Raw genomic sequence first — 67,546 nt, forward strand, 5'->3', positions numbered from 1 at the left:
ATGTAGGCTTTAGGTCGCTTTGGCCTGCACTCAACGGCTTCTCGTTACGCTCAAGTGTGACGATTTTCGCACGAAATCCACCCCTGAAACACGTTCTGTGTCAAAGTGATTAAAATAGGGACGGTCATTGAATACAGTGGAGCACTGCAAATGGCAGTTAAGATAAACCCGATGTGAGCCTAGCATGGATTTGTCCCGATTTGTTCACCTGGTTAGAAACTCGACTAACCGGAAGCTGATTATTCAATGTGACTACCTTTAAAAAAATAATTAGCGGAAGAAATACTGAGTTTCGAAAAAAGTGAGTGGGAGTTTTCTTTGGTAGGCATGCCATTACATATTTTTAGAAGTTAGGTCAATTAGCAGAGGGAAACTTCAATTATTTGACATTGTTAGCCGCACTAAATATGTCCCGTACGTCTGATTTCTGTTTGCAAATTATTTTCAGCGCTCGTATTTCTTCGGCTGCTTTTTACCGACTATGAAACCTGCTTCGTCTTACAACAGGTCGATAATGGAGGTGAGCAAGAACTCTTTTTTCTACTACATTTATTAACAGTGGATGACCTGCATAAATTCATGGTCCTCAGAAAATATTATTTCACACACGATTTCAAAATACCATCCGCTAAAGAAAAACAACTAAGGCACACAGAAAGATTTCACATACCAAGAATATACACTAATTATGGGAAAAGGTTGAGGTAGTATTATGTACCAACATATTTTAATAATCTTCCCGATAGTTTACTTAATCTGCAATCCTTAGCACAGGTGAAAAAAGAAATGCGTAAATGGTGAAGTACGCCAGGAGACGAATAGAAAACTCCCAGACCCATGCCTTTTTTTTTTTTTTTTACGTCGCCACTGTATTGCTGCATTCCTTTTTGCACGCCTGCATTCACTATTGTTCTATGCGCGACAGTTTGTATTGCCATGATTTTAAAAGCTAAGATCATTCTGTGTCATTTGTGGTATTACAAAGTCTATGTAAATCATTAGTAATATTGTATAAAAATAGGTAATTGCGTTTCATGCTTACTGGCCTAAAAGTTTGTGCTTGTATAGTGTTAATGCGATGAACCATTTGTTTTCTTTTACTTATGTTGAGTTCCGCATAATAGGACTCCAATCAGTGTATCAATTTGGTTTTACATACTTCCGATTTGTTAAATTCATCCCATGATGGACTGCAAGTACTCACGCACAAGCACGCAAGTGCTTTTGTGACGCTGAGGAAATTGTATGTATGCTTTCTTTGTGAATAAACTTATTATTATTATTATTATTATTATTATTATTATTATTATTATTATTATTATTATTATTATTATTATTATTATTATTATTATTTGAACGTTGGATAGACCAAGGATGAGTCACATTGATTTATTTTACCAAAACGTTCGCGGCCTGCGTACAAAAGCCGATTGCTTTTTCTCTAATGTTACCTTATCCAATTGCTCTATATTTTGTTTAACTGAAACATGGTTGTGTTCTAGCATCGGCTCCTCCGATTACTTCCCTCCTTGTTTTGAGGTGCACCGTCGCGATCGTGATTCTACCCCGCGGAGCAGAACGGGAGGTGGAGTGTTGGTCGCAGTCGACAGGCGCTACCGCTCTAGGAGACGCGAAGACTTAGAGAAATTTCCCGAGAGCGTATGGGTCGAGATTGAGGCTGCAAAGGGAGTACGCGTTTTAATCGGTTTATTTTACCTCCCTCCCCAGACACCGCCAGATGAATTTCATAGTTGTCTTGTTGGCATAGAGAATACAGTGAATGACTTACAGGGATGCGAAGTCTTAATCTTGGGGGATTTTAATGCTCCTGGAGTCAACTGGCCGCAGCTTGATGTTTTTACGGACAACTTTTACTGCAGGCAGAAAGGCACCCAGCTCCTAAACTTTTCTTCTTTCTTAAATCTCAAACAACACAATAATGTTTTGAATCACCAATTTAATGCTCTAGATTTATGCTTCTCAAATATGGACAGTGTGCGTGTAGCACGGGGTGAACTGCCATTAGTTCCTCAGGATACATATCATCCTGCACTTGATATAGTACTTTCTTTCGAGAATTCTTCTGTTCGTGCTCATTCTAGTGATTCCCCGCCGCACACCTCATATAATCTGTCGGCAGGGGACTATGTCGGGATGCATCATTACCTCACGAGTTTTGATTGGGCATTGATCTTGGAGTCGCCTGATGTGAATGACCAGGTCATGCTCTTCACGCAAACTGTTCGGAAGGCCATGGATACTTTTATTCCGTTAAGGACAGTTACTAAATCTCGCATTCCTAACTGGTTTTCCAGTGAGCTAAAAACACTACTGAAAAGAAAGGACTTCTTTCACAGGAAGTTTAAGAAAAGTGGCCTTTTAAAGTGGGAGAAGGAATTCAAGAACTGCAGAAAGCAATGTACGGTCCTGGATCGCGACCGCCAGGCTCATCGTTGCTCAGTGGAATCAGATCTTGTCAATAATCCGAAGAAATTCTGGAAGTACATTAATTCACGTTCTGGGAGGCATATCGAGTCGAAGATTGTCCTGGATAATCACGAGAGCGATTTGAAGTCCGTGCCTGAGTTATTTGCTGAGCATTTTAGGTCCGTCTACAGGGATAGTACGCAGCGTTCTGCACCTGTGCTGCCTCACTTAGATGGGTTTGGTGACTTGTTAAGTTGCATTAATGTTGATGAAGAGTCCGTACGATCCTGTATTAAGAAAATGAGAGCAACATTATCAGTAGGGCCCGACGGCATTCCCTCTGCGATTCTCAAAACGTATCACGACATATTCACGCCGGTACTGTGCTCTATATTTAACAACTCGTTAAGGTTGGGAACCTTTCCTGAAACGTGGAAAGTCGCTGCTGTTGTTCCAGTCTTAAAGTCGGGAAAAAAAGGTGATATCTGTAACTATAGACCTATTTCTCTTCTCTCTCCATTTTCTAAGCTCTTTGAAATGGTAGTTCATCAATTCCTGTCTTTCAAATTTCAAAACTTAGCAATTCCCAATCAGCATGGTTTTATGAGCGGCAGATCAACAACTACCAATCTCGTTAGCTTTATGTCTGCTGCATCTCGTGTAATATGTAACAGAGGTCAGTTAGACGTTGTCTACTTTGACTTAAGTAAGGCTTTTGACGTAGTCAATCACATTATTCTTTTATCCAAACTTTCCTCCTATGGAGTATGTGGCTCAGTACATGACTGGTTAAAGAGCTACTTGTCAGAGAGAGAGGCATATGTCCGGGTTAACAACATGAACTCTTCGTTGTACAGGACTCGCTCTGGCGTTCCTCAGGGATCTGTTTTAGGACCCCTTCTGTTCACAATTTTCGTAAATGACGTCTCTTTTGCTGTTTTAAATTCTTCATTCCTGCAATATGCTGACGATATAAAAATTTATCGAGAAATAGTTACTGAACGTGATTGTGCTAAGCTCCAGGAAGATGCATGTTCTTTCTACCGATGGTGCTCTGAAAATGAACTTCTCTTGAACCCGTCCAAAACCAAGGTCATGACGCTCTCTCGGAAAACTCACAATATCTCTTTTGCATATAATATTCAAGGAGAAACTTTGTCTCGAGTAAGTGTAATGAAAGATCTCGGAGTCATGGTTGATTCTGGGTTGCGTTTCTCTGATCACGTTGGTAGGCTGGTTAACTCGTCTTTGCGAATGTTGGGTGTTGCCTCTCGCTTAACCAGGGAGTTCAAAAACCCGACGGCTTTTAACACGTTATACTGCTCGCTATCCAGGTCACAGTTAGAATATGCCTCAGTTGTTTGGAATGGAATTTCTAAAAGTCACTCCTTGGAGATCGAACGTGTGCAAAAAAAGTTTGTTTCTATCTTTAAACATCGCTACATAAAGGAGGATGTTCACTGTTTAACGTATGAGTCTGCGTTAGAGCGTGTTGGTTTGCTTAGCTTGCACCGGCGTCGGGAGAACGCGGATTTACTATTTTTGTTTAAAACGCTGCATGGACTCATCAATTCTCCGAGCCTGTTATCTGAACTGTGCCTTAGGGTCCCACGTGTGCCTACTCGTCTTCTGTCATCTTTTTATGTTTCTAGAATGTTTAGTCCGGTAAACCCAATTGTGAGAATGGCTCAGCGTTTGAATCATTACTCTGAAAAACTTGATATTTTCAACCCTTGCTACAGGACGTTTGTCCTTTCTATTAAAAACTTGCCCGTGCAGGATGAGCATTGCTGAATTGCTTTGTTATGTCTGAATGTCGTCATCTCCATGTCGTGTTTTCTGGTGGTGCAGTTGTTGTCCTTCGGTCTTGTGTTCCGTCTCTACTGTTACTGCCTCGTTTTTATTTCATTGTACTAATTACTCGTGCACTGCCTAGTATTATGCTAAAAATGTATCTTATTTTCTGCGGAGATGTGTGTAGTGTGTTTTTTTGTTTTTTGTTTTTTTTTTATCCACCAGTGTACCAGCACCAAGACCTCAGGGTTGTTCCTGGGCACTGCATAATAAAGATTGATTGATTGATTGATTGATTGATTGATTATTATTATTATTATTATTTTTATTCTAAATCTTATTGGCCTGCTCAATTCCTAGCACTTTGACTAAGAAAAACAGTAACTAAATATTTGTAGCACGCTCTTTCTTTGCCGTGACATCTACAGCTGCAAAGCTTGAGTGCTTCGCTAAAAAATAAATTGACTAAAAAATGTTCATTTGTTTAAATGCTGTGCATGCTAAGTTGATACCCCGTTCAGTGTTTCTATCAGTAAAGCGTTTCATAACGCAATGAAGATGAATAGTGCCTGTCCTTAGCAGCACAAAATATTTTGAAAACTTTACATGAAGCTTGAACCTACAGATAACTTTTTTTCTACATTACTTACACTATTCACAGAGGACATAATAGAATTGCGCGCGACAACTAGGTCTACTATCACCGACAGTCTGAAATTGGGCTTGGTACTGAACCTCTCGGGTCTTGTGATTTCTGGTTCCACCTATACTCGTTGTCACCTCAAGAAAAATCAAATTTTAGGCAATTGTTCATACGCCGCGCGAAGTAATCATTACAAGATTTGGTTGTCGGAGGAAGAAGCGATGCTTTCGGCGTTTGCAACACGTCTTCATGAAATAATATATATATAATTTAGAATGCGCCTAATTATATATTAGGCGCATTTTAATTTATATATTAGGCGTATAATTAGATATAATATATATCTAATTTAATTCTCGAAGGGGCAAATCAATAATGTTCTATGAGGAGCCGGATAGTGTTTATTTTCCTGTACATGCTTGCCACAAATAATCACTTCTTGGCGAGGAAGCGAGGGCGCCGACGAATGGTGAAAAGAATGTGTGGGATGATTTGTGCGACGGTGATGAGTGATTTGGTTGCATGCGCTGTCCTCACTGGAACCTCAGGCGGTACGGTTTAGAAAGGGGCGTGGTATCTGCCGTGCGTACAGAAGAGATCTCGGTAAGCTGGCCCATTGTCCCAGTCACTTCAGCCCTAAGGAGTCAGGACACCACTTCCTTGCGGTTGAGCAGAAACATCACGTTTTTGCTGTCGCATCGCAGATTCCTGAATGACCCGTCTTGTGGTGGTTTGTTCGATTTCGTGCGCAGAAGCGAAAAGCACAAATGACTAGGGAGCTTGCATCCATGATACGGCCAGCAACTGTGGACATGGAGCCGGTAGAGTCGTGCTTGAAATCAACCGTACTCGTACTTGACTTGGCGCCTGTATTTAGTTTCAGAATTTGTTAATCGTTGGACCTTTGTCCTTAAGGACCTTTGTCCTTATTTGACGTATTCACGGGTGTTTCGGCGGACGTAATCCCGACGCGGGCGTCGGGACGAGCGCTTTCTCGACGCCTCAAGGCGTATTCTGCGATCCTACCGAGACAAATCTCGGTGCTTCGGCGTATTTTAGCGCGGCGTATCCGGAAGCACACGGCGCAGTGCCGGCCAATCCGCTCGCGAGTTGACAGCCGGAAGTTGCTTGAGGATCGGCTTGCCTAGCTATGTGGCCGGCTGGTTGGCTTGACTAATGCCACGGAAATGGCAGCTCGCATGTCGCGCTCGACGGTTTATCGGTTAACTGTACGAAATCGCTATACCTATTTAGAACGAACGATGATCGACTGATCAGAAGAGAAGGACATCTATAATCGAGATAATTATGAGAGCTATAGGTCCTTGAGCATAGATCCCGGCCGTCTTCTTGTAGTACCTTCTTGGCAACTTGGCGATGTCAAGGAACATTTCTAGGATATGCGTTAGTTAATTAGGTTTTCGTGGTTCATTATTATTTAGTTATTTCTGCCCCCTTGCGGAACACAGTAATATAGGAGCCGATCTACATATTGCCTCGTCTCATGAAAAACGAGACTTGGGCCACAGTGCACTAAACGCCGAGGAGACGACTACGGAAAGCGCCTTGCTTGGTTTGGCGACGTTCCCCTCTTCCCTTCTGTGAAATGAAGCGCCCGCCAAACGCCGTGATTACCTCCGCTGAAGCGCGAGTAAATATTTTGAGAATACGTCCTATATGGCTCACTCGCCAGCAACTGTAGCCTGCGGACAAAGTATATGCTGGGTTAAGTACGACTCGCCGTGGACAGTCTTGTGCTACCTCATGAGTCAAGAGATGTTACAAGACTGCCCGCGGCAGGTGACAGACGCGACGGCAAGTCCTACTCGTGGTGTTGGGAGTGATCGCTCAGCTACTGAATGCGGACACTCGATGGCTCGCTTAGATATAGATGTGACAACGGTCGCTGACAGCCGTGGTGAAAATGCTTTTTGCGTCACTGCTGACTACCGAATTGTGTTGCTGACGCTGCCGGTGGGAGGCAAGGTAAAGAGCGTGTTTACATCCACTGCGACGTCAATGCCAGGCCATTTCGGCCATTTCGGATTGCAGACTTTAAGGAGCCCTTGGACAAGGTCAGTTTACGCAAGGACGTGATAGGGTTCGGCGTATACCAGATAGGTCGCATGAGGCTCTGTAGCCTAAAGAGTGCTGCAGCGAAAGAACAATTGCTGTAGTTATGCTGTCTCGCGGTGAAAGGAAAGCTGTGCCTTCCTGTAAATCATAACAGGCAACGAATATTCGCGCCAAGCTTCATTGGGTCCCCTTCGACGCCCCCAACGACGCCCTCCGGGAGGCTCTGAAGGAGTCTGGGACGGTTCACGAGGTGACCAGAAAAAAGTGGTGAGTTGACGGTTTTGAAGACGTTGAATCAACCCCAAGGATCTCCAGACTAATGCTCAAGGAGGAGGTGAGTCTGACAGCCTGCCACACCAGCTGAGGCTCCAATGAGGCACGGTCTGCGTTGGCGTGCCCGGGCGGGCACCACTATGTCTGCGGCCACAGGGGAGAGTGTCGTGCGCCCCCGTGCGGACAGTGCCGATGCTTTGGTCACGGAGCTTAAGACTGTGCGCGCTCATATGTTAGCGCCGTAGTCAGCCGCGTCGGAGATGACAGCCGCGACCTGATTATGGGCGACACGGAAGAGGAGGATGCTTCAATGCTGTCGGTGAAGCCTTTGGAGACGACGGAGCCAAACCCGCGTGCGATGCAGTCAGTACCGGGACGGCGGAAGTGACTGCCAAAGCTGCGCCGCTTACTGGTGCGACTGCTGGGGACAACGAAAAGGCAACGCAGGTTTCGCCGACGGGCACGACTACGCCGGGAAATCAACGGAGACGGCAGGAAGCACTGACGCCCCGCAGAAGGCAGACGACAGGGAGTAGAACATGGACCTGGACCTCGTGAATGTGAAAAGGCGACTTGGCGTGGCGGGCGGGAACAACGAAGAACAGGAGCGACATTGTTCTGAGACGCCGTGGCAAACGCGCCTGAAAAAAAGGGAGCTGAGGTCCTCGTTGCCATCTCGCGAAGAAGTGTCACAGTGAGCGTGCTTAATGGTTGGTGTCACGGAGCAACAGCTAAGTACCTCTGCATTTTGAAAACTCAGTTTTGCGAGAGACATCTTTAGATTTGATTTACATATATCAGTACACTGGGTCCTCACTTGATGTGATAACTAGAATAAAAATGACACCGCCCCGCTGGCATGCTGGTATTTTTAATAGAACAAAAGAACAAGAAAACTGCCGTTCCCGTTGCTCAATTCACTCAGGAATTAACATAAGCTCAACATGTTCTTAAAAACGTGCAATCAGTTAATTTGACAGTTCTCGCTGTCCTGACGATTTTTATTACAACACCCTGAACAAATGTCTGTCTTTTAATGGTGATATATTTTTCTTTTAAGGAAAAAATCTTGAACTTGTAGCTTTACCTTAGGCAGCTGATCCTGCTGATCGAGAGTTCTCGCAGCCGAGATGCACCTTTCAACATAGAGCTCTCGCTTGCAGCCAAATAGCTGAATTGTTGTAAAATACAAAAAGCTGGGAACTAAAAATAAGGCGAAACAAAGGGCACATTAACGCAGATAAGTAAAACCAGTATGAATACGTTAAAAGAGCAGAACTAATTTTCGAGCGAAAATGAGTCGGCGAGATGAGATCACTATTGCTCATGTCACTTCTAGTGCTCAAGACATGGGAACCGGGACTCCTAGCCGGTTGTCTGCAGGCCTGGTCCCAGCGAGTCGCGGGCTGCATGGGCCCGCATTTCGCGGGTTTGAGACCCCTGCCATATCGGAATGTATTGTGTCATTGTGACGGGTGCGGTGCAGACCGCTGTCTAGATTTCCGAGAGAAGTTGTATCCTCCTTTCGTTTTCTTTTTGTACGTTTAACTACAGAATGCTTGTTTTTTGTTACATCCAAGAGGTTGACGTTGAGAGGAGACAGACTTTTCATCTTTACAGTGGGGTCTAGTGTAAAGAGAGGCGATTAATGGGTCTTACGAGCACGTAGCTTTCACTTGTGGGGATGAAAAGCCTGTTTTTATTCTCCTTTTGCCCGGATTCCATACGTTTTACTGTCATTTTTAAGCGCGAATAAAGGTCTATGACGTCACTTCCGTTTCGGTGTGTGCGCGCGCACCGGCGGCTACTGGCTCGTGGAAAGATTGTGCGCCACTTATTATGGACACTGCAATGTTTGGTTCAGTATCCCTTTAGAGAAGAGCGCCCATTACTCCACACGACATTCGCTCTTTAACTGTTGTCAGTGAGCAAGTACCGTATGACGCAATCATGCTCCTGAGGCTTTATAGTACTATATGGAAAAGCGAGATGGCGGTGAGGCGTGCAGATATCGATGTCCGCACCGTCTGTGAGTACTTTATGGAGAGTGTGAAGCGCCTCAGAGAACGCTATTTAGAGATTAACAGCGATATATGGTGAATTCCACTGGTAGATCTGCAGCACTTTCCAAACTCCGCTAGGGAGGCAAAATTCCGCTCCGTGGGACCCGCTTTGAATCGACGAGCGGAAGATGGACTCGCAGTTTTGGAGCGAGCCACCGACCCGCGCGAGACAGCCGGCCGTTGAAAATGGCCGCTGCTCGAACTTGGCAAGCCGACCAACGCCTCAGCCGAGTGGTCTTTCCGACGACCAGTGACAACTGTCACTGCTTAGCTGCAGAAATAACACGCGACAGAGGATGGGCGAAAATATCCGTACCACGGAGCCCATGTGACAAATAACGAGGAAGACGTCCGCGTTCGGCATCGTCACATACCTTTCGGCCGCCTCGAAGCGGGGGGGCACGCACAGCGACTGCCATCGGTGGAGTTCAGATTGCTGGTACGACTTAAATAAACACAAAGAGGTAACAAAACCATCTCTTGCACGGTCGTTGTCTAATTTGTTCTTGCTTTATTGCACGAGAAAACGCTGGCATATGCATTGTAAAAAGTAAACAGTGTAGGCAAAATGAACAGGCATAACCTTGCGTCTGCCTCCTTCGGATGTTTTGTCGTTCTTTTTCTCGTTCTTCTTCTCACGATCACAGATGTCAGCACTTACGATTTGCCACGCTCCAGTCCCGGCTGTGTATACCTTCGCGCGGTAGAAGCGTTCGAGCTGTCCGAACGGGCCAACTCGACTGCCCGGTCGGTCCAGCGACTGCGGCGACGGCGGCTGCGGCGGCGACCTCGCCAAATTCGCCGCGCATGCGCACCGCTACGAGCGGAAGATGGTCAACTTGAGCCAGATCTGCGAGCGGAATATGCACGCTCCAAATGAAGTGCAATAGAGTGGTTGCCTTAACAACCTTAACCCTTATTGCCACACCCACTCTGGCTCCCAGCCAAAAGAAGTGCTGGTGGTCATTTAGCCTGATGGTTGTTTGTCGGTCGGCGAATCACTGTGTTTGTTTGTTGCTTTCATTTTCTTCGTTCTTACTTTCGTATATATAGGTGTCTGTATTTTTTTTTATATAAACGGCCGCCAATGATAAGAGTAATAATAATAAAAAAACTATTTGCGGCGCCGTGCAACAACCTCTGCCTGCGGATCGCATGGTGCGGGGTTCTATTCCTGCTGAGCTCCTCCGTGAATCTATCCCGTTTCAATTTTATCAACATTTGCGTAGAGGCTTTTTTTTTTTTTTTGACACGCTAGCGCATGTGTTAAAATTTAGAGCGCCATGTTATTCTAGAACACTTTATGAACATTGACGGCGAAACAATTTCGTTCCAGCTTTGCAGGTGTGGATGATTGGATCGACGAATACAACCAGGATAAACGACACTTGCCATTCTACATACAACGAAACCTTGAATAAGACTGGTAACCTTTCGGACATACCAAAATATTACATCTACAGTGAAACAGTATGTGGCAAAAAAATAGAAATGATTCCTTATTTTTGATATATGTGTACTTATGAACCAGGAGTGCACTTAGCACTCTATAGAGAATACTGTCAACGAACTCAAGAGCTTCAATGGAAGTTTCGCTGTAAGAAAACACCATGTGAAATTCATTTATATGAATTTGCGATGTGGTTTTGGCTTTACGTATAAAATAAAACAAAACTTTACTTTCTCAAAAAGCTTTTCACCTGGTCAATTAAGAACCGAATAAAAAACAAACAAAAAAGAGGCGAGTTTTATATTACACAGTTCCTTGATATTACCAGGGAACTTGCCTTCGATAAGCGTGGCCTCAACACCAGGTAACTACAACAACCGTTTTTTTTTATTTCTAGCACGTAAGAGCTTCGGCCCTATCCAAGGAGCCCGGCGCCACCTCGACATTTCGCTGGCACCTCGGCTACTATTTGGTTGCTGAGGCCATAGGCGTAGACTAGGGGGGTGGGGGGGGGGGGGGGGGGGGGGGGGGGCATCGGGGCTCGTGCCGCCCCTGGTGAGATTCCGGGGGAAGGGGCAGAGCCCCCCCCCCCCCCCCCCCCCCGCGCCATGGTCCTTATCGAGCGCTGTTTACGTGCCATGTAACGAGCTTCTAGTAGTGGCCTGTAAACAAAATAACGCACACAGCAACGCACACATGTCGATATACATACGCTGTAAAATGTACCCCCTTAAAATAAACTACTGATAATTGCCGGTGTAAAAAAAATTCCGCCGAGAAGCATGTAAGGTGCTCCCCCCCCCCCCCCCCCCCTCCCTCCCTTTCAGAAAAGGGAAAGTCTACGCCGCTGGCTGAGGCAACCAAATAGCTGCGTTTTCAACCAGCAACCGGCAACGATTTGGCTGTTCTTTCGGCCAGGTTTTAGGACTTATTAGCTAAATACAGGGTTTGTATCCAATAAACATAAGGGAAGATATATGACGTATATACTTTTTACATAAAAAATGTGATATGTTTACTTAACAAATATTGTAGAATTTTTTTTTTTCAAGAGGGTTTTCTTCAGCTAGATTTAGCATATCGAAACGAAGCTACACAAGTTGTATTTGATGAACGCATCCTTCAAAATTTTTAATAAACTAGAAACTACTTCACTACATCGCTGTTCACTACTACATCAGAATGCGTTAAGAAACCGATTTAAGCGGTCCCTTCAAAAGGCGCATCATTGGAGTCGCCATGTATTAGGATTGAGATTTATTGCTCACGGTCCACCAAGGAGCCAAAAGCATTTGACATGTGAGCAAATACAAACCGCCTGTGTACCGTCAAGTCTAAATTCAAACAGCGTCTCACAGCCTCCAGATATGACTCTACGTAGTAGAAAAGTCAAATTTATGTATAGGCATGTCTCTGTCGGCAAAGACGGCACGAGTGCTTCCACTAGACCCACAAGACGTGATAGATTCTGGTATAAAGCGCCGCTGTAGCTTTGATTATGCAGTCCACTGTCGTACACAAGCGCGTGGGAGCGTGTGTTTACGTCCGCTAGCAGCGTTGAAAGGACAAAAGGAAACCTAAAATACAAGACGCAGTCCTTTGCGAACTGAAATATTATCTCCTTGGGTTGTTTTTATGTCAGTGTGAACTCACTCTTACATTTACATTGACTAATGTAGTCGCTCGTATACCACTCTCTCCACTCTTCCTTTACAATATTACTACGGCTACACTTGTCAATCTTCCAACACTTGCAATATATATATATATATTTACACATACATACATACAGGGTGTTTTTTTTATTCTTGCATATTTGTTTAAAAAAACGTGAAAGCTACACTAATGCGGTTTGTGCATGTGGGCTAATTGGCCAGGCGGATATTATGTGGGTGACTAATCTTTGCGATAAGTCGGATAATTAATAAAAAATTGCAAATTAACTTTTTAATTAGTGATATCGACATAAAGTTCCAGTTAGAAACTTGCTGAGCATCATCAAAAACCACTAAATCAACTGCGCGGTAAAAGCATTTCAAAACAGCCATTCATAAACCATGCAAAAAAATGCATGCATAAACCATGCACAGACGCTACATTGCTTTACATAACGAGTGCGATTACAAACCAGTTGCTTTAACAGTAACTACAGGCTAATGTGGTTAAGAATAAGGCTGTGTTTGGAGGTGCATTTGACCCTGCTCGTCCTTTTCCCCCCTATAAGATGAATGTTCAACACACCTGGGGGGCTATGTTTGACAAATGTTTCGTTTCTCCTAAAAAGAAACGGAAGTGATGGAAGTGACGATATTGCGTCTGATTGATTAGAGGCTCAAATGACGAAAGTTCTCTTTTGTTATTTGAGTCTCTAACCAGTCAGATATCGTCACTTCCGTTTCTTTTTACGAGAAACGATACATTTGTCGAACATAGCCCCCTGGTCAGTTTTCTATGATATATGTTGGATCTAGCCAGTCAATTTTTTCAGCCTAATGTTTAGAGTTTATGTTAGATGACGGCGCGCCTTTACGACTCTCCGTCTCCTGATCTGACTAACGGGGCTACTGGCCCTTCGATAAAATATCACCTATCATCGACAAGCCGTAAGCACCTAGAATGCCACTTTCTGACTGCAGCATCACCATCGAACATTGTCGTCCGTGGAAGCGACCTCCTGACTGAACGTTCTTCACTGCTTACCCTGTTATTGCTGAGCACTAATTAGGTATCTTCAAACTCTGATCACGTCCCACCTGCCCCTGCTGCTCCCGGTCTGTGTTCGACAATGTCGCCGCTCTCCAATGTGACGTTTGTGATTCAACCAGAAATGCGAAGGTGTGTATCTCGCTTTGTATAGACGTATCTCCTCATTATCAACTGAGTGGTTCTGTGCGGCGTGTCAGCTCCCGCCCCTGGCCGATGACCTCTTTCCATCCCCTAAACAGCACCGAGCCCCTGCGTAGCCCACCATCATCCCCAGCTCTACCGAGTAGTCCTCCGACCCGCCTCCGGCCAGCGACAACATCGGCAGCGTTCACCGTTCGTACGACTACTCCACGTTTGGCATAGTTGACGTGCGAAAAGTGCGCGATTGGAGTCTACAGACTCCAATCACGTTTGGTTTTTCCGATGATTACTTCCTCAATAACAAGCTACCTGAATTTAAAGCACTGAAGTAATTTTTCCCGAATACAATATTCGCTATGTGCGAGACACGGCTGGACGCCTGTCTTCGGTGGGCAGTTAATGGGCAATTAATCGATCTCACACAATTCTCTGTATTCCAGCAAGACTGTCCCTTAACTGGGGGTGGCGGCGTCCGTCCTCGCCATGCCAAAACACCTGCCCTGGCAATGTCTCGACCACCTCACGCATCCGGGTCTAGAAGCCATCTTCGTCGAGGCTTATTCAGTAACATGAAAGGCTTCTTTTGGTGTCTAAATATTGCCCACCCTCCCACCGTAAGCAATCGCACGCCCTCCTCCAAGAGAGCCTTCAGCACATCGATCCCAGCAGGTTCTCTGCACTGTTCATCTGATCCCCTCAATGACATGCTGTTAGACGTACTGGAAACTGCTGGCCTCACCCAACTTCGTGACGCCCCATCCTACATTTCTCGAAACAGCAACGCTACATTCCTCGACCTCGCCCGCACCAATAATCCCCCTTATCCTACCGCTGCACAGTCGAATCCAGCCTACCAGGCAGTGATGAAAGTGCTCTCCTCACCATTATCCATTGCTCAGCCCCTAAGCGAGATCATCAAGCTAATAAGTTCCATCAGTTCTTAAAAACCGATTCCCCTCATCTCAATTATCTCATCCACCTCGCTTCCTGGTCCATCGTGTTTGATCAACCAACGGCTGACGAGGCCTACGACCTCTTTCTCAACATATCAGCAATTCAGCACAAATGTGTTCAACTTAAGTATCAACAGGAGGGGCGGCAGCCTTCCATGAATGACAAAGGAGATTGCAGTCTTAATCAAACTGTAAACACTGGCTATTCAAAACAGCGCAATAAACTCGAAATCCCACTCATCTTAACCAAGCACGTACCGAAGTCAAACATCTCATCCATATCTCCCATAACGATTACCTACAGCAACTAGCAGCAAAAGCAACCTGCCAACCTAAACTCTTGGGAATGTTTTCACTATAAAAAAGTTTCCATGCGCTGGTCTTCACACATCACGGCATGCGCGATTCCAATCTTGACGACATAGCAGAGCTTTTCCCTTACCACTTCTCTAAGGCTGCAGCATCTAACCCTACCGCACCTAACCTTTGTCCCACCCAGCTCACAACTCTGCCAGTCGCGGCCACACCAGCAACCACACTCTCTTCCATAGTCATTCTTCAAAGTGAAACCTACGAAGCTCTTGCCTGTGTCATCTCCTCTCAACACCCTGGACCAGACGGTCTCCACCCTGCATTGCTTAAATCCTGTGCTGGCCGTATCTCTCCCGTCCTCACTCGCCTCGTCAACGATTTTCTCCCCAACAGCTCTGTTCCTAAATCCTGGAAAGTTGCGTCAGTAACGCCTCTCGAAAAGGGACACGGTGCCCCTCCAAGTCTGACATCAACTCATACCGACCAATCTCCATAAACTCCATCGTTTGCCAAACAATGGAGAGAGTCATTAATAAGCGACTCTTATCCCACCTTGAGCTACCGAACTTCCTTAGCCTCCCCCCCCCCCCCCCCCCCCCCCCCCAATACGGTTTCCGTCCCAGCAGGAGCTGCGAATCGGCCCTTCCAGCTGTCACCCAGGCACTCAGCACCAGCCTCGACAACCGAACTCCGAGCGAGATCGTCCAGTTAGACTTCAGAAAGGCTTTTAACAACGCAGACCACAGCTTTCTCCTTTCCAAACTCCAGTAGATGGGGATCTCCGATGTGAGGAATTATTGCATTGCACTGCAACTCTTTCAACTGCGAAAAGCAATCTAAATAAATAAAAACGTCACCGCAAAATAAACGAAGAAACGCTAAGAATTTTCGGATACTTAATAGATCAAAAAAACTGGGAAGACGTTTATAATGAACATGATCCGACAAAATCCTATAATTACTTCCTGTCTAAATTCGAACGCTGTTATTATATAGCATTTCCTCTATGTGAAACTAAAACCAAGCCTAAAAAAATGAGAAAACCGTGGATACCAAATGATTTATATAAAATAATAAAAATAAAAGACCGCAATACCATGATTCATACATCGTCGCGATCTAAGATTACTGTCTGAGTTTAAAATATTTAGAAAGAAGTTGAACTTTGACTTAAAAACAAGCAAAATGTGAGTATTATAAAAATACATTTCAGCATATTCACAATGACCATCGAAAAGTTCGGAATACAGTAAACGATCTAACAAACAAAAAGCAAAAACGCTGTAGTGTCTCGGAACTGATAATCGATAATGTAAGTGTGGCACGGAAAGAGCCCGCAGACGCAATGAATTTTCATTTGATCAATATTGGCACGTGCGCGGCTAAAAATGCAACTAATGATGACTGTGTAAGATAAAAAAATCAACAAAATTCGATTATGCTTGCTCCAACAACTTATAAAAAAATTTACAAAATAATAAATAGTTTAGATATAAATGTGGCTGCAGGTGAGGATGGAATTAAAGCTTTACCAAATAAATGCACCGCTTGCATAATAAGTCCAGTATTATCGAATATAATAAATAAGAAGCTAGAGACGGGTGAGTTCCCTGATGAGCTAAAAGTCGCAAAAGTAATCCCTGTGTATAAGGGCTGAGGAGAAACTGAAGTTAATAATTACAGGCCAATATCTCTTCTCTCTGTGTTTTCAAAGATATTTGAACGCGTTATCAACGAAAGGCTAAATAATTTTTTTCAAAAATTTCAAATTATTTTAAAATTTTAGCATGGATTCCAGAAAAACAAGCCTGCCGAATCAGCCTTGATTGAAATAGAAGATAAAATAGTTGAGAATATTGAGAGGAAACTATTCACTCTAGGTTTATTTTTAGACCCAAAGAAAGCTTTCGACACCGTACAACACGGTATCTTATTTAAAAAAAAAAAACTTGAAATATATGGACTACGTGGAGTGGCGTTAAAATTAATAAAAACATATCTCACAAATCGGTACCAATATGTGTGCGTAAATGATATGATATCCAGTAAAACGAAAATACGTTACGGTGTTCCTCAGGGCTCCATTTTGGGGCCGACGCTATTTCTAGTATATATAAAATGATATAACGGATATACGAGGTTGCCCCGAGATGACACTGTATGCGAATGACACAGATGTGTTTTTTCCAGGTTTAACAAAAAAAAGTGTAAAAATATTAGCCAATGAATATCTTACAAAACTATACAAATGGTTACAAATAAATAGTTTAAGCCTCGATACCAATAAATCTAAGTATCCAATATTTAAGCCAACGGGGAACCGAGATGACAGCATTATAAACATCAAATTTGAAGGCACGGTATTTTAGCAGGTGGTTGAACAACATTTTCTAGGTGTTTGGTTCACTGAGGATCTTTCTTGGAATACGCACGTCAGCAAACTAAAAGCCGACTTGTCCCGAGTTACTGGCATTATTTATAAAATTCAAAATCTAATTCCTGCCTGGCTCAAACTAACGTTATATTACTACCTATTTTATTCTAGGATCAGTTACGGCATCATGGTGTGGGGTACAACAACAGCTACAAACAACAATAAACTAATCATTTTACAAAAAAAGATACTACGGATATGTGAAAATTATAGAGACGACATAAGGATTTTAGAACGCAGCCACTCTTTATCAAGTATAATATTCTTAAGGCAAATCAAATTTATTATTTCAAACTGTTGTAATTGATACATAGAAATAGGCTCCACTCGACCTTCATTACCACTTCTAATCCATACTTATTACGGAACCCAATTCGAAAAACACAATACGTAAGAACAAACTATGGCCGACAAGCATCACATTTTACGATCACTAAAATGCTTAATAGAACAGATATCAACATAAACTTTGACCAGCCGTTTGGTAGTTTCAAACATTTTTGCAGAAAAATTCTACTGGCAAGTGACGTGGCATTTTCTTTTGTATATTTTATTTTCTGGGCGTAACGTTGTGTACTTTTTTTTCTACAGTTAAAATTTTCATTGCAGTATCTGTTTGACCTTTTGAATATTCTGTCATTTGCCCATCAACAGAGTGTGCAGATGTTTTTATCTTCAGAGAATTGGTTGACCTGTTTTTGTGAACGCTTCATTTCGTGTTTATTAATGATATCATCAATTATGTTATCTGTTCATAGCCGTGTTTTATTTTGTTGCAGCGGTTATTTTTTTTATTGTAACTTTTGTTGCTCCTGTGTTCGACTGTACGATGGGGGAGGGGGGGGAGGGGGGAGACGGAGGCTATGTCAGGCGTTGTGCCTTTATCTCTGCCCCCTATGCGGAAACAACTCCGCAAAACAAATAAAGAAAAAAGAATTATGTCTCGAGCATGACGATGAGGGGGGGGGGGGAGCTCGACGATCCTAAGGAGAGAGAGAAGTCAGTTGTGAGTCCAGGAAACTGGCATGTTTAAGCAAACGCTTTTTTTTTTAGAGGTGCCTTGCCGTTAATTCCCTTCGAGGTACATCCGACTAGTCCATTCAGAATTATGTTCAATGTACCCAGTCAACTTCCTTAGCCTGTTTGTGAATATATAACAACTGGTAAATTCACTTCTAAAGTTGCGATTTTCTTTTTAATGCTTATACTTTGATGCCAACTTCTCTTTTATGATTTTACAGATTAGCAAACCCCAGGTTCGCTCCTGATTTGCGTCATTTGCCACGGTATTTTTAATTTTTCCAGTAAAGTGGTGTGAAACCTTCAATGCGTGGAGGTTACGAAATCATTAAGCGTGAACAAGCAACTAATTACGTTCGACCGTTTTAACAGTCACGTCCGACGTTCATACGCCTAAGGAATTAACCGAGTCACATACACTGCGTTGGAGAAAAGACGATCGTGCCATGCCTCACGCGAAGGACAGCATGAGCACTTGTAAGAAATGTTTGCACCCACCAGCAACGAACTTGAAGCGGAATCCCGGAATATCGAACGGCGAAGTGAGTACCCGGCTTTTTGGCTACTTGCCTGAGCAGGCTTTTTTAGAACACATTCATAGCGTGATTCGGTAACTCACGGGACATTAAAACGCCAAGCGAGGATCCAACCGAAAGGGAAATGTACAAGGAAAGATAAATTCGCAGAACAGCTACACCGACAACGCCGACAACGCGACCGACGACGTTCAAAAACATGGCTTCGGTTAGGGCAACGAACTTCGAAATCTAACGGTCACTGCTACATTCTTCGTTTCCATATTGGCTTACTTTTATAACCTAGCTTATGTTTTAGAAAAAAAAAATTAAAATTAACGCATTCAATTTATCTTATTGCGATTATTTTTACCCTATTTGTTTGTTTTCGTTTTACACCTTCAGTTGTCGCCATCCGGCTTGAGGAGCGCTGTGCATGCGCGATTCCCGGAAGTGGCCTTGAGTGGGACCACTGGTCACAAGGAGGTTATAAGTACTAGAAGGGGACACGTTGCAATATTGATGAACTCTAGTCATAAAACGTTTAAACGATATTGTGCCCAACGTGACTGCAGATCTCTCTGGCGATTGGCGCGCGTGACATGTCACGTGCGAGATGGATGGTTGATTGTAGAAGGATTCCTTGTAGGCTTGCGCGCGCTCCGTCCGGTAGGTTTTATCAGATCGAAGGCTAGACGAAGGCTAGCTACGGTCACGTGATATGGTCATGTTGGGCCAAGGAGGATGGAAGGGTAGGAGAGGGTATGATGCCAGCCGCGTAGCCACCACAAGCCATGCTCCCTTGACGCCTCGCCTCTTTCTCATTTTTCTCCTTACTCTCCTAACTTACCACGCCAACGTGACCACATCACGTGACCGTAGCTAGCCTTCGTCTAGCTATGGGGTACTAGAATACACCACAGTCTAGCCTTCGATCTGATAAAACCTATCGGACGGAGCGCGCGCAAACCTGCAATGAGTCCTTGTACAATCAACCATCCATCTCACACGTGACATGTCACGCGCACCAATTGCCAGAGAGATCTACGGTCACGTTGGCCACAACATCATTTAAACTTTTTATGACTATACTCCGTTTCAAACATAGCGTGCAACGTAGTCAAAGCTAGCGCGCCGGTTTGCACAGCCGACCGCGACTACGTTCGCTCCACAAAATAGTGCGGCCCCTGAAAAAAAAAAAAAAGTCGAAAAGTGTACATCTTTGTAGCTAGTAACTAATAGTGTCGTTATGATTTCGAGGGAACACCGATTCTTTTTCAATAAAAAGGAAGAGATAATGTAAACTACTCCAAATTATTTTCCGTTTTCGTTCGTGCGGCACTCGCACTCGCTTCGGGTTTTCGGGTTGTGCGGCTGCCCCTGCCTCGCCGGTTTCGTGAAGATGGCGTCTTACGCGGGAAGCTTTCTTTTCCTGCTCGGATATTTTCGGAGCTTCGTTGTGTGAAGATCTCGCAAAAGTGCAAGCAGCTGATCGCCAACGTGTACGCGAGTTCAAGAACGTGTTTCCCGGAGACGTCGGTCCGTGAGACGGTCAGTAACGACACCGGAGTGTCTGGCAAGGTGGCGTCCCCGAAGCGAAGACCTCGCAACGTGAAAGTTCCGAGCACGCGGACAGTATTGTGAACTGCCACCTGTTGTTTCTGGTGTTGAAATCGGCCTTATGGCTTCAAAGTGAAACAATCGTCAAGAAGGAACTGTGTCGGTGATGAATCGTGCCTACGGCTCCGTCTGCTTGCGGGACCTTACAGCAGGCGGTGCCCGTGATTGCATTCCGAAGCGTCTGGGTTCTTCTGCCTGCGGGACCGTAACCATGGTCGGCTCCGTCTGCCTGAGGCACCTTAAACTTGGTCGGCTAAGTAAACGACGCACATGCCCGTGTCTGTATTCCGAGGCCCCTGCTTTCCTCGAAAAAGAAACAACACTCGATCCTGATCTCGAGTGCCGTGTGTTGTGTACGCGTCTATTGTGAATCACTCCCGGTTCATGGGGGCGCCGGCACCAGAGCACCGAGATACTGCCGTCTGGATGACTTTTTCCATACACCGGCGAGTATTCTGACTCTGAAGGAAACTTCCATGAAGTCACATCACGTGAGGGAATGCCAAGCCGTCTGAACAATGGCAGTGCGGTCCCCTAATCACAATATTCGTTATATAAAGGACCGTCCACCACACTCTCAAGGTACTCTCTGATTTTCACGCTACCATGTAAATAAACGGCTTTAAATAGAGACGCCCTGGGTCTCGACCGTTCTTCCGTTTTGACGAGGCCGGCGCAAGTTCGAACGGAACACCAGCCCCTAGTCTACCTTCTTATAAATAAAATCAACAAGAAAAGAGGAATTGAAATATGCACTTCCGCAATACGCACAATCTTGCACAAAATATCGGTCGAGAAAAAAAAACAAAAAAAAAAAAAACAAAAAAAAACTTTGCGCCCTAAGTGGATTCGAACCACCGCCACCGAGATGTCGGAATCGCAAGAGCAGCGCCTTGTACCGCTCGTCCACGAAATCTCGCGGAGTAACACAGTTTTGTGTGTTTTTTCATGCGCACTACTTCAGTAGCTTTCCCAGCGTTGCACGCGATGTTTGAAACGGAGTATAGGCTTCACCAATATTGCAACGTGCCCTCTCCTAGTACTTCTAACCTCCTTGTGTTGGGCTGATAAGCGAGGAGAGTAAGGAAGAAAATTAGAAGGAGGAGAGGCGTCAAGGGAGCATGGCTTGTGGAGGCTACGCGGCTGACGTCATGCCCTCTCCCACCCTTCTATTCTCCTTGACTGGTTATGATCAAACTTGTACACGTTACTAAAAAAAGTAAGGAATTAGTTACAATTACTCAGGTCTGAAGTGTAATTTATTGCAATTACAATTACCCTTCCTTAAAAGTAAGTGACCGTTACTCCAAAAATTAATCCGTTATTTTGCTGCGTTACTTTCACCTTTACTGCACTATTAATAAGAAACGTAGAACGGGGTTATGGAACTGTTTATTGTTTGACGAAGTCACACTTTGTTGATCTTCAGCGGTAGCTCACTCTCGAAAGTTGCATCCGACATCATTAATCACTTCTTTGTAAATATGTCAGCTGCCACGCTAAATACGCCCTCCCCCCCCCCCCCCCCCCCCCCCCCCCCCCCACACACACACACACACACCGAGGCGCTGGATGGGAGCGTAGTAGCGCACAAATGCTTGACGCACCGCATCGTACCTCTCAACTGAGGCGATGGAGGCGCACACTGCGTCCTGGAGGAAAGGCGAAGCTTCATTCTGGGAGATGGAACTTGATGCCGTTGTCATTGCAAAGCTGAAGTAATTGCTGGGCTGGAGGAGTGGTCCGCGCCGTCTGCCTGGGTAGGTGGCGCAACAATCGTTGTTGTCTATTATGTTCATACCACTGATCTTCACCAGAGGGGGCTGGATGGCGTATTGAGCAAACAGGTATGAAGCCACCGGAAGTGAGCCGCTTGTCCCGGAAGTGAGCGCTTGGCAGGCTTTGTGACCCTTCCGAGTGCTGGTTCGAAAAGCGTCGAGGGCACTGGATTTTGACTTGTTCCCTCAAGAGAGCCTGCTTGTTGCACAGTAAGAGCGCATGCGGACCCGAGAAGTATCATGGGAAGCCATTCAATGTAAATATTTTGAGATCCTAGTTGATCAAGTTGTGAATATGTCCCAAGTTCAAATGCCTCATTCTCGAGATTTAATCCAAAATGAGAGTATTAAAACCCAATCCAAGACACAAAAAAGCATGGTCCAAAATATCGACTGAATGCACTAGGAAGCCCAGCGCACGCCCGACTTCCGGGACAAGCACCGAACTTCCGGTGGCTTCACTTGCGCCAGGCTCGGAGAGCAGCTAAGCGCCATCAGGCCCCTATAGTAGAGATCAGTGGTTCATACAAATTCCAGCTTCTGGAGGGCAGTATGTGTTCCTCTCCCCTTCATCGGGGATAGCGAAGAAAGAGTGAAGGAAGGAAAGGCGGATTTGGCTCTAATGGGGGGGAAGTGGAAAGAAGATGGATTTTCACTAGCAAAAAACGGCAACATGAGCAAATTGGCAAGAAGGAAGATATTTTTTCCGCTTTTTGTGCGTTTATGCGGGTTTTAGAAATGAATGTCTTGACCCGTTGTCGTAACGGCCTTCTATTGTTTTCGTCCCGAGTCCGGTTCTTCTCATCAGTGTGCTTCCCCTCGTCGTAGGTAAGCAATCTAAATAATCAAGATAAAAAAAAAAGAAATTTTAAAGTATAAGCGATGCAAAAAAAAAAAGCTTCGACGGGTCTTTGTATATGTGTATGTGTGCGCGCGCGCGACGGCAGGTTTGCAGTTGAGCTTACCGGAACACTTTTTTCCAGAAATTGAAGATGTTTTTTCCTGCGTTCAAATTTCCCGCTGTTTCCGCCGCAAATAAAAAAGTAACGAATTACAAGTAATCCCATACAGAAATAAGTAACTAAATTACTTTACAATACCCTAGAAAGTATGTAACGAATCTGTTACAAAATTACAGATAAATATAACGAGTTAGAAGTAATTTCGTTACTTATAACGGATTACGTACAAGTCTGGTTATGATTTCACTGTGTTCCCGAATATTCGGCCACGGCCGAATATTCGGGAAAAACGGCGAATATTCGCACAAACTGCGAATATTGGAGCAAGTAAGGAATAATGTGCCTGCCACGCATTCCCCTATGAAGGTGTTTACTCACTGGGAAAGGCGTATGATGCGGGCGTTATCGGTCTGCTCTGTTTCTAGACTTTCGTTTTAAGTCACAGTTCATCAGACGTCTGACCATATGATATGGCTGAAAGACCTTTTGACGAGAGAGCTCCAGTCAGCTGATGCGGAACTAAGTGGGAACACTGCCATGCAAGCGTTGCCTTCGTGTTCACTGGTGGCTTCCAGTGTATGGAACGGTTTTGGCCATCTAGTGATGAACAAGAAGAAGACTCAGTTGGCATCTGCCCTAGAGAGGGAAGTTATAGTCTAGAATACGCCGAGAAGCCTCTTCTCGACAGGGGCAAGGATCCTTGCGAGTGGTGGAAGCGCATTGTCCACTTCAAGTTAACGCATTTAAGCAAACTCGCTCAGAAGAACTAGGCCATTCCCGCTTCATCCGTCCGGAGTGAAAGTGTCTTTTCTACTGGCGGAAATGTTGTCACGGCGCATAGGAAGCGCTTACTTTCTGAACACGTTGAGCAGTTAATTTTCTTACATGATAATTTTTAATGAGTGCATCACTAGAAGCATCTTTAGCCTGCTGCAGCCCAGTGAAATGCAGTGGCGTTGATTTATGTTAAAAAGGCAATAAAACCTGTTTTAACTCTTGTTTTACAATTTTTTTATTACTAGACACATATTCGATTCGATATTCGATCTCAGTTTTCTGCCTTATTCGTATTCGATTCGTATTTGAAAATTTTAGTATTCACACACCCCTAGCGATTACTAATTTCTGAGAACATGCCCAATAAACTTCAAGAATATTACAAAAACTAGGACAACATTTTTTTTAATGAAGTGACGAATTTCAGTTGTGTTAAATCGCCACGTGTGACGCACAATCCGCTTGGCTATGAGAAAATAAAAATCTCGGTGAGCTTTATTTTTTCATCCGCTCAAGGGCGCTAAGCTTTTTTCTGCATTTGCCGGTTTTGAGGTTAGCTTTTTGCCGTGAGCTTTTCTCCACTATCCACACAAAAGATGTGTCTATGGACTCTTTTCTTTGCAAATGCCACCAGGCGGTGCTACAGTCTTTGACGTCCCCAGCAAACTTCCGGTTCATAAAAGAAATTAGCAAAGCCCACCTTAAAGGAATAATTCAACGAAATTTGAGATATAGCTGGTCGTCTTCAGAAATAGGCTGAATGTGATCTATAATATCTGTAAATGACAATCGCACGTTCATATATTGAGCCTGATGGCTGTATTTTTCCTTATAAACGGCCCACTCTGGCAAGCGCTCGGAGAGAAGCCAGCGGAGAGCACGTCACATCCGGCGCAATCGTGACGTAGTCTGTCTCGGGATGAGCAAAGCTGCGGCGAGGCTGACGTCATCAGAATGCCGTAGGTGTTCCAGCCACCCAAGCGGTCGAAGCACGCCACAGATCGAGCTACCGCAACTAACCATAAAGCTGCTTTTGTGTGAATTTTGAGTGGCGAGTTAATCTTCCATAATCTTGTAGATGGAGAATAGTGACGCCTGGGACGCACAAAAGAGAGTCCCGATGAGTGCGGAGTTTCTCTTCCCCCCTTCTCTTGTGCTGGCCATAGAGCTGTCGGGATGACGTCAGGTTCAAAGCGTGTGTAGTTCTAGGCGAGACAGTTACCGTCACTACCTGTCAGGGTTCCTAGACGGGCATTACAAACGAGGCTTTAGTGACATTCACCAGGTTCTCTTTGCTAATCGCTTAATCTGTTTTAAAATTCCTTTTCGTGTCTTTTTTAACAAGATATTGTTGGTGTGTTCGATGTGATACTGCTCCTTTTAACACGTATAAACCAAAAATAAGCGTCAAAATTTCGTTGCAGTACCCCTTAACACCGCTGCTTGATACGTCGATGAAACGTTTAGAGGAGACATGAAGCGCTTCTCCTACAACACGATTTTTCTACTTTCGATTAAATACTACTTAGAATCACTCACTAACGTTTTGCTTTTTTTTTTTCTAAGCAATGGCAGCCGCAAAAAATACATTTCAGTAATATGAGCATCGTTTATCCCATCAACTCATTGCCAGAACAAGCGGCCACGTGGCCTGGTGCCTATCGTATGCCATCAACGTTAATCATAGCCACGCGCTGGGGGTTGGCAATGTAGAGAACGTGTGCTGAGCTCCAGGCATAGTTAGAGTTCAACTATTCTCGTCACCGCAGTGGTTGGACACGAGCCACTGCCCGAGTGTCCACCGAGGCATTGATTGTTACAAGTCGAAGTCACGCAGTTCTCAGAGTGATCACGCAGTTCTCGTGTCCAATCCATAAGCCGAGCTCGACTGTTGTCATGCGGATGGTTTCAATACCACAATTACGTCATCAGGCTTTGCGTAGGCAAGACTGAAAGAAATAGTCTCGTTTTATCCTCGTAATCTCATCACGACACAGAAGCTTCTGAATCAGTGGCGGCCTGCGCGAGTATACTGGGGCCAGATTAGCACCCAACTGGGAGAGTTCAGCGGATGGGAGGAGCTTACGGCCCGCTAAGTTTAGCGGATTCAACGTGTTCCGCTCCCGCCATGATGTGCCCCCCGCCAAGTGGGCCCCCAATGACGTGCGATGTATACCCGTGTAGGTTTTGCCGTTCGCGCTTTTGTTACCGTTTACGAACGGCACTTATTTATAAATGGGGAATCGCTCAAAAACGCCTGCCGTCCGACACAGCTCAGCGGCCTTTTACGCATCTTTCAGTGGGTAAGTTCGATTGTCTGGATCGCTCCCCGACTGTTTATTACATCACAAGGTTTGTGCACCGTTGTGCTTAATACGGCGAACCGATCGTGATTTTCCGCCGTGCTTCTTCACCTGCCGGCCTTTTGGTTTTTTTGTTTTTTTTTTCTGTTTTTCTGACATTCTTTGGTTTGCTGTGAAGAAGCAGCGTCGGCATCACGTTGTACTTGAGCTTTTTGAAATTGACAACCGCTTTCGAATTCACTGCCTGAGAAGTGCACCTCAAAAAAAGAAAAGGGCTTGACAAGTAAGTATTTACTACGCGTATTAAAAAAAAAAAATAAAGGTATCGCTAGCGAAACAAAAGCGCTTGCGAGAAGGCAAAGAGGAGCTACGAGGCTGCTTCTAAAGACTCGAGCGTATGCGAGAAAGCTACGAGAGCGAGCTGCATACTTCGAACGTGGCTACGGAGCGCGTGTGCTCGTACAGTGCACGCGTCGTTCAGCGCGACGTGCACGTGCTTGCAGCGATCGGCCCCGCTCGCAGGGGTATTCACACGAGGGAGAAATCCCGGGGATTTCTCCCCGGCACGCGCGCATCACGAGATGAAAACGCGAGGCTTTTGCACATCGCAAAGCCTGTCGTTTTCGTCGTGGGATGCGCGTGCCGGGGAGAAATCCCCGGGATTTCTCCCTCGTGTGAATACCCCTTATACTGAACTACAGTAGACACAGTTAAAAGTTCGCAAGCTAGGATGCTCGCAAGTATCAGGTTTTGCGCGGCAGGAAACGGCTTCGTGATCAACGGGCACTGTCCCCTGACGCAGAGCCGTACTTGACGCTGCCGCGTCAAGTCGCTGCACAGTTTTAGTCAAAATAAAACGCGTTTAACTCACAAAATAAATTAGTTATAATATTACCTCGCACCATCGAGAACTCGAAGTCGGCTTCCACTTCGCCCTCTTTGTTTTGGCCTCCCGGATCTTGTGCCTTGCACGGTTTTCTTTTTTTCCTTGCGGGAACCGGTATATCCTTAAGCCTTTTTTCGCCCTGTTCGAGCACCCAGCGGCACTACAGCACCCCATTACGTTTTCTTCTAACGTCTCGCGGAGCGCAGAACGATCATTTTCACCGTCGTCTCTCGCTCCACCCTAGTCAGACGGCTGCCGGCTCGAGACGACAAGGCACATCATGGCGGACGACGAGACTCGGAATGCGATGCGCACAGTTGCCAGACTGTTCGATCAGTGCTGCCAGACTGGCGGCTGGATCAATAGACCGCCCAACTCTCCCAGTATTAGGGGCTCTGGGACCAGGGTCCCTACACTCGTCAAACACAAAGATTCTTTGTGTTATGACATAGTGGTGGGAGGAGACCAAAAGATTGCCGCCGAAGTCTTCTTTTCTCACAAACTCGCAGATCCGTCTATCTCCGTGACGTTTTTCATTGATGGGAGAAAAAAAATCCCTACCACTCCCTAGGCGGCGAACAAGCGTAGCCCGAGATCTCTAACACAGTGTATAGAAATAGCGCAAAAACAAAACAGACAGCTCTGGCTGGCATTTCTGGATATCAAGGGTGCCTATGACAATGTGAACCAAAGGAACCTGTGGGACATAGTGGAGAGCTTAAACCTAGATGAAGGACTAACATCCCTATTAAGAAACATTTACAAAGATAATAAGGTGATTATAACATGGGGAGGAAAGGCGACGGGGAAAATAGAGATGAGACGAGGCCTTAGGCAGGGGTGCCCGTTATCGCCTTTGCTGTTTATGTTGTATCTGAGAGGATTGGAGGATAGACTAGAGAAGAGTGGGCTTGGATTCGACCTTTCGTACAGTAAGCTAGGCCGAAAAATTCAGCAATCCTTACCGGGATTGCTGTATGCGGATGGTATTGTACTAACAGCTAACAACGGGACAGAGTTGCAGGAATTAATGAGCATCTGTGGTAAGGAAGGAGAGGAATTAGGTTTAGAATTCAGTAGTGAAAAATCAGCAGTCATTATTTTTAACAATGATGAAGTTGAGAGGCTGAAAATACAGACTATGAAAGTTGAGAGAGCTAGTAAATACAAGTATCTCGGAGTATGGATATGTGAGGGTGCAGAATATCTCAGTGAGAATGAAAAGTATATAATAGGTAAGGGCAACAGAAATGCAGCTGTAATGAAAAATATAACACTTTGGAATTACAACAGGTATGAGGTGGTGAGAGAGATTTGGAAAGGGGTCATGGTGGCCTGGCTTGACTTTTGGAAACGCAGTGCTATGCATCAAATCCGAAGTGCATGCAAGACTAGAACTAAAACAGCGCGGAATAGGTAGGCTGGCTTTGGGGGCACATTGCAAAACTCCAAACCAGGGAGGACAAGGAGACATGGGATGGGCGTCTTTTGAGAGCAGGGAAGCGGTGAGCAAGATAGAATTTGAGGATCGGTTGAGGCAAATGGATGGGGATCAGTGGCGTACACAGAGGGGGGGGGGGGGGGGGGGGCGAAGAGGCCGCCCCCCCCCCCCCCCCCCCGAAATTTCCGAGGGGGTGGGGGGGGGAGTCGGCGAGGTTACTGACTCTCGGGTTTATCAATATCAAACTTTGTGGAGAAGTTGTAAAAAAAAAAAGAAATAAAAAAGGGAGGGAATGCAATATGCCAGTTATGACATAGTAAAAATAATAAAAAATATGTAGTTTTAACGTCTTTGATCTAATATGACTGGAAAATAATCAATTAACGAATATCTTTCTTTACTTCTACTTTTATTGGTTCGCGAGTGCCCCAAGTCCCTCTCGCGGAGCCACCAGGGCTGGTTTGTCGTCGCCACGAAGCGGCCCCCGTGTCCCCTGTCTTTATTGTTCCTCGAGGGCCCCGCTCTGGGTGCGTACCATGCGCTGTGCCTCGCTCGAGCACAGCGGGGCCCCTCGATGTTTTGTCGCCTTTTTTTATTTTGAGAAGAAGCGTCGGTACTGCTCTCGCACCGTGACGAGAAGTTTTTCCTTGAAGCGGTGTCCGGCTGACGGTCGACAGTTAGGGCGAAGGTTTTTAGGACTTTTCGGTGATCTATGCACGTGTCCTTTCTTAATTGGATTTTGTATTGTATGTGTTTATTTGGTACCGCGTGGCTCCCATTGGTCTAAAAAGAGCTATATCTGATTGGCTCCTCGGATGGCGGGAAAGGTCTTAGAAAAGTGAATATACGCGCCTAAAGGCGCGGGATTTGCGGTTCAAGGTTCGAGTACGGAAGTTGTCATCGGTAGTTTGAGAACCGCGCGAGATAGGGGCGCGAGTGTGCGACCTGCTGCCTCAGGACGAGAGCCAAGTGCAATATGTGAGTGTGTAAACCATTTTAGATCGTCCCTTTGTTGCGTTGTGTGACTTCCTTGACTTTCTTTTGTGAGCGGACTTCGGAAACCTTAGAAATCGACACCAACGAACAAATCGCGTGAGATTTTTGTTGGCTAGATAAGGTTAAGATAGGGAGTGCTTTATGGTGGAGCAGCTTTCCAGTGCTTATCGTCTATCCATCAAGATGTTCCGCGTTTCTACTTATGCATCATTGTTTTATCAGCCCCGATGACTGGAGGCTTTGTGCATTGGAGTCCTGCTTCATAAAATATTTGCTTTTATGATTCTTGTTTTCTGCTTACTCTGGTGCCTTCTTTTGACGTGACTTGTAAATATAAAAAGTAAATGGCAAATGCCTTCCTGGTGGGAAATTTCCGGGGCATCATTTTTATGTATCATAATCATCCCAAAACCAATATGTCAACTTTATTTCAATTACTAAATAGAAGAATCCATAGTTATTAGAAAAAAAAAAGTAACATGCTTTTATTTTCTTTTGGACTTTCTTTTCTTTTATATCTTTACTTTACCCTTTACTCTCGTTGGTCCGGCCCCCCGCGAAGTGAAATCCTGCGTACGCCACTGATGGGGACCAATGGACACCAAAGGTTTTCAGCTACCTATACATGATTTTGTAGATCATAGACACAAAGTGGAGACAGCGCACTAGGAAATTAAGAGGAAAGTTTTTAGGCTATAGTGGAGATACGGAAGAGCAGGTCTCAGTTAAGAAGAAAGTTAAGGCCACAGGAAGAGATCGGTGGCTAGACGGAATGCAGACAAAGACGGCTCTGGAAAGCTATCTATTAAACAAAACAGTTATTGCCAAAGAAAGCATTTATGACAATTCTAGGGGAAGCTCATTGTTGTTTGAGGCGAGGACGGGTGTTCTGCGAACCAGAACATACAGAGCGAGGTACCAGGAAAGGGATACAGTGTGCACTGCTTGTGGAGAGGAGGACGAGACGGCTGAGCACTTGATACCCTACTGTAAAGGGATTCACCCTATGCCTACCGAAGACAACATAGACTTAATAAAGTCATTGGGTTTTAGAAAGAGCGAAGGGAGAGTGGATTTCAAGACTGTAGAGATTACCAAGCAAAGATTAAGTGAATGGCGGCAGAAAGCGAGAAAAAACTAAGTATTTTCTTATTAACTGATGGCAAGGGGGTTTCATAGCCCCACTTCCTTTGCAGTGCGGAGTGAATATAGATTTCACATTTAAATATTCTAAGCTTAAATGGTGAAACAAAATGGCTAGGTGGCATAAGCTACCGCCCGATCCAAAGGGCTCAACCGGATTCATCCATCCATCCATCCGGATAGCGCGCGAAAAAGACCATGGCTCATACGTGTGACGTCACGACAAAGATTATGAGCTGCGACCAACATGTTTGATAGTCTCTAAAAAGCACGGCGGTGACTTGGGATAATTACATTCTAAAATCGACACCGTCGATGTTGACAATCTAATGTCGTTCTTATATCCGCCGATAAAGCAGCATTTACTAAAAAAAAAATACGTCCCTCCCGTTCCTTTCCTTTCTCTCGGACAATAGACCGATTTCACCAAGCATTCTACGCATGCGTGACGCCGCCATAACTGTGGTGCGTAGGAGGCAGACGCCAGTTCACACGACAACTCATGCTCACTCGTGGTCTGCTCGCGCAAACCTCCAGCAGGGTTGTCGCGCGTGCAGAAAGACTACAGCTCCCACGATGCATATCGGCAGTGGTGGCGTACTCAAACTAGCTGGTAAGATCGGTCTATTGTATATGATCAAAGTGTACGCAGCCGAATGCGTTCTCCGCCTTCGGGAAGATTTCGCCTCCGGGCAATTGTTCTCCTATCGGTGGCGAAAAATAGTTTTACTGATGTTTTTTTAAGTAGTGACTATTAGCCACGTAGGCAGCTGAAACTGTTTGTGTGGTCGGCTTTCCAACATTAGCCAAACTAGGATTAATTCTGACTTCATCAACGGAAATAAGAGTAATGTCAGGTTGGTAATATTCACGGTGATGTTTTCAGAACGCGATAACTCTAAGCATCCATCGTACACAACCAAACTTGTCACCGTTGATTCGAACGCGCATCATCGAGTGTGTCGTTCACAACGACCCTGACCCTGGCTTCAAGGGTAAAAACTATAAAGGGACGTCATTGAACGCGCCTGCACACTACGAGCCGTAAACAAGTTTTTCGCTTGAAAGTCGGTCATGGCCGCTTATGAGTTCATGGAACGCGACCCTTTTTAATTCCAGAACCTCTAGAACAATTATTTCGAAAATTGCACGCTTTGCTGTTCCTCGTCATAAAGGAGTAAGGGGGGGGGGGGGGGGGGGGAGGAGGCGACAACCCCATTTTCAGACCATAGCGTCCTATATACTGCCCAGACATTTCAGCAAATTATAATAAAAAAAACTTGGTGGAAGGAAAATACCCTTTCTTCCCCTTCATCCACTCCCTCCCCTGAGAGCCTTCTATGCTCCCCCTCCCCCCCCCCCCCCCCCCACCCCTCCCCTTCCCCTGTACCGAACATATTGTACGGCACTTTCTGACCCCTATTTTGTGTGTGTGTGTGTGTGTGGTGGTGTTTTGATCGTAACCTTTTTTATTTCCCTTCCCCCTGTTTTTTCTCGCCATTCCGAGTCGCCCCCTTATCTCTCGCACTACCGACGTCTCTACACACACCGCCTCTGGGTCATTCCGACAGCGTTGTTAACAGTGGTGGGAGATGAGCTCTAGTGCCGCGTACACCGCGCACGGCTCCACAATATCACAAAGTTTAATCTTCGCCTCAATTCCGAAGTGAATATCTGGGTCTCAAATAACTCCGTCCCAAAGTTGTGAAACGTCCCTCTGTCGTCACCAATAACTTCCTCAAGCGACGATTTCGCGATGAGAAAGTTTAGAGCATTCAAAACCCGCCTAAGGACAATTTCGACAGCACTGACTTTAACGCGGCGTTCTGATGAGGGACACGCAAGCACGACGTCATCAGTACAGCCGCTCAGTCGCCTGGCCCCACGGTGCTGCTAGCGCGCGCTTCGATGAAGCTCGCTACGACTTTGTGATTCACACTCTCTCGGGAATTCGAGCACAGAGAATTTGGGATGATTGGCATCTCGTCCCGCGGGACGCCATCGTCGCGAGAGTCCAATCAGCACGCTCTGAGAACGTCGACCCCAACTTTGTGTTTGGCGAGTTACCCAGTACGCCTCAGGGCAAAGTCCTAAACATTCCAACCCGATATCGTTTTATGACCCCTTTAACCATCAATTCCCCGAGCGAACGCCAAAAGAACCTATAGATGCACGAGAGATATGTTCAGATGTTTTGAATATTCTCGTAAGCCAACTTGTCTTCTCCAAGACATTAAATCGTACATCAGAAGGCCATCGCTAAGTCTCCAACTTTGTTGTCCCTGTAGCATTGATGCCAGCACTGGTGGCAGAAGCAAGCTCGACAAGTTTCCAAAGACGGAGCGACCGGAAGTCGCTTGAAACGCAAGACGCGGTTCATGTTTGTAAACAGTAAAAGGGTCTACGAACTGAGCACAGAAAGAATAAAACGAAGTCGGTACAAAAAACGACAAACATTTCTTTCACTTTAAAAAAAAAAAAAAAAAAAACTTTTCGACGTCTTTTGTTTTGATTTTGCTTTATTCGTTCTGTTGCCAGTTAATTAAAGTTTATGGAAGCGAAGATAGGTTTTTGTATTTAAGCGCAAAATAATTGCTTCCCCGTTATCTTCGGAAAATACTCTAAAAAGTATCACCGTTGAAAAGAACCTACCCATGTAACAAATATGTGTTTCCATTTCCGTTCAATAGGGACAAATGCGCTTGTTTTTCAGCCAGCTGTGGTTTGATATAATATATATCATATTATATAAAGCCCCAGCTGGCTGAAAAACAAGCGCATTAGTCTCTATAGAACGGAAATGGAAAAGCAATGTTTTTTCCCATTTCCGTATATATATAGCACGGCCACCAGAGTCTGAAAATAAATGGTCTGAGTGTCACCTACACTACTTTTTTTTTTAATTTCCTGTTATTGTTTTCTTGTATTTTTATCGACAGGTGTGCGATACCCGTACGCTCAACCCAGCATTCAGGAAGCATCAAAGCGAGCAATCGGGCGTGTTTTTCTTCGCAGGAGCATAAGTTCAATCATGTTGGCCTGGTACCTGGACGAGCCGAAGAAAACGCTGGGCGTTAAGGAACTGCGCAGTCTCGTGGGAGTTACGTTCTATCGGGTGAGTTTCCCTCCCAACACGGCGCGCATGCGCGATAGGCACAAAGGTATCCACTAATACTGCTAACGAGGGATCGAAAACTTGAGGCATCAGATGTTCTGCATCTTCAATTTTAAACGTTTCAAATCTCAGCTGTGGGCATAGTTACTTTTGATCATTAAACAAGAAACTCATAACTTCGAAAACGGTTGGTCCATGCATAGGTGTACTATACATGGGTTTCCGCAAAACTAGGTGTGGGTGGCACTGAAGTCACTAAACCTGGGAAAGTAGCCCCATTGCCTTCCCTGCCTGCTAGCCGGATTCAGACAGATACAGACGACCAAAAACTCGCAATGTGACTTGCTGATCGGTGACCGTTCTATGACAATCGCATTTAGGCCCCTTCATACCTTCGAAGCTTCGAGAGCGTCGAGACAAACCAGTCGCACCAAGATCGTCATGAAGCATCATCGTACTGAAGGTGTTCTTCGCCAATATAGACTTCGGCACATTGATACTTTAGAGTTTAAAGGCCAGACCCATATTGTTGTAAAAAGAAACTATTTTAAACGTTTGTTTAGAAACATGCTTTTCGTGTAAGGCTTGACAAATTATGAAGGCGCTTGGGAAAACCAGGGGATTCTGAAATCAAATTTTGATTTCAGAAAACAAAGCAGAAGTGCTAGGCGGGATGCTACAAACCCGAAAGCATCACTCATAAAGCTGTATCTCCAACGGATTGTCATATATTTGTGAAAGAAGAGCGCTCTTCAACAAAACCAAAAAGGCCCGTGACGTCGCGATTCTCGTTTCCTCCACTTTTCGCTTTGACTCCGCGAAGACGCGAAGAGGGAAGGAATCAAGGCCGTTTATTTATTTATTTATTTATTTATTTATTTATTTATTTATTTATTTATTTATTTACAATACCCTCAAGGCCGTGAGGCGTTAGAGAGGGGAGTGGAGATTACAATATTGCTGAAGCACTTCGCGAAATGCGGCGGAGTCCTCGATGGCTGCGATGTCACCGGGAAGGTCATTGCCGGTGACATCGCCGAGCTATTTTTTTAGGGTGATGTAGACTAGAAGACGAATAGGTTGGCGGAGTGAGAAGAGTCTGATGTAGTAGGGGCGAATAATAGACCGGATGCAATAGACACAGACGAAAAATTGTCCGTCGGGTAGCAAGTTAGGCAAAAGAAAGGTCAGATTTTATTCCAGTAACACTAGGAAAACGTGAGAAGTCAGGTAGAATGAACCGGGCAGAACGGTTTTGGACAGCTTCAATACTGTCTGTTAGTGAAGAAAGGTGAGTGTGCCAAATGGAGGATGCATACTGTAATTGCGATCGTACTAAGGAAATGTAAAGGAGTCGCTTTAGGTTACTTGGGACAGATCTGAAGTTGTGACGGAGGTAACCTAGGCTTCGGTTAGCAGCAGACACCACTGAATTAATATGACTGTCCCAAGAGAGGTTTTTAGTTAGAACACTGATATACTTGTATGTGTCAGTTTGTTGTAGAGGAACAGCATTAAGAGTAAGAGGAGAGGAAGCTTGGAAGGTGAAACGAGAGAAGCGCATGTGTTTACATTTGTTAAGGTTGAGGGACCTTTGCGAATTACTACACCATTTATTAATAGAGTCAAGGTCAATTTGTAGCGCTGCGGAATCAAACGGAGATGTTATTTTACGATAAGCGACACAGTCATCTGCAAATAAACACATTGATGAAGATACCTGAAGTGGAAGGTTGTTTATGTAAATAAGGAAGAGTAGTGGACCAAGGATTGTTCCTTGGGGCACACCGGATGTAGCAGAGGCCAAGGCAGATGAGGAGTCGTTAGCATGAACAAACTGGTTTCGTTGCGAGAGGAAAGATATAATCCATGAGAGCACGCTGGTGTCAAGGTTTAACGATGAAAGTTTTAGTAGCAGTTTGTTATGCGGTACTTCGCCAAAAGCTTTAGCAAAGTCAAGAAATACAGCATCGGTTGGAAAACCGGAGTCGAGGAAAAAGGTCATGGGTTAAGCAAAGAAGCTGTGTTTCACAAGAAAAGTTTCTGCGGAAGCCGTGCTGTGCCTTGTTAAAAAAGGAAATGGAATCGAGGTGAATGGATAGATTCTTATGGATTATGCGCTCCAGTATTTTTGAAGGTACGGAAGAGAGATATGCCTATAGTTTAAGGGAGATGATTTATTACCGCTCTTGTGGACCGGAATGACCTTTCCGATCCTCCAATCGTCAGGAACTGTCGCTGTATTCAAGGACTGCTGAACATTTTTGGCTAAAAAAATACTCGAAGAGCACACTGTGCGCTGCAGTATTTTAGAGTTAATGTTGTCGACGCCACAGGATGAAGACACTTTCATAGATTTAATAATTTTAACAATACCGTCAAAATCAACATATATTGGATCCATACAAGGGAGGTTGTTAGCAATGGTTGGTAACAACGCTAAAGGACTTGGAATGGTGAACTGAGCAGAAAACACGTCATTTAAAACTGAGGCCCACTGACTCGCCTCTATTTTGTTTATAAATTCATCTTCCAGGTTAAATGGCGAGCGTGGAGTATGGTTAACAACTTGCCAGAATTGGCGAGGGTTATTCAGTAGCAGGGATGGGTGGGTTTCCTGGTCGAAAATACGTTTCTGTTCCGCAAGCATGCGTTTGTACTCATTTGCGCATTTATTATACCTGTCTTAAGATTCAGTAGTGTTTTTATTTTTGGCTGTCCGAAAACGGTGTTTCTTCTTATTGTTGAGTATTTTCAGCGAGCGCGAGTAGGTTAGAAGTTCGGGAACTTATGGTGGTGCTTGGGACATGTATTTCAACAAGTTCTAATAATTTGTTTCTAAATTTACACCAGTTTTCGTTCACATCCCTACGATCAAATTTATCTAAGAAGTCTGAGAAGTAATTTGAGAGGGCCATGTTAAACTGCTCATAATTTCTTTTGTTATATAGCCTTATCGTTTTAACAATATACGTTCAGGTGCTTCAAATGCTAGGTCACAGTGTACTGCCTTGTGATCACTTATGCCTTCGGATCCAGACAGCGACGAGATGCACTCAGATTGATTCGTTAATACCAAGTCTAATATATTTGAGCACATATCATTTACACGCGTTGGAAAACAAACCATCTGGGACAGATTGAAATCTAAACAAAGTTTAACAAACTCACGACAGTCACTGGTACCATGAACACAATCTTGACGAGGCGAATTCCATTTAATATCGGGGAAATTGAAATCGCCCAATAAAATAACAGGATGGTCAGAAAGTTGCACGCTTAAAGCGGACAGCTCGTCATGCAAAGAAGGCACAAAATTGACGCATCGGGTGGCCTGTAACAGGCACCTTCATATCGCACACGGGTGTACGCTTGTTTCGTCGTTGGTGTGTAGATAGCGAAATATCGGTACACAAGAAACGTCTCTATAAAGCTACCCGTCACCAGTGAATTTAGATTGGCTCACCGAGAACAAATTGGTCAAGGAGAAATGGCTGATTTCGTAAGCCAAAATGCTGGTTTTACGGGTAGCTTGACGCTACTTTCCCGGGATCTAGTGACTTTAGCTATAGCAAAAGAAATTATAGGGAATTAACGCTTCGCCGAGTCGCGTGAGTGGGTTGCGTTAACTGCCCGTGCCGCAGAGCACAGAAGCTCGGCCGCTGTTTAGAGCGACGAGCGAAGATTGTGGAATCACGGCTGCCGGAGCGGCGTCTATCGCCGTTTCACTCAGAAATGAGCGCGTCGCGTTGAAGCGAGCAAACGAGCAAGCCAGCAGATAAGAAAGGACGCGCGTGCGTGTTGCGCGGTTCTCGATGCTGTTATCTGTGTGGTGTTACTTCCATGACCAAGTTTTCGTGACCTCCCAGCTTTGCACGCACTTCCAAGCGCAAAAAAAAACAAAAACAAAAAAACGCAATTCCACGTAAAAACAAAACAAAAAATGAAAGCCGTTTACAACTCGCTGTAACACCGAAGTAGAGGGTCACGTGTTCTCGGAGGGGGGGGGGGGGGGGGGGGAGTCACGGGACCTGGGGGAAAGTTCACCTGACCCCCCCCACCCCCCCCCCCGAGGTCACGTGACCTCAGGGGTGGGAGTAACGTGACCCTCCAGGTCACGTGACTCCCAGAGAAATTTTTCCGCTAGATTTAGCGGGTAAATTTTCCGCTAGATTTAGCGGGAAATTTTTCCGTTAGATTTAGCGGCGAAATTCTTCCGCTAGATTTAGTGGGGACATTTTTCCGCTAGATTTAGCGGGGAGATTTTTCCGCTAGATTTAGCGGGAAAACTTTCCCGCTAGGTTTAGCGGGGAAATTTTTCCACTAGTTTTAGTGGCGAAATTTTTCCGCTAGATTTAGCGGGGAAATTTTTCCGCTAGATTTAGCTGGGAAATTTACCCAGAATGCACCGCGCGGTTACGCCGACGACGACGCCGACGGCGACGCCGCTCAAGCCGGAAATGGGCGCCTAACAGCTGCGCTCTAAAAAAATGAAAACCGTTTCCAATTCCCTGTAACGCTGGTTAGAGCGCAGCTCTTGAGGAGGAGGATGGAAGCGTACTGAGGGATAGGTGACTTCTTGAGGTCGTGTGACGTCAGGGGAATCACGTGACCTCAGGCGGTCACGTGACCTCAGGGGGTGGGGGGTCACGTGACCTTAGGGGGGTCACGTGACCTCAGGGGGTCACCTGACCTCAAGGGGTCACCTGACCTCAGGGGGTCACGTGACCTCAGGCGGTCACGTAACCTCACGGAGTCACGTGACCTGGGGAGTCAGGTGACATCGTGGGGGGGTCACGTGACCTTGGGGGGGTACGTGACCTCGCGGTTACGCCGACGGCAACGGCGACGCCGCTCAAGCCGGAAACGGACCCCTAAGAGCTGCGCTCAAAAAGAAGCTCGTGGTACACCTAAGCATTTCTTATGAGTTGTGAATGCGAAAGCATGCAAGCCGCTCGTCTGCTCCCGTTGTCGTCTGCTGCGTAGGGCGCGCGCGTATCGGGATCTCGGAGGCCATGGCGCAGCGGCCAATGAGAGCCCCGTCGACGCGCAGCAGCCAATGGAACCGAAGGCGAATCGCTCCTATTGGAGTCGCGGGATCGCGGAAACTGTCGTTTTCGCTCTTCAAACTGATGACGTCAGCTCGCTCCACGAGACAGTTAATGCTTTCGCATTAAAAAAAACCCGAGGGCAACACACACATGGTGGTGTGTTCATTGAGCGTATCTTTGTTCCCAAGCTTGGGATTTTCAAGAGAATGAAATTTTACCAGCTCGCCTGCATGTTCTCTGTTATTTCAATCTAAATTTTCATAACAATTTCAGCTAGACCTTACATTTCATCTTTCTTATTATTCATTCACCGTGTAACATTCCGTCCCTTTCTCGGGCTGTCTTCACATGGATGCGACAGTATAGTGTATCGAATTGAGTTAGCGTATGAAATCCACTTTTACCACGGCGTTTACATAGATTCGCATCCACCGTAGGCGACACCTCGTGTCGAATGAGTACAACGCAACCCACGTGACCTGACGGCAGTTCCCGGTTTGCCGAACCGGAGATTGCGACGACGCAGTCTGGACGATGACACGTGCAGGGTGGGGAGCGAAGTTTGAAAGTCATTATGGTCTTGCGTCCCTCCCTTTCAGGCACCCGAGTCGATTAGAGATGCCGCGAACTTTTGCAAACCTGAGGTTCGAAGGTCGAACCAAGGGGTTCGAACAATTCGCAAATTTTTGAAACGTCGCGCCTAAAACATTAAAAATCGACGATTTTCGAACTACCGAATTTGGGGCGTTGAGAAATTCAATTGTTTCCGAACTTCTAATTTTTCACGCTATGAAACTCGACATTTTCGAACGTACTATGCCAAGAAATTTGACGACTTTCGACCTTTCGAACCTGCTGAGCTCGAAGTTTGACGAACTTCGACTTGTTAGTCAAAGGCAACGTAAAAAGCTCCCCTTTGCGTTGCCCTTTAGCACGCGATTCTTCGACTACAGCACACACTACGGGAGCACCAGATGAGCTTCAGAGCAGGTGCTGCATTTTGTTGCCTCCTTTGAGTGAGGATGCAGTGTGTGCACCTCCTGAAGTGGGCGGGAGTTTCAACACTGAGGATAAGCGGAGACCAGCCCTTTCTTCAAATGGGTCAATTCTCCTTGAACATCGGGACTCAAAGAAATGGCAGTCTTCGGCGCTAATCCCGTAGTTGCTCGACCCCTCTTGCGCCGTGTCTGTTCGCTCCCCGCTTCTCGTAAGTGTGTTGTTGCAGGGGAGGGGGGGGGGGGGGGGGGGGAAGGGGGCTCGTAAAAATGTTTCGGAGGTTTCGGACTTGCCACACCATTTTCTTCCCCCTCACCCTTCCTACACCAGATGCTTCTCCCTCTTTGCAAATATCAGCTGATCTTCCAACATCTTATCTCTTCTGTGCAGGAATATTGGTTGAAAGGCAAAGCAACCACTAAAATTCAAGAGTAACTTGTAATTTGAGTAGAAGCTGCCCCGAAAAAGTAATTAAACTGTATACAGTCTAAAAAAAGTCTGTGGTCTACTTTCCCGCACAGCACTCGGAGAGCCAATCAGCGCAACTTACGGAGGCAGCTGAGCGAATGAGATGCCGAAATATCTGTTTAGACCAAAAAACGCAGTCTGAGTTGTGACATTAAGCAATGCAAAACGTCACGCTTGCATTGCTTAATGTCACAACTCAGGCTGCGTTTTTTGGTCTAAACATGTGCCTCGGCATCGTCATTCGCTGAGCTGCTTCCGTAAGTTACGCTGATTGGCTCTTCGAGTGTTGTGCGGGAAAGGAGACGCACAGACATTTTTTTTAGATTGTACGAATTACCGAAATAAGAATGTAATTAGAAGTTACTAAACTACTCAGAAAAGTAGTTACACTACAGTAACTTGAGTGGAGTAGTTGAACTACGTACAAGTCTGGTCTGTAGGCTCTGATGGGCAGCGGGCGATGGTGATCTCTGCTCTTCGCTTGTAGCCCACGTGCAAGGAGGACGGAGAGGCCCGACTGGAAGCGATCCAGCAGAAGACGGGCTGCGACCAGGTTGATACCACCCTTTTGCATCCCTTCGACAGTGAAGGGAGAGCCTTGGTAAGCGCCTTCACAAAACGTGCTATTCACGTTCGTGTTCATTTCCCCAGTCCTTAGGGATATTTCTAGCAAATGTCCATTCGGGGTTGCGCTATACGGAGCACGAATCTAATCAGCGTAAAGGTACATTTAGCTATAAGGTCCCTTAGCTAAGGTACCTTTAATAAAGGGCGTTTGCGATCGGTATCACACGGTGAAAAACAATTCCGAGGACACCTAAGCACTTCGTTTGAGTTGTGAATGCGAAGCATGAATGTCGCTCTTCCACACCCTTAGTTCTTCTGTGGCGTACTGGCTTGGACGGCCATGTTTCGCTACTGCTGAGGTAGCGTCAGCGGCCGAGCGCGCGCTCTCGTAAAGTGGCCGCGCCGCGCTGCGCTCGGCCGTGCAGCCTCTCCGGAGTTTGTCCGTGCGGGCTCTGCGGCCAGGCCCATAGAGTAATATACACAAGGTAAAGAGCGGACACTGCCATAGGCCCCAGCGGCCCAGATAGACCAGTGACAGGTAGCGCTCCTAGCGGGCGGTATTAAGTATAATCTGATTCCGTTTCCGGTCAAGTTAGTTTCGGTTGCGGTTTGGGCGTTTTTGCTCCGGTTTTCCAATACCCTTCTCTCTCTCTTTCCTCCCCGCCTCGCTCATCTCTCGGGAGCGCCTTGACTCCCGAAGCCGCTATTTTTTTTTTAATACTGACACACTTTTGCTTTATTTTTACGATAGGGTCCGTGCAAAATGTGTCAAACAATATTTCAACTTACTTCACAAAGCAGAAGTATATATATTTCTTGTTCTTTTTATATTGTAAAGCATTGAAGTTACACAATCGCCGCATTGACTCCTGGCTGGTGGAGCACTTTGGGGTTAACAACAGTAAGTGGTTCGAACACATTTTATTGGACCACATTCATGTATACATGATTTACTTCAGAAGCTCTGTGTGTTTTATACGAAAGAGATCGATACTCACAAAAATAAATGAATATGAAGGACTTCGGCATATCGTACACTTCGTAATAGATTCTTAGCGGAACCAAGTTAACAAAACCTTTCCACGGAGAACATGCTGTATGATACATTCACTTTCACGCCGACTCGGGTACGGGAAGTAAGTGCAAAAATAAATAAGACATCGCTATCATTACCAGTCAGGTCCTCTGACCTATCATGGACTACTCACATAACTTCTGTTATTTCTGATACTAACCGTTCTCTCGGATACTTGCGCCGTAACCTTAAACTTGCTACACCCTCCGTAAAACGACTAGCGTATACTACTCTTATAAGATCGAAATTAGAATACGCCTCATCTATATGGTCCCCATGGCAGTCCTACCTTGCAAATAATCTAGAATCCGTCCAAAACAGAGCCCTTCGTTTTATTTATAACAACTACTCACCATATACCAGCATATCAGGATTACGCCAATCAGCTAACCTTCATTCACTTTCCCTTCGCCGCCGAGTATCACGCCTTTCTCTCCTCCATCGAATTTTCTATCACAATAGCCACCTTAAAGAATCACTGCTATCACCTCCCCATCGTATTTTCCCGCGTCTAGATCACCTATGTAAATTACGTCCAATTCGATCATCAACTGTTTCTCACCAGACTTCCACACTACCATTGGCCATCGAGGATTGGAATTCACTACCTCATAACATCGTTTGTATTAATGATACTACTAAATTTGTTGAAGCCATTACCCTCTTTTTACCTAACCTACCTAGCTAGCTTACAGTGTTATAATTGTGTTTACTGTTCTATTTGTTTTTGTTCTATTGCCACCCCCTTGTATAATGCCCCACGGGCCCTCAAGGAAAATAAATGATGATGATGATGATGATGATGATAAGAGTATAATAACAGTGCGAAGCACACGCCGGATAGTACAAATTCCCGATTTCCAACAAATATAAAAAAAACACCAGTTTGCATAGCCTCAAACTCACTGCGGGCGAGGCATTACCACACAATGAGAACTCTATTCGAAATCTGACAAGATTCAACGTCCCTAAATATTCCCCGAAATTGTTCAGAAAAGAAATATGGCTTCAGAAAAAAGCGGCTAAAAAACTATGGACAGTGGATGCAAAAGTGGATACATTTTCTTTCAGATATTGTTCGCCTCTATACACTATTTTCTATCGAATTTTTTTAGAAAGTGGACACATATTTTTGTTAGGGAGCTGTGATACACATTCGCTGGAAAAAGGGGAAACAAATATTTGGAGAGCAAGCTGCATCGCCCACTTAATCACTTTTTGTTTTTGGTTTGGCAACCGCCTCTGCTAAGACGCTATTAACAGTTAAACCTGTCTCGTAATTACTAGCCACTGAAGAGTACAACCGAACTTTGTACGAATTCCGGTTAAGAAATCAAGCATGTCAACACAAGCGTATTCTGCAAAACAATTTTAAAAACCCTTTCTGGTACTCCTCTGGGCAAAGGCGAAAACTACCCAGACCTCAAAGTGTGCTATACAAGGCGCCGCACACTCCTCGAACATGTGTCACACTCTCTATTATGGGAAGAAAGTGATTTTCTAGTTGCTGAATGAAATGAAAGGCAGCCTATGATGGTACTACTAAGTTCCCGAAGAAGTTTCCAGGCACGTGGTATGCTTTAGGAACAAGACAGTACTGGTGAGGCCTGGTCAAGTTATTAGACTCATCCGATAGTAGCTGTAAGTTGTCTGTTCAAGCAAAAGCTTGATCAAATAGCCCCAAACGTAATAAAAACGTGGACGAGTCATCAATTATGTTAGACCTGATGTCTGATGCCAGCTCAGAAATATGTGGCGGGAAGTTATCAATTGGAAGACATTCCACAATGTCTGAAATTAAACTTTCATGATGCGAAGATATTTGCAACTCCTTTAGGAGGTCAGCCTTGTCGTCTTCTACGTTTTCATTGTCCGACAGTTTGGACAGTTTCTTTATCCAGAGGTGTTTTAGTCCTGAGGTGAACTGATGCACATTTGGGTTTGTGTTGCAGCCCAGCATTTGTCGTATATAGCTCCAAAAACGTTCTCAATTGTGTGTCTTGCTGCAGGCGTCGTGTAAGTAAGATCTTAAAGTCATGGCAGCTTGAAAGCTCATCCCAGAGCATGAGGACACTTTTTATATTAACTTGCCACCCAATGATGGCTTATGGCTGCCTCCTACTTTGGAACTGCCATGCTGAAATCCATCCGAGTTACTGGTGGAGAAACTGGTGGAGAAAATCAAGTATTTGAGATTCTCCCTTCAGAATGGCATGACGCAACTTCTGCCCTGTCTTCTTGAATTTTTTAGCTATTTAGACAATCAAGAAGTATGCACATCCTATCACAGAAATAGGCTGTAGCCATGGCTGCCTCAGGAAGTTCCTTTGCATAAACAAGAGATATGATTACAAGAAAGATTGAGGCACTCAGTACCTGTGGGGCACAATTTTCTTCCATGTTACAGAAAGGTTTTTGAATAAATGTGTCTCTCAGTAAGTTTCGGAGTCAATTGCAAGCTAATCTCATGGATAGACCAATGAAGTTCAACAATAGAAGACCGCTCAATGACCTCATTTCCGATGCAAAGTTTGTGGGCTTGGAGATTGCTCTTGGTTGTTTTGGGAAGGTGCGGGACATCATAGACAAAGTAAACGTGTTCGTTGTCAACTTCAAAAAATGGCTTATCACCACACACACCAAGCTTACGTTTGAAGCCCCCTAACCACAGACCACAGCCTTTACTGTGAAGCCAACAGTCTTAAAGGGGCGATGCACTGATATTTGTATTTTGCGCAAATACCGCTTAGAACGAATCCCTGACGTTAATGATCCGTAAAATATACCCGTTCGTTTTCACCACACGCAATCGAAGTCGCAGAAAAAAATAAAGAAAAACGAGCAGAGTTCACCCCCTCAACTCGCAGCCAGAACAAGCGGCCCCGTGATCTGGAGCCGATTATATGCCGCCAATGTTGATCATAGTCACGCGCTGGGGTTGGCAAGGCACAGGACACGCGCCGAGTTCCAGACATTGTTATGGTTCGGCTGTTGTCGTCATTGCAGCGATTTGACACAGGACACTACCCGAATGTTTCTCGAGCTATCGATTATCACGAGCCCAAATCGAGTGTCCACGCCATGCTCGGGTCCAATCTATGAGCCGTATTCAAATATCGTCACCGGGCGGTACTGCTACCGTCCAGCTATGTCATCAGGTTTTTCGAAGGAGAGATTGAATAAAAACACTGGGGTTTGTCCTCGAAATTACAGCGCAACAGAGGAGTTTCTTGGTCAGTGGCGTTGCGTGCGAGTAAGACGTTGTTGGAGTGTGCACAACAGTGTGTGCAAACGCACCTCCTGAAAATTTCAGACAGCATAACAACCAAGGTTCTATCTGCAATGTTAGAGGTTCGTTCAACACCGTCATCTGTAAACCCATGGACAATGTCGTGTGCAAGGTCGTAAGTTAAATTCTTTTTTTTTAAACAATCTCATCGAAACTCAACATGCACACACGTTTCAAGTGCAGCCAGACAGCCCGGCAGAAACAACAGCGCGAGAAGCTCGAACCGATCGGCTCCAAGAATTCACGCCGAGCATGCGAGCACGCGGGCGGTCATGCGTCACCTTGATTGATGCAAAGTCGACCGAACATGATGCAGCAGAAAGCACAGATGGACGGCACGCACGGCACAGACGAACGACGCAGGGACGAGCAGAGGCCATGCAGAATGATGCAGAGGCGACGACGTGCAGGCAGGCAGGCCATGGCAGGCGCCATCCATCACGTGGTTTTTGTGACGTATTTGATTTAACCTATTTAGTCGTTTTAAGTACTTTAAACAATTTTAAAGCAGTGCCATTTAAAAAATAAATACTTTTCACAAAAAGAGTTTTAATTAATTTTAACCAAATTGTAGAAAAGCGCCACGTAGCGGAGGGTATGAAACGCACTATCTGGGCCGCGAATCGGCTCCTGTGTCCTCTCTTTACGTTTGCTATATTACTCTATGCCAGGCCCGCGCCTCTTACCGGCGGCCGGACCGTTGCGTGCGCTGCGCCGCCATGGAGAGGGCTTCTCTGGTGGCGTTCCTTGGAACTACGCCGCGCGAGAGCCTATGGGAGCCTCGTTCCTTGAAACTATGACGCGCGCCAGCCAATGGGAGCCTATCTGTCATGGCCCGTTTGCTCGAAGCGCTAAGCGCGGTTAAACTAGTGCTAACTGCGACTAAAGTTAGCCGCAGTACCTAGGAGAGGGATTTTGAAATCACGTAACTGGGATGCGGGGAAACATGGCAGCGCCCCGGGGAGTGAGGGCCGCTCGCTTTGGAACTAATATGTCGTTGTAGCTGCAATATCGGGCGCGTTAGTCAGCAATGAATGGTGCAGGAGGCTTTCGCTTTGCCTTACCTCTCTTAAATCGCAAAGCATGAGCAATGACCTCGCCTCATTTTTAGATAGTCTTTCGATTTTGGCCATTACTAAGCCTAAATGAACGCGATAATTGTCGGAATGGCAACGTTTTTGGAAAGTGGATTGTTTTGACTCAATCGGCCGGGTATTGACAGCACACAAAAGCAGACAGCGTCCCAATTGACATTTTTCTAAATTTCCCAAGCACCGAGGTGCATGTTACGAGTGTAGTTGCACGCGTTGCACGTGCTGGTGTCTGCAGTAGTAATTGTTCTAAAGCCAAAACTCTAAAACAAGTTTAGCCTTGCACCCACGTTCGTCAAAGCCTTATGATTATTTACTGCCAATCTTTTATAAGAGGAAGGCCAGCGCGCGCGGACCGTAGAATTACACTTCCAGCGTTCTCCTCGGTGTTTGGGTAATTTAATTATAGCTCTATTTTCACTAGAGCCGAATTAGGTGAATTTAGTTTTACCTTACCTCACATCTGTACCACGAGCAACAAAAAATTTGTCTGCTCCAATGTATGCCGCGCTGCGTCGCAAGAACCCGGTAGCGCACGTTGTTGGGTTCCTCCTTTTTGGGAATTTTTCCACGGAAGCCAATTATATTCGCTACAACCAATATATAGTGACACCAGCTATCACCCTCTAATAAAACACGGAGCTATCGCTCATCCAGCCCTCCTCAAACTTGGCTAGGTACTTATAGGAACCTAGTAGGGAAGGGCGGTTAACTTTCAACTGCGGTTAAAGTAAACCGACTTCGAGCAAACGGGCCCTGAAGACAAACACCAATATGATCGCGAACGTGGAAACTACGTACGCCGCAGCCATTTTGTCAAACGAAGCGACGGGGCCATGCGTGGCTCCCCGCATCCCTACCGAGCCAGTCACGTGATTTCAGAATCTTTCTCCTATGTGCTGCGGCTAACTTTAGCCGCGCTTCGAGCAAACGGGCCCTGATTTCTGCTGCAGACGACAGGCACACCATTGGGACAGGGGAAGGTGCCGTTTGGCGCGACTTCAAAAGCCGATGGCGTTTGTTAGCACTATTGGACCAGTTTACGCTTTCGCATTAATAAACGGAGGATAAATGTTACATGGGCCATACATACCCTTTGTATCGGCCTATTCGGAAAGATTTTCGGCACGTTAACTAGCACGAACGAGGAAGAAAAGTCCCTCTACGTGGTGGATGGAGCAGGACGAGCCTGAACGAGCGGTGCAACTCACACATCAAGCCAGTCTAATGAAGAAGCTGAGGCATCGTTTCGAAGTTAAAGGGTCGTCTACGAACGATTCGCCGACGCATCCGCGTATGCTGCCCTGAAAAAGGTTCGCCATCTTTCCTGTTATAACGCATTAAACAACATAAATTATTATATCTGTCATTTTTATGTCGAGGTCGGTTCCAGGCTTCTCCTTGTAGCTGTAAAGGAAGGTTGGCGAACTACATTTACCATAGTCCCTCTGTTAAGGGATCTTTATACGCCGTGTGATAACGAACTCCAGGACCCTTTGCTAGAAGGACCTTAGCTATATAGGTATACCCAGACTTGTGCTCGTTACTTGAAAAATGTAATGGATTACCATTACAGATTACCGAGCCTCAAATGTAATGGATTGCCGTTACAAATCACTTTCACTGAATATAACAGATTACTTTACTCGTTACATTACAAATTACTTTCACGTTACTTTTTCCGCACACTTATCCAGAAAACAACAGAAACAATGTTGATATTTTTTAGAAATGTTCTGCAACACTACTTTCCATTTTTCATACGTCCGTATAATGGTACTCCTTGCAAAAAATAAAATATTGTATTTAAAAGAAAGAGTGTACGTCCACTGCTTTCACCTGTAAGCTGACAAGGCACCGAAAGCTGCAACCACACCCGCCATCCGGCTAGCATACGGCCTCCGGAAATGATCCTTCGAATTGTGCAGACAAAGCTAGTGGTGCGCATGCTCAGTAGCAACGTCTACATCCGCTACGAGATTCGGAGGTAAAGAAGCGATCCAGGAAAGCTACCTTTTGACTCGGGTGTTTCACCTGTCATTCGCAACTTTCACGACCTATAGAGGGCGCGCTGGCGCCTATCAAAATGGCCGTCATCTGGATGATCTTCGTACAACAGTAGTACGAGGTGGGGTCTGCGACACGTAAGTAATTCTAGTTTTGCTTTATACGAGCAGTATTAGAGCCTTACTTTATTTAATCAAGTCAGGAAGCGGTAGGCAAGCACCTTTATCGTGAAGCCATTCACCCAGGAGCTAGGGAGCGCGATTCTCACACCGCAGTACCACCATCGCTGAAAGTTGCGAATTCACGAGAAAAAAAAAACTTGGTTCTAACGTTACAATATACAGTCAATGCAGAACGCAGGTGTCCCAGCTTGATGTGTTTTCGTAGGTTAGAGTTTGTTGTTCTTGCTGATGACAGTGTATATTTTTAGCAAGCAAAGTATGCACTAAAACTCTAGGTTTCCGTTCTCCTTAATGCCCTGAATTTTGAACATCTCATTAAGAGGTGGCCATCGAGACGACGGACACTCCATGACCGAAAACCAGACCAGTCAGAGAAAAAATGGCGGTTACGGGTTATCGATGGTTCATCGGTTTTCACTTTCATACCGTTATGCGTGGAGGCCAGGGGAGGGGAGGGCATAGAGAGCGAGAGAAGCGGTAGCATCGGTCTCACATCACTTTTACGCGTTCTCTTCCTCTCTCTCTCTGTCAGCACTGCTTAGATGGCCTAACCGCCCCCCCCCCCCCCCCCCCCCCCTTTTTATGTTGACAGTTGACCGTAAAGTGAGGAGTGGACTCGACCACCATGTCCAGACAAGTAAACTAAAAGAAGTTTTATCCGCACCCTCGAAGACGATGCGCTTAGCCTCGCGTCGGGCGCTTTTCAGCCGTGCCCACCGTGGCCGTGCCTCAAGAGCGTGCTAGAATACATTTGCGCACATCAAAGACAAAGAAAATTCGACCCCCTCGCGCGAGGCTACATCGTCTCTTACGCGAGCTCTGAACCTGCGAATCGAGGGGGTACGGACCCGCGTTTGGTGTCTATGCAGGTGGCGGGAGACGTCGAAGAAGTTGGAAAGGGGCAAATGGTGTAAAAGACCAAAACAAATAAACACGAAGATCTTTCTCCTGCCCGGGAGAAGAAAAACACGATGGAAGGCGACGTAGAGCCTAGTCGGCGTTGTCTTACTTGATCTTTTTCTTTCGTATGTGTGTACATAGTATATGCCTTGCCCGTTTTTCTAGTGGTTCTAGTGACCGGTCATACAAAATATCGTGTTTTCTTTTCGGCTATTCTCCCCTTCCTGGTGTTTTCTAATTGGTAGAACTTGCTCTCTTTAAGCTGCTGAACGTTCTGCTCGTATTGCTCCAGTTGCTGTATTATGCTCATATTTTTAAAAAGTAACGAGTAATTAAGGTAATTTGTTACCAATATTCTGTAACAAAATTACATTACAGGTTGCTTCCAAAAAAGAGTAACGTGGCAATTACAAAATTACTTGAAAAAATAACGGATTACTTCCTAAGTATGAGTGTACCTTTACGCTGCCGTGTGAATGGAGTTATAAGGGGCCTTGCGAGACCATGATCACTTCGCCTTTTTTTATATAGAACGACCCGGGAATGGTATTTTGAGGACTACAATAGTCACTAACAAGGTGATAAGGGCAGGGAGGAGCTTGAGCTGTCCCGCCTCCAGCGCGAGCGTCTTACCTTCAATACCGCTTCGACGTCTCGTGCACCTCGAGGGCGAACGCTGCTGAAGCACGACTGAAGGCATGGAGCGCACGACTGAAGGCACCTCGAGGCTGAGCTTTCAAATGACGCCCTGTCGTTCTCCCTCTGTCAGAAAACTATAATATATTGTCAGGCCATTCGCATTCTAGAGGAGTGTCGACCGTCGAGACCTCATGCGCCCCGAGTGTGTGAGTCCTGCAGCCTGGCTAAAACATTGATGTGGCTCTTTTTAAATCGATAATAGAGAGTTTTAGAATAGCGTAAAGACTCTAGCGTCAGCACTGCGTACAACGCACGCTAGCTATCGACGTAACGTTACGGAGCGCGTTGAACGCGCACTTCTAGTATAGCGGGAGGCAAACGCATACGGAACGATACGTAAAGACTTGCAGCGCCATCTAGATGTGTTCCTGCGAACTGCCTCAAACAATCCAATGCGGGTATTCGGTAAAGCCAATTTAACACTGCGAATCTCTTCGCTTTGCTACGAAGTGCGTGAATCTCTTTCCAGTTGCCTGTTGTTAACGTTTTTTTTTTTTTTTTTTTTTTTTTTTTTTTTTTTCTAGGGCTGTGCGACTAGCAATTAGATCTATGGTTCACAGTGTGTTGTGGGATCCCTATTACCTTATGTTGGCCTCGTCATTTGCTTGGAAATATGCAAGCAATACGTCGCACCGCTCGCGTTCCGACCGCAGAAAAAACACTTTTTGGGGTTCGACGGCGTCGCCAACGTTCTTGGCTACCGACACCCATCTTTGTGGGCGCTCGAAAGGGTTCGTCGCGTTGATTTCTTTGAGGAGGTTGTGTGTCGCCTGTCAATAGCGCCCGATCAGGCCGAGTTCGACTCGCTCCGAGGAAGTCACACGGGGAAGCGCTACCATTGGGAAATGTTTTATCTGTACTTAAGTTCAAAGTCCGATGAAGAGGGGGGCCAAGGCTGTCTAGTGGTCCGAGTCTTCAGTTGAAGGCCTAGCTCGGCACCGGCTCTTTCGTCTGTCTCCAGCTCCGAACTCCGTGTGTCCTCGCCCGCCAAAGCCCCGCCCTTTTTCTCTTCTTCTTTCTCTTTCTTCCACAAGGTTGAGGTCATTTTCAATGGTGAAGCGAACCCGTACAACGCACATAGTACTTCCACTGGTTTGCCTCACCGCCGCCATTTTCCAAACTGGAGTAGTCTCGCGCTTTCCCGTGCGCGACGAGAGCAACGAGAATGGTACGCAGGGAACTGCAACGTACGCTCGCAAAAAGCGATAGAGAGCGTGCGTACGCATAGCTCGCCGCAGTACGTACGTATGGCTCGTGGGCAGTATGGAGGACGCAGCGTTAACGCTAACGTAGGGAGCTTACGTTTGCTGCTATACGTATTACTAAAACTCTCTAACATACGGTGTGGTTGAATATCCGAGTGGGCGCACAAAAACCATACGTTGCGAATTACATCAGGAAATATTGAGTGCGAATGGCATACTATGAATTTATACTCCACAATTTGGCCGACATAAAAACTTGTCTCGATCATTTACGCAAGCTCGGGAAGCATAGAATGTGTCGTGCGTGCATTATGCGATCGTCATGATTAGTTGTGCTTGGTTGCGGGGAGCTTTGAACGGTTTCGAGTGCGCTGCGCACATGTGGAGAGCACACGAATGTGTGCTCTCCGCATCTACAAAATTGATCGAAACGACTTTAAATTTTTTTCAGGAGTAGATTGCAGGATAGCATTGCTTATTCGAAAGTTTCCATTGGTTCTGCTTTTTCCGAGGGTGAGTGTAATGCCCCGAGTTATTAGTGCACTTGGAACGCAAGGAGCCCCTTGTGGTATATCACGTAGCCTCGAGGAGAGGCGGGCGTTTCAAAGTCCCTCGATAAAATTCACGCTTCGTGTGCCTTCCAAGCACTGCCAACCATTCTTCTGCGAACACGCAATACACGTGTTCCGAGCGAGTGCCACGCAGCCGTTCTCTTCCAAGGGCTGCCCATCCCAGTGTTTTCTACAGGTGCGGGAGTCTTCCCGCGAGCACCAGCACGATGAAGAAGAGATCCGCATGATAGGAGAAGGCGGTGGTTTCTTCGACATCCGTGACCTCCAGGACACCTGGGTCCGCATCCAGGTCCAAGCCGGAGACCTGATCGTGCTGCCGCCGAGGGCCTACCACCGCTTTACGCCCAAGGCAAGTCGGCCAGAGCCACGGTTGAGGGACAGCCTCGAACAAAGGAACGAAAGAAATTATTTTATCGTCTCCTAAATGTCAGCGTGGAGCAGTTTAGCATGCACCAAGAAATACCTCAATGACCTGGTCGACCCACCCTCGAGCTTTGCTTACACCCCTAATACAACGTACAAAGGACAGTCTGCACCAGACTTGTACGTAACGCATTAAAAGTAATGGATTACTTGTAATCGATTACATTTCACTGTGATTTTGTAACGCTTCGATTGCTTCCTTTAGGAGTACGATACTTGTAATTGAATTACTTTTTTTATGTAATCCACTACAAAATTACACATTACAATTTTTCTCAACTTCCTTTTTTTTTGGGTGGGGGGGGGGGGGGGGGGGGGGGGGCCGGCGGCGGCGGGGGGTTGATGTGCTGGAGCATAGCCTCCTCTATACGGAGAAAGCCTGGCGCGTCGCGTGAAAAGACGGCCGCCGTAAATGGGAAAGGAGGGGTGGAGAAACGGGAGCGGAGAGAACCTTTGCTGCTAGCGCCACAAAAGAGCGAGCGGCCAAACGCAGAAACAATCTTTTCTTTTTCTCTCTCTTTTCTTGTCGCTATCGTGGAGAGGAGAAACTCAACGTCCTCCCTTTCCCGTTTCTCCCTGCGCCCTTTCGAATCGCCGCGCCCGTTTCTCCCGGAGTACGAAAACGACGGTGACGAAAACACAAAAACAAGCGTGGTTCGGGGAGCGGCCGCTCATGACCCAAGCGCTCGCTGTCTAGGTCTGCCTTTTCTGCTCTGCGCTACCATATTGGTCACCGTTCGGCGCGCTCCTCCTCTCCTTTTTCCTGCGGCCGCGCGCCCTATTGTTCCGTCGTCGATGTGCCAGGCTTTCTACGTATAGAGGAGGCTATGGCTGGAGTTACTTAGCTCTGGGCAACGGTCATTTTTTTCTTTTTTTCTTTTTCGAAATCATTAAGCACGGGACCTCGAGGATTAGTAGGCCACTTCACTAAGCTTCGTTTTTTTGGTATATATATATTTTGTTTTGGTACACCGCAGACTACGTCCGGGTATAAAATATGGCGCCTTGTCCAGCCTCTTGTGAGTAATGCATTTAAACAGCGCTGTTTTTATTTATTTATTTTTCTCACGAGAGGTATTGGGTGTGTTGGCGTCGCTCACTCAGTTCTAAGCAAAAACAATCACGCCTGTTTTTTTTTGTTTTTTCTTTTTTTTTTTTTTTGTTTTTATCAATTGAGCGCGAGATTTTAAGGATTATGCTACCTAATAAAAAAAAGGTGAATGAAAAGTAACGTGGGAAGAAATAGATTACCTTAGATTAATTTTTCGATTACTTTTTTAGTCTCTAATTGTAACTGTAATCGGTTACTTTTACAGCGAAGTCATTGTGATTGTAATCGGTTACTTTTTTTCAGTAACGTGTACAAGTCTGGCAGACTTGTGCCAGTTACTTGAAAAATGTAATGGATTACAATTACAAATTACCGAGCCTCAAATGTAATGGATTACCTTTACAAATTACTTTCGCTGAAAAGTAACGGATTACTTTACTTGTTACATCACAAATTACTTTCACGTTACTTTTCCCGTGCACTCATCAAGAAAATAATAAAAGCGATCGATATTTTCAACAACAAAAATATTCTGTAATACGAGTTTCCATTTCTCATATTCAGGAGAAGAAAAACACGATGAAAGGCGATGGAAAGAGGCACAGCTTCTTGGCGTTGCCTTCGTGATCTTTGCTCTTCGCATATTTGTATAGTTCTCGCACGTTTTTTCAAGTGGTTCTAGCAGACTTGTACACGTTACTGAAAAAGTAACCGATTACAATTACAATTACTTCAAAGTAAAAAGTAACCGATTACAATTACAATTACAGCCTCAAACAGGTAATCGAAAAATTAATCTAAAGTAATCAATTACTTTCCACGGTACTTTTCATTCATCTTTTGGTATTACGGTAGCATAATCCTTGGAGTCTCGCGCCCAGTTGTTAAGAAGAAAAAAAGAAAGCCTTGACAGTTTTTGCTTAGAGCTGAATGAGTGGCGCCAACACACCCAATCCCTCTTGTAAAAAAAATAAAATAAAAATAGTGCTGCTTAAATACATTACTCACAAGAGGCTGAATAAGATAATTTTTCATAGCTAAACGTAATCTCCGGTGTATAAAAAAAAATGTACACAGGAAACGAAGCATAGTGAAGTGGCCTACTAGTCCAACATTGTTTTCTTTTCTGCGAATCACACAAAAAAATATCTTGGGTGCCTGTAGCTTTCTGAAAAAACTTCACGACGTAATCAGTACCGTTTTTGCTTAGAGCTGAATGAGTGACGCCAATACACCCAAGCCCTTTTGTGAAAAAAAAATAAAATAAAAATAGTGCTGTTTAAATACATTACTCTCAAGAAGCTGAATAAGATAATTTGCATACCTAAACGTAATCTCCGGTGTATAAAAAAAATGTACACTGGAAACGAAGCATAGTGAAGTGGCCTACTAATCCAACATTGTTTGCTTTTCCGTGAATCACAAAAAAAAAATATCTTGGGTGCCTGTAGCTTTCTGAACAAACTTCATGACGTAATCAGTACAGTGACTTTGCGATCCCCCACACCAAACTTCATCCTTCTGTGTGATATTAACTATCCAAATATTGTGTGGTCGGCGGACACAGCCTACGCAAGCCCTTTTTCGTTTGACAGTGACAAATTCATCAACTTATGTTCGGACTACAATTTCTCTCAGCTAGTGTCTCACCCCACAAGAGTTACGTCCTCCTGTGCCTCAGTGTTAGATCTTGTATTGTCAACCTTCGCCGACCTTGTTTCCCCTATTACCTATCTACCTGGTTTTAGTGACCATTTATTGCTGCACTTTACCTTAAATATTACCACAAGTCATTCCCCGAAAATAGTTAAACAGATTGATTACGGAAAATCTAATATTACGGCTATAAATAGTGAATTGTGTGAATTTCTGAGTTACTTTGTGGAAAATTTCTTTGGACGCTCTGTAAATGAAAATTGGTGTCTGTTTCGAAAAAAAAAATAACTACCTCATAAGCACCTATATTACACTTCGCTCATTATCATCCAAAAGTAATTCCCCTTGGTACAACACCAGACTTAAACGACTTTCCAATAAAAAGGAATGCCTCTTTCGTGTAGCCAGACTTTCAAAACAAGATAGTCATTTGAAGGCCTATCGTTGCGCCGAGCAGGAATATAAACGTGCAGTATTAAAAGTGAAACTCAATTTTTTTACTAACACGTTGCCCACAATTTTATCTGCAAATGTTCGCCACTTTTGGAACTTAATCAAACCTAATGACAACCACCAAACTTACAAACGTGGATGGGGAACGAGTAGGTCAAGATGAGTGTGCATCATTGCTAAATGATATATTTATACAATCTTTTTCTCCTACCGATGTTTTTGTGTACACCAACTTTAATGGCCCTGACTTTTTGCCAATGAATCCAATATTAATATCATATGATGGTATAGCTGCAATAATTAACAACCTCAAGCTCTGTTCTTTATCCGGTGTTGACAATATTAACTCTAAAATCTTAAATAACACGAAGTCGTATCAATCAGATATACTATCAATGATTTTTAAGCAATCATTGGAGGAAGGCTGCCGTCCCGAAGACTGGAAAGTTGGAAAGGTGATTCCGATTCATAAAAGTGGCAACCACTCCTCCCCGAATAACTTGCGGCCAATTTCTTTAACATCCATTCCTTGTAAGATACTCGAACATATCATATATTCTAACCTCGCATGTTTCCTAGAACCGAAATATTTTTTTCACCCAACTCAACACGGCTTCCGCAAATAATTTTCCTCCGAAACACAGCTTCTGCTCTTCACTAATAAGCTTCATTCTGTCGTTGACCGTGGCTCCCAGATAGACTGCGGTTTCCCTTATTTCTCTAAAGCCCTCGATAAAGTTTCTCACCGGCTACTCCCAGTAAAACTTAGCAACCTCAACATTGATCCGAATGTGCTACGCTGGATAGAATCGTTTTTAACCAACCGTTCTCAATGTGTGCATGCCCCCCCCCCCCCCCCCCCCAGTGGTACTAACTCTTCACTTTCTCCCGCAGCATCTGCAGTTCCCCAGGGTTCTGTTTTAGGTCCGCTACTTTTCCTGATCTATATTAATGATCTGTCTGAATGTATTTCCCCTCATATTATTTTATTTGCTGATTATTGTGTACTATATATAGAAAAATAACAAATAACTCCGACATCTCTGTTCTCCAATCAGATCTTAATTCTTTATCTAACTGGTGCGACAAGTGGTTGATGCAACTCAAGCATAATAAATGTAAATCCATGAGAGTTTCCCGTCATACCAACATATGCTCGAATTACTACATTGACGACACTCCGCTGCAGTCTGTCCTCTTACAAATACTTAGGTGTTTACATAACTTCTGATCTTTCCTGGGAAACTCTTACTAACTACGTAACTAACAACGCCAATCGCATGCTTGGATATCTCAAACGAAATTTTTCACAGTGACCAGTGTCACTAAAACTCCTTTTATATACTACTTTAGTACGTACTAAACTTAAATATGCATGTACTATCAGGGACCCCAGTCATAACACTATCATAGCAACATTGGAATCAGTTCTAAATCGTGCAGCACGTTTCATGCTCTTTAATTACCATCGTGCATCCAGTGTTACTTCAATAAAAAAATAGCCTTGGTTTACCTACACTAATGAACCGTAGACGCATTTCTCGCCTATTTCATAAGATTTACCATAAGAACCCTCTTATGCGCCGTGAACTTCTAAAGAAACCTACTTATGTTTCATCCCGCGTAGATCATCAGTACAAAGTCGGTATCCCCAATTACAAAACTAACACTTATAATAACTCCTTTGTTCCTCTGACTAGCTCTGATTGGAATCGCCTTTCCGCTGGCATAGCCTCCATAACCAGTATTAATGATTTTAAAAATGCTTTTTTTTTTTTTATTATCCATTTTCTAGTTGGTATTACTGTTATAACATTGTGTAAATATTTTTGAAGTGTCTGAGCGAGCGTGCAATAATGACTGTAATGTATTTCATGTATCAACAACTGTACCTTTGTCACCTGTACCCCCCCCCCCCCCCCCCCCCCCCACTCCCCTCTGTAATGCCCTTCGGGACCTTGAGGGTAAATAAATAAATAAGTAAATAAATAAATTCTTGAGGTCCCGTGCTTACTGGTTTCGAAAAAGAAGAAAAAGTTGATCGTTGCCCAGAGGGGAGTGACTCCAGCACATCTAAACCCCCCTCCCCCCCAAAACAAAATGAAGGAAAATTGTAATGGGTAATTTCGTAATGAATTACAGCAAAAAAAAAATTAATTAAATTACAAGGATCGTTACTTCTTAAAGGAAGTAATTGAAGCATTGAAAAATTACTATATAATGTAATCGATTACAAGTAATCCATTACTTGTAACGCGTTACGTACAAGTCTGGGTTCTCGTGACCGGTCATATAAAAGATCGTGTTTTATTTTCGGCTGTACTCCTCTTCAGGATTTTTATTTTCTTCTAACTTGCTAGGTCCTATGCTGCTGAATTGCCAGCTCCACTTTCTTTATTATGTTCATAGTTAAAAAGGAAGTAACGAGTAATTGAAGTAATTCGTTACCAATAATTGTAACGAAATTACATTATAAATTACTGCCCCAGAAAAGTAACGCGACAATTACAAAATTACTTGAAAAAGTAACGGATTACTTCCCAAGGCTGCGGAGGTGTTGGTGTGAAGTCAATATATACAGGGTGTTTCACGAAAAGTGGACAAATTCGATATTGCGGAAACAACGCGTTGCAACAAAAAAGACTTGTGTCGTTTTGGTCATGGGCAGGGGCCTATTTAGTATAATTATTAAAGTCCGGGATAATTAGACTGTTAATTATTTTTGCGTAATCAACGTTTTTATATTGTGTATAAGGGCATGGTTTAAATTAGAAAATTGCTCAGCATCATCGAAAAATAGTAAATCAACAAATTGCAGAATGATAGAAGGCACGCGAAGCATTTCAAGGCTTTTTGGAAAACCGCACAAATTCGACGGGTTTTTCTATAAGTTTCGGTTTGCCCATGATGGCGTCTGTGTGACACGCGCATATAATACAGTGTTCGCTATCCTATAACAACGGCCACGGTCGTGTATATGCAGGGAAAGGTGGCCATGCGCCGGATCTACGCCACTGGAGTGGACTACTCGGCGGTCCTCCGAGAGGCCTGAGCGCTCGTCTCGAGCCAATACCACCTACAAGGCCTGCGCATGACGTCATCGTTAGTGGACCCCCTTCCCGCACCAGGCGGCAAATACGCTGGGGCTCGACGAGAGTCAACGCAAAGCGGCAGACACGTCCGCCTTGGCGTCGCCTCGTTCCTGTAGCATAGCGCTCGTTGTGAGACACTGCAAGACGCGTTGCCGGCGACGCTGACGCGAGCTAAGGGGGACACTCGGTGGATTCACTTGCGCCGGTCATTTCTTCCTGGTGGTATTGGTCTCGTGCACACTGCAGCGCAGTCTTGATGCCGGAGAAAAACGTCGGAGTTCGGCGGTTTGCACACGGACAGCACCGGGCGCCATGCTCTCGGAAAACAGAAGGAATAAAGGTAGCACTTTGGGTGGAGCAGTGACAACTCTGGTATCGTAGGCGGACACGAAGGAAAGCGGGCTTAATACAATTTGAACAAATAATACACTCATTATTACGCTCCAATAAATGGTCGTTTAAGGTTGACAAGAACTTCTGTCCTCCAGACATTACTTGCCTAGGACGTTCACGCAATCCTTCTTTGAAATTGCACCCCTTGAAAGACGTATTTTAGTGGCACGTTCGCAGTTCCAGCTATCATGGCAGCGAGTAGTTTCTCTCGTTCTTTGGGGCAGATGTGCATAATGAAATTTCTGACGAAGAAAGATAAACTGGCTAATATTGGGAGAAAACTGCAAGCATAGTATGGGGAACGAACGACGCTACGGACAAGAGAGTACGAATGGTGACAACAGTTTGGCGAGGGATGACGTGCGGTGACAAATGCGCCGTACGGACACGTTCGCCCGACTAGTCAAGCAGCCCAGTTCTTTCTACAGAACCTACACCAAAAGAACCAGGGAGTCGCAAGAGCGAGGCAGCGATGTTTGACCGGGAAAACTTTTGAACAGTCGACATGCTCTCTCGTGCTTGTCCAATTCTCTTTCCTCTGTGTGGATAAAAGTCCCGGTTAACCTTGGACGGCCCTTGTACACGTTACGATATAGAGGGGCTGAACATCGAAGTTTAAACTCCCGGTTGAAGGAAACAATTATTTATTATAGTCACTGACAAGGTGAGAATGGCAGAGAGGAGCTTCTGTATAGTGCCTCCTCCAGCGGGAGCTCGCTGTACCTTCCACAATGCTTCGGCGTCTCGTGCAGCTGGAGCACGCGCGCAGCTGAAGCACAACAGAAGGCAGGGAGCGCGTGATAGAGGCCGGGCGTTCGAAAGGCACGACATGCCGTTCTCTCTCTGTTGGTGACTATTCTAGAGAGTAGGGCTTCTTTTGGCTGCTAACACAACATCAAGGAACGACGATGGCGACGAGCCCTGGTGAGGCTGTTCTTTCAAAGTTCTCGCAATTTTTGCAGATTCTGCGGTGGTACAATATAGTTGCCTACATTGGAGCTATTACTTAACGCTACTTGGCTTCTAAGTGCCTTTACCTCTAACCAGAGCCAGACGCTGGCGCTAGAGTAAGAAGATGCGCTAAGCGTCGAACCAGGTCCGTGTCGGAAGACATGTCGGCGCCAATTTATCCCAACCCTTATCAAGAACTTTCCGAACCCGCTGACCAAGCACTTATTAATACGCGGGCAAAGATATCCTCCTACAAGTCAGACCCCTGGACATGTGTCGAGAGAACAAGGCTTGAATAAAGCTGGACCCTGAACTGGCACCGCGTCAGAAGATAGGCAACTCCATGAAGGCAACACAGACAATAAAATTACGACAATAAAATACATGAGAGCAGGGACTCGAAAACAACATCGATCAAGCACGAATTCTTTAAGTAACAACACCGTCATCAAGTCCACATCCCCTTTGTCACGCGCTAGATATACAGCGATATTCACACCACAAGATGCCACACAGCAGCTACGAAACCTGAACAGCTTTCGCTTGACAAATTTACTCGAGAACGCTTCTGCGTTTAGGACATCAAGAAAAACAAGAAGCTGAATCTGATCGCTGTGGACGCACAATCTGAAGACCCCAGCAACACTGCTGAAAATGGCGGAGCTTCTTGGAATACCTGTCTACGTTTACAAACCACGCAACGAGACATTGACCCAGACATCACAATTCCACAGCTTAACAAACAACTTAATTGCAACGCGACAGTTGGTCAGGTACGGGGCCTGGGAGCATCACGTACTGTGCGTATAACATTTTCTCTCCACTTTTAACAAATTATGTCCTTACTGGATCCGTTAGGCACAAGGTTGTTGCCTTCACAGATAGACATGACCAAAAGGCATACAGTTCGGTCATGTTATTGCTGCTTGCAAGCGGTCAGAGGCTTTCACGCGATTATCTATAGATCAACAATTTAAGAAATGCGATGCTACAAGCGCACGTTATTTCAGGTACTCAGACGAACATGACGCTTTCTTTCTAAAATGCTCAAAACGAAAGCAACACGATGGCTCAAGTAGCACGCGCACAGTCAGATAACTTACACGTCAAATCTGTGCGCCACTCAGGAATAGAGGAATAGTGCCACATGATCCCCCAGCTTAACATATACACTAGGCAGCCACTATAAAAAACAACGCATCGCTCAAAGCTTGTGCAAGATAAACAAAACGAAAAGCAAGAAACGTTGAACACGCACTCAGATGCCACAGACATTAATATAAGTTGCTGCAGTTCATCGTTACAAATGTCTCAGTGAAAAAAAAAAATACGCTGAAGCTGTAGAGGTAGTATACACTAAGGTCAAACATGCAGACAAGGAATCTGCCCCAGCAGAGCTAGCGAAAATACCCCGAAGTCAAGAGCAAAAAGAGGCTTCAGAGCTGAACTAATCAGATTTTCCCGATTGGAAAAAGGTTATTCTTAGTCAGTTCTCCTCACCTGTAGTACAGTACATTGTGAAATACTTAACTATATTATCCCCTTCTTTTAGATGTCTCTTAAGTAGCAACATTTTCTGTTTTGCTGCAGAAGGCACAAGGCCTCCAGTCGAAAGCACTCGATCAATGTCAACATCTTCGAAATAACCCCAGTCCGGTTTTAGCGGTACACAAACACGGAGTTCGAAAGCGCGTCAATATCTCAATATATCAAAATTTTTACAAAAAAAAAAAAAGAAATTAGGAACAGCAGAGCTTTACCAGCAATTAAAATTATTTAGCTTGTATTGAGCGAAAGATTTGACCAGATGATACAAAAAACGTGTCTGCAACTAAAAAAAATGACACTCGCTCATTAGCTTTCATTACCGCCTAACGTGATATATGATGGCCAAAGATTAGAAGCGCTTTTACTTGCAGTACTGAAACGATGCTGCTTATTAGGAGCCTTTAATGTCCATGATGAACTGTGGGGTAGCTTACAAAACACTCACAGGAGATGTGAACTCCTTGACGTTGCCATTAAGTTTGATCTCGTCATAATTAATGATAGCTTACCCACTTTTTTTTTCTTTCATTGGAACAATTGTTAAACGGCGAGGGCTACAGAATTGTTCCACCAAGAGTAATTTTCAGCTAACTCGCATGCCTCGACCATGCGACTTATCTGTCCTCAAAATCGAGCTTTTGTGCATATCTGCGTTTAAGAAAGAGCTCCAGTCGTCTGCTCGGTCAACAACACAGGCTGCCGGAAAATTACGAAAATTAAGCAAGCGCTTCTGGAGCCAAGGAGCATGTTAACCCGCTGGCGCTTCACTAGGCAGCTGATACTCGTATTTCTATTCAGGTTTTGGTAGCCATCGGGGAGTCATTTTGACTAATATGCGGGTTATGTATTATATTACGTACTATGTCCCAATAAAACAATATTAGTATATTCTTCGGGTTGAATTATGAGCTTAGTTGACTAGATATTAGGTGAACTGATGAATATTTGACTGCTGAATATTTGAAAGACAGGGAGATCCTACCTAAACTCAGCCGGCAGCACGGAGACGAATGCAGACAAACTGAAGAAAGTCTTTATCAAAAATTCAAATGTGGCCGAGGGGGCCTTAGCCCCCTCGGCCACAGATTTTCGTTCGAAAAAAGAAATCTGCGCACGTTACTGCAAACTAAAAAGAGCAATACACGGACATATTGAAATGTTACGTCCAGCGTTGATCATCGTTAGTTAAGGGTTGTCCAGACCACAAAAAGCCGTTGAGCGCTTGGGTCAACTTTGCGGATGTGCAACTCGCGACACCAGATGGCACGGCTTCTCCTGGCAGATGGCACTACAGGTACGCGAGGCCATGCGCTCGGATGGTGCATTCCGTTTTGCTGATGACTGTACTTCCCTCGTATGTGTAATTCCCCAGTTTGTGCTGCCTCGTACCTGCTTTCCAACTCGCGAACTATAGGGTGCAGAATGCTGGGACAATGAAATACAGACGCAGTGAACTGGAAAGCTCTCTACGTCACTGAAGCGAAAACAACTGCAGGTGTGCGGTGTCAGCCTATGGCCTTGTGGCTTTTGAAAAGCTGCACTCACAGGTTCCCCCTTTTCCAATCAACAAAACAAAACAAAAAAGTTTTTTGTTCGTTTTTTGTAAATCGGGTATACTACAAGGAAACTGCGGTGCGTGTCAGTGACCCCTGTTGTTGAAAACATCATTATTACACAAAGGCTGAAGAGAGCGGAAGGGGCTGGGGGTAAAAATATCCATTACCGGCCACGACTCTTTATCCTAAAAAGTGCTAGAGACTTAAATCTGCACCCTTATTTGCAATTGACAGCGAGGGTGTAAAGCTCTAAACAATTAACTAGCTTCTGACGTAAGCAGTTAAGGGCTGCTCAATAATATCGTAGATACTCACGTTCAGAGACAGGTCGTGTTTGTGGAACATATATTCTAAAGCAAAAATAAAGTCAAAAACACTTTACAATTTTTCTTTTGCGACATCCCTTGTCCATGCTTGTATGTTACAATAGTTAAAATAATAACCAAAAATTAAAATGGTAATGTTTTTTTTTTGTTTTTTTTAAATCTAAGAAGTTTTTTTTTATTACTCATGTTGGAATTTTTGTTTGCTATATATTGTCAGAAGAGGGAAGGCGAATTTGTCGAGCACGACTATTTCGCGTCAGTCTTACGTGATAGCCCGGCCTCCATAAGTCTTTTGTCTGTCTACAGTATTGCCGTCTATATCATCAAAGGCAAACTTCATCAAAGGCAAACCATTTTATACTACCATAAATAAAGGTTTTTTTATCATACCTAGTTATGAATTGAAGCAAACTCACAAACATAAGAATTACCTTGTGCATTTTTCTTTCTTCTTGTTTATTACAAATGAAATACAGAAACACCTTTATCGCAGGTTACATCCTGGTTTTCGTGTAACTTGTGGAGCCCGAGACGCTCAACTATTTTTTCAACTTCTCTATTTCACGGGCCACCTTTGTTTTGAGGTCTTGTCTGAGGATCTTTCCGCTATCGGACTTAGGAAGAGATTTCATAAAGAAAACACCTCCATACAGCTGTTTGAACACTGCTGCTTGACCTTTGAAACAGAAAAAAAAATATATATAAAGACATAGAATCATCTAATCAAGCTCCCCCAAGCTCAACACTCCATTCGTATAACCGTATTTTCTGCAGATGAAAAAGCAAAAAGACGTTTACGTTCGTGTTCATGTAATTTCGAGAATTATAAAAAAAGCATACGGCACAAATAAGACACATTTGATTTTTCAGTGCCTTGTGCATTGTATGAAGTAAATTAACAAGTGTTTCTCTTCATTGTCACTTTCAAATAAAAGTTAATGCAATGTAGCCAAGTCCAACGGAATATCCGTTTCGACATAAAAAGGAAGTGTGCGCTGTGGCATTACGCAATGCAAAGCGTCATGCTTGCATTGCGTAATGCCACAGCGGAGACTTCAATTTTAGCTCTAAACAGATGTTCCGCCTCATCATTCGCTGAGCTGCTTTCCTAGATCGCAGAAATTGGCTCTTCAAGTGTTTTGCGGGTCAGTAGACGCGCAGGCATCCGGCTCTAATATGGTATCCAGAACATTATGAAGTAGAGCTAAAACAGAGTTAGTTGGTACATGTTAGGTATAAGTGCCAGATAGAACATAAACATGAACGCACAAAGTCTAGAAAGGAATAAAGACACCGCTGCAGGTGTTTGTCCCTTTTTATACTTTGTGCGTTCATGTTTATGTTCTACCTAACACTTTACTTTTTTTAAGGTTGTTATTTGTGGCATCAAATTTTTATTGAATTCGTTTTTCTTTAAAAGAGCTATTTCCTTAATCAAAAGATTTCGAAGCTTTCAATAAAAATTTGATGCCACAAATAACAACCTTAAAAAAAGTAAAGACTCAGGTAGAACATAACGCACAAAGTATAAAAAGGGACAAACATATGCAGCGGTGTCTTTGTTCCTTACTAGACTTTGTGCATATTATATATATATATATATATATATAATCTGGTGTAACAAAATAAAATTTACACGGTCTTTTTATCGCAAAAATAAACTAGGCATCGCCGAACGCTCATTCTACTCCCAAAGGTAGCGCTAGAGGTCGCAACCAGATGCCAAAGTTTCAGCCCGATCCGATAACTTAATCAAAAGTTATAAGTGATTTTCTGAAAAGTTCAATGGGAAAATGGACCCCATTTTTGCCTGTTTTCGGTTTCTGGTGCCATAGAGCCCCATGTGTTTGAAAACTCCGTCGGCCGCCATTTTCCCATTGAAATTTTCAGATAATCACTTATAACTTTTGATTAAGTAATCGGATCGGGCTGAAACTTTGGCATCTGGTTGTGACCTCTGGAGCTACCTTTTGGGCGGAGAATGAGCGTTCGGCGATACCTAGTTTATTTTTTCGGTAAAAAAGACCGTGCAAATTATCTTTTGTGACACCCTGTATATATGAAAAATACTGTTTCATAGGATGACGAAAAGTGTATAAGAAAGTAAACGTACCTCGAAGATTTAAGTGGGGTATATTAGATATTGGTCGACATTTCGGCCTGAGACAGACCTTTTTTCTGTCTCAGGCCGAAACGTCGACCAATGTGTAATAAATTTTCACTGAAATCTTCAAGGTACGTTTACTTTTTTTATATATAGGGTGGTCCAAGTCACCAGGCTCCATCTAAAATGGACCGTAAGAATCGACGCCTGCACCTAGCAATCTAAACTTTTCGTCAAAGGTGTAATTCACAGGCCGGCTTTTCTTGTAAAATTGCAATGCGTAGTTCTTTTTCTGTAAAAAATGAGGCCAAGAAACTTGCCAGGGTCTACGGCGGGCAGCAACGCAAACGACAGGGGTCCTGTAGCGGGGTGTGTTTAGCGTTCAGATTGATAGATGGCGCTGCCTCGTTATCGCGACGGCTTCGCGACCGCCATGGTTTATTAAAATGAATATAATATTTTTGAAATGTACCTTCGGTTAAAAAATAAATGCGAACAGTAAAAGCAAATTTTAAGTTTAAAAAAAAAACTCGTCTGCATAACGGCGGCGCTTTTGCTGCCAACGGATTCTTTCTGCGTGTCGTCTATATATATATACATACATATATATATATATATATATATATATATATATATATATATATATATATATATAGATATATCAGGGATGGGCAAAATACATGCAAATATGTATTTAATTACAAATCCAATTACATCTCCAAAAAAGCATTTAAGTACAAGATACAAATACAACCAAATGTATTTGGTCTCCTCTAAATACTTTTCCAAATACATTCCTCAAAATTTGCGTCAGCGACTTCAGGTTTCCGGGTATCTCGTCAGCGACGGGTTTCCGGGTATCTCATTTTAATTTTGCATCGCACACTCGGGAGTTAGTGTGCAAGGCTCTAGTAACATAATAGAAATATAATCACAAAAAATGTAATCAGCTTGGACGTAATAGGTGAAAAAAGTACAGAGGTTCAAGCAGCTTTTTTTGTCGATTACATTTTGGTATAGACCAACAAAGAACCGAGACGACCAAGACGCGCAGCACTAGCTAGAGAATTTTTTATTGTTGCAACTCGGACCAGTTACGAAAATCTGGACGACCCGTGCATTTAGAATGTTCCAGGCAAAAATATGGAGGGAAATCAGGCTGGAAAGCATCACAAGTTGTCACAGGCACTTATTTAGCCGGTCTGCCTGTGAACGTCGATTTCGTCACTATTTTTGCCCTGGACTAGCACCGTAATCACAAAGTCACTAAACGCTTGTGCTTGATTTAGAGACACTGCATTCGGTGCAGAACGTAGTTTTCTTCCTGCTCTGGACCGTCACAATAAATTTGAGGGATGTATTTTCGCCCACAAAATTGTATTTAATTACAATTGTATTTGAAATACCCACGTTTTAGTATTTAAATACACATATCAAATACATTACCCAATTTGTAATTAAATACAAATTCAAAATACACAAAGTATTTGAAATACGTATTTCAAATACTTGTATTTGAAATACTACCCATCCCTGATATATACATATATGGTGTTTTTATTTCAGCTTTTCAGGTTTCGGTTTGAATCGAATAGCACAACATCATTCATGAACTTTGCGGTGCAAAGAAAGTGGCTGATGCAACCTACAACCTCTTTGCGCTGTTGATGCTAGGGATGACACAGCGCTATTCGATTCGAACCACTGTTCGAACAACCCTAATATATAGTGAACGAACAGGAAAGGGAGTGATTATTGAATATATTGAATTAATGTTAGGGAAAAGGAAAGGGAAAGAGAGCTGGCAAAAATTGGGCCAGGAGATGCCGAATTTTTTCCCAGCTCTCTTTTCCTTTCCCTTCCCCTAGCTTAAATTCAATAAATTAAATAACCACTCCCTCACCTCTTCGTTTACAATATTATTACGGCTGCACTTGTGAACCTTACCTCACTCCACATATAAATATTTATATTCATAATACAAACCAAACAGTTACTTTTCTTATGTTCAGAAAGCGTCGCATAGCTTCTTACAAACAATGACTGCACAAAACAAATAAAGT

The 67,546-nt window shown here is 44.6% G+C and overlaps 1 protein-coding gene across 1 annotated transcript; it reads left to right on the forward strand.

Annotated features, from left to right (window-relative positions):
- The first annotated feature begins 452 nt into the window (after positions 1 to 452).
- Positions 453 to 58,835, forward strand: LOC120846264 (1,2-dihydroxy-3-keto-5-methylthiopentene dioxygenase). The gene is made up of 5 exons (XM_040217967.3): positions 453 to 520; positions 33,729 to 33,828; positions 40,831 to 40,944; positions 52,106 to 52,279; positions 58,497 to 58,835. Exons 2-5 carry the CDS (start codon positions 33,745 to 33,747, stop codon positions 58,563 to 58,565), a joined length of 441 nt encoding a protein of 146 aa, XP_040073901.1. The 5' UTR covers positions 453 to 520; positions 33,729 to 33,744; the 3' UTR covers positions 58,566 to 58,835.
- The last annotated feature ends 8,711 nt before the right edge of the window (positions 58,836 to 67,546 follow it).

The sequence above is a fragment of the Ixodes scapularis genome, unplaced genomic scaffold (genome assembly GCF_016920785.2).
Source record: "Ixodes scapularis isolate PalLabHiFi unplaced genomic scaffold, ASM1692078v2 PGA_scaffold40__2_contigs__length_1045541, whole genome shotgun sequence".
NCBI classification, from domain to species: Eukaryota; Metazoa; Arthropoda; class Arachnida; order Ixodida; family Ixodidae; genus Ixodes; species Ixodes scapularis.

What these genes read in the sequence shown, in the direction of transcription:
- LOC120846264 (XM_040217967.3), top strand. Translation starts at nt 33,745, where the DNA reads ATGTTGGCCTGGTACCTGGACGAGCCGAAGAAAACGCTGGGCGTTAAG. An exon ending in TGGGAGTTACGTTCTATCGG is followed by an intron (nt 33,829 to 40,830) that starts GTGAGTTTCCCT and finishes CTTCGCTTGTAG; the next exon opens with CCCACGTGCAAGGAGGACGG. An exon ending in ACCACCGCTTTACGCCCAAG is followed by an intron (nt 52,280 to 58,496) that starts GCAAGTCGGCCA and finishes GTGTATATGCAG; the next exon opens with GGAAAGGTGGCCATGCGCCG.